This window comes from Hibiscus syriacus, unplaced genomic scaffold (assembly GCF_006381635.1).
Source record: "Hibiscus syriacus cultivar Baekdansim isolate YM2019G1 unplaced genomic scaffold, ASM638163v2 tig00110346_pilon, whole genome shotgun sequence".
Classification (NCBI taxonomy): Eukaryota; Viridiplantae; Streptophyta; class Magnoliopsida; order Malvales; family Malvaceae; genus Hibiscus; species Hibiscus syriacus.
Window position 1 is genome coordinate 978,890 of NW_024062697.1, and position 70,268 is coordinate 1,049,157.

A 70,268-nucleotide genomic window follows, 5' to 3' on the forward strand; every position below is an offset into this window, starting at 1 on the left:
ACATTTTGAAAATATATATAATATATAATTTTTGAAAACATTTTGAATATATATATAAATAATATATAGTTTTTGAAAACATTTTTAAAACTTATATAATATATAGTTTCGAAATCATTTTGAAAAACTTATATAATATATATTTTTGAAATCATTTTGATAAACTTATATAATAAATAGCTTTGAAATCATTTTGAAAACTTATATAATATATAGTTTTGAAAACATTTTTGAAAACATATATAATATATAGTTTCAAAAACATTTTTTGAAAACATATAAATGTATATTTTTAATACATTATTGAAAACTATATAATATATAGTTTTGAAAACTTTTTAAAATATATATAATATATAGTTTTAAAATGTTTTTTTTTTTGAAAATATATATTATTATTATTTATTTTATTGTATTTTATTAACTTTATTTTTTTTATTTTTTGGTCTAGGGTCCAATAAGTCCAACTCCAGGTCCAGACCGGGTGTGGGCTGCCCAACCGGGTTTAGGCTACCCAACCGGGTTTGGGCCTCACCCAGCCTAATCTCGAATTAGGGTTACATATTTTAGCAAGGATGTTGCATGGAGAAACAAACAACGCGTGTGGTGGCCACGCACCCAAACGACCAACAGTTTTCGGCCGAAATCCCTAGGACTGAACAATCCCGGGGTGTTCGGTCAAACCCATGACTGCGAAACAGTCAACCAACGTCCCGAGATAACCAAGAACGATCCCGAGATCACCGGAAATAAACCACCAGCGGTAGGATATAAATACCCCACCAAGTCTATCACAGAGCCAGGAACCAAGATCGGAGAACCGACCACAAACACATCAAAACAACATCAGAACCATCATCGAACCCATCACTGCACAAAAAATAGAGCGAAAAATACCACCAACATCGAAACAAGAACAAACATCAACGGTGATATGAAAACAACACATCGAAGAAAGCAACACAACACAATCGAACCACAAGGAAAAAAAAGAAAATATTCAACAACAACAACCAAAGCAGCCGAAACACCGTCGAAAAGGCCAATAGTCATTGGGGAAAGGTAAAGTTCTAGATCTATTTGCGTAGATCTACGATGATTGAGAGCTTTTTTGATGATCGGTGACTAGATTCGGGGTCAGGCGAAAAAGGGCTTACGAAAGGTATAGCTTATGGGTCTCCGACCACCGTGGGTGGTGGCTGGAGTGATTTTCGATCAGCGGTTGACGGTGGGGTTCCATCGGAGATGGAGGCTGGTTTTGGGAGAGTTTAGGGGAGGAGAGAAGATTTTTTTGTTGGGGTGAGAAATGATTTTTTTTTGTTTTTTTCGTATTTATAAGGGAGGGACTAGGTTGTAATTAACCAATAGTATAATCATTTTCGTTGTCCCTGTAAGTTAGAAGCGCATTGCAATTCGGACACCGTTTGTAATTTAGCTTCTGAATTTTCAATTCATTCAATTTAATCCCTATCTATACTTTTTATATTTTACGAATTAATCCTCTAATTCTTTTTTCCTTGCAGTTCATTTTTAGCATTAATTCTAGTCCATAAAGTCCAATTTAATTCAATTTGGTCCTTTTATTTATTTATATTTTATTTTTTCCTTTTGGTTTTTTTGTTAATATTTATCTTCTTAACATTTTTTATTTATTTTTTTTCATTTTTTATTATTATTATATTATTTTTTTATTTTTTTATTCTTTTTTATTTTTATTTTTGTAATATAATGTTTTTGACTTTTTAGGGGAATTTTTAAATCAATCGAATGTAAGTAATTTAAATAATTTTTTAAATTTAAATTTACATTTTTAATTTTTCACAATTAAGATAAACGACAAATTAATTGGTACCGAAAGGGCAATTCAAGGGTGCTAATCCTTCCTTGACTGTAACCGACTCTCGAATCTGACACATTTATGGTAAAACAGAGATCAGGTAAGATGGTATCTGATCCACCTAAATATTATTTTAAAATGATCGATGGCGACTCTAACCCATTTTCTTAAGTCGAAGCCCAATTTTGGGCCCACCTGAAAAATGGCCACGACACTAATATTATTTATTTTTCTTAATTCTAACATCTAAAAACCCTAAAAGATTAATCCTTACTGTCTCCCATCTCATCCCTTCAAAACCCTTCGTTTTCATCATCTTGTTTAGAGCTTTCTAGGTTTATTTCCTCGATGAGAGCAAAGTTCATTCATCCAATTCCGCTTCTCTATCATTTTTTTGGAGACAAATCCCCCTTAGTCTAGTGATTCTCTCATCCCACAATCGTCGGGATAAGGAGATTTAATTCTAATTTCCTTTTTGTCACTTGTTTTTTACTTTGCATGTTTTCATTCTGTTGATCTTTGTTGCCTTTTTGGGTTCGGTTTGATTGTTGCTTGTGTCCTTGATAATTAACCACTGATTTGGTTTGATTTGGTGTTGATTCTGATTTGTTTTGTGTTTTAGAAATGTTTTCGAAGTTTTGCTTGTCAAAATAGCTTGAAAATTGCCTGATAATGGTTTTTCGCCGGTGCGTGAGCTAATGAAATATGAATAGTTGGATCATAAGGCCAGATCCAACGACCTTAAGGCAACTGCGCACTAGTCATAATGTTAGGGTTTTCAAATTATGCTTGCAATTTGAGCCCTTGATTGCTTTTGTGATCAGACAACTCTGGGTCATGCGACGCTAGAACAAACTTTGAAATCCTTGGCATTGGGCTTTTATTGTCATGCCTAGTGGAGCTGCCCGCTAGGTCATATAGGTCTGTTATTCGGGTTATCCACTGCTAGGTCAGGCAGACGGGTTTCTTTTTTGGATTTTGGCTTTGGATTCTAACTTGGACTGGACTTAAACTACATTGGACCTTAAAACTTGGATTGGACTTAGACCAAACATGGATTGGATTTTTATTGGACCAAACTTGAAATTAAAAATAAAAAAATAATAAAAATATATATGATAATATATATTTTCAAAAACTACATATTTTATATATTATATATATATTCAAAAAATATACGTTATATATTTTATTTATTTAAAAAACTATATATTATGTATATTATAGATATATTGTCAAAAACTATATATTATATATATTTTTCGAAACTATTTATTAAATATATATATTTTCAAAAATTATATATATTATATACATTATACTATATCTAATATAAATATTTTACCATGTAATATACACATAAAAACCCTTAAGTAACTTCGGATGAAAATGGATGTCTATAATTTCTTTGATGTCTCGTTATCTTCTAACTTAATGGATATGCATTTTAAGTTGCTCATTCTTTTTTAATGTCTTTAGAGCCTGCATTTTTAATGTTTTAGTGCATATTGTTGTAGATGGGACCACTAGATGATGGGGCAATGCATGATCTCAATGATGAGTACCTCTAATCCTCTTAAATGTATGCTCAAAAGGCACATCCTGTTCATTCAAATCAACCAGTTCTGATCTCTGGTTTGCCTGTTGGTGGGAATAAAATGACTAAGGAATGGTGTTTATAAGAGCATAAAGATCGTAGTTTTCTCGAATAAACGAATTACAGTGAGTGGTCTTCTAAACGCTACATTTGGGAATGAAACCGAATTGATTATTTCAAATTTATGCACTGAAAAGTGGAATGACACGTGTCGTTCAGTTATCGTCGTTGGGCTCAATTTTGTCAATATGCTGCCTGTTATTGGATGTGCATTCTTTTGTGGAGGGCTTGAACATTATGTAAAGGATGTGGTCTTCAGCAAGGTAAAAGTATTAGTATGTTGTCTGATCTTATTTCTTCTATTTTCCATTATTCCATCACTCTGAACTCGTACATTTCTTCGATCCTTCGGCAGCTGGTCACTTCTTCCTTGTTTTGATTTGGTTTCTCCTTTGCGGTTTCCATTGTTTTAGTAATGGTTGTGGTGCATGTAATCGGTTCGATATTACAGATCAAAGGAGGCAACCCAAGACTTGACCAGTGAAACAGTTGAGTTATGGGGATTGGATTTTGGAACCTGGAAAGTTCATACAAGTTTGTCCCTCAAAGCATCGCAAGCTGGTGTAAATAGTTTGCTGACAGCAACATTTCCATTTGTTTTACCAGAGCTATGTCAAATGCAAGATTAAACTGTGTATTTTTATGATTATAATCTTGTGACAAATCAAGATTTAAGCTTTTGGGGATGAAAAATAGTCTTGCTTTTGCGTAAAAGACAGTAGTGATAGAGTAACATGATGTAATTGGATTTTTCATAGAGTAACACTAATATTGAACTACTGTAACCTAACTCACTCACACTCCCACAAACCTCATTTGAATTCGTTCGTTTCAATTTGGGATTCATTTGCATGCTAAAACGCTGAAATTAGCGTATCAAAAACTCATCACAACAAAAATTAAGGAAACAAAGATAGGGGGAAGAGTTCAGTGGGAGAAGGGTGGATGAAGAGCTAATGAAGACGATGTAAAGTTCGATTTTACCAATCGTTAGCAGTGGAGTCAATAGATTTCTTTTGATCAGCATTTTGGTGGAAAAGAAAGGAAAAGTGAAGGTGTGTGATGAGAAAGAAGAACGTTGAGATGTCACGATCATACTCTCGGTTAAAGATTTTTAGTTTAATCATAAAATTAGTCCTTTAATTTTATAATAATTAAAAAAAATTATATTTTCTCTGTTTAACATATGGACAAACTATTTTAAAAAATATCAGCCAACAAAAAGAATATCACCACGAATCATGATCTCAAAATTTATTCTAACGAATATTACCCTCAACGAACCACAAAGATAAAATTAATAAATTTCAATCTCGTATCCGTTTCACGAACCACGAATTAGGTGACGCTAACTTAAACTAAAACATAAAGAACGCATAATAAGTAATTTTTTGAAATCATAGATAATGACAAGTATATAATGTTTAATGAAAAGAATCATAATGGTTTCATAGCATACTATACTACGCTAGGCCAGTAACCCTTTGCAGAGGTTTACTATTTTGACTAAAGTAAGCTAGTAACCTTACAATTACAGAGTATATTATTTATAGCCTTCATAGTTTGTTGTTCATTTGAATAATGTGTGTGTGTGTGTATATATATAGCTGATAAATCTAATTAACTGCAATTCTTCAAACCTTACCTAACCTTCAACTTGCGCATGGATATAAATAATACGAGTATCTGCTGACATTTCTTTTCATTACTCGGTACTTGAGATTCGACTAGATAAAAAAGAAAAAGTGATCTGCAAACCTTTCGAAACATCGACCATATCTCATTTCTTTTCCTTTCATCAATATTTTTGAATAAACAGAAGAGACATCGAAGATGGTCCATGAAGTTGGAGAAGACAGCCAGTCTCCATTGCTGGGAAGTTCTTCCTCAACTGATCAAGTATCAGCACAGCATGTTAACAGGACTGGTATATATATATATATATATGCATATGAGTGTGCTTTAACTGATGACCCTTTTCTTTGTTCCTTATTTTTTCACGTTGTGCATATATAGTTGATTGCTTTCATATCATGGGTCAAATTCTGTAGGATGACCAATAGGATAAAACAATGTTCCTTACATAAAGTTACGGTGAATTATCAGTTCTTATATTATCGGAAGAAAATGAAGGGAACCTCTAAGCCAAAAATAAAATCAAATTAATGAAGAAGGAGCTTAAATATGAATGAAAGGTGGAAAGTATGATGATTTGAATCTGCAGTTGTTTGGGTTAAAAAGAGGCGTTGAGTGGTAGATGCAGTTTGAAAGACGGACATATTTCATATTTTAGTGTTACAAAACACGGAAAGTCGAAAGTTAGCTAGATATTATTAGTAATTGTTGATAGTGACACCAGGTACATGCTTCCATATTCGGTCCAAAAAGAGAAAAACTATAAGCTTCCATATAATTAATTTCAAACATTATGATGTTAAAAGATACCTGAAATGTTTGGTTCATGTTTATTTGACATCCTTGCTGTATATGCACATGCATATAAGGCATTTTTTTCATGATTTCGTCTCTTATTCTATTTATTATACTTTTAATTTTTTATTTAATCATTGAATTTTATACATTAAATTTTCTTGGTCTATCAACTATTTTTTCATTAATAGAGTAATTATGTGACTTATTTTAATAGTATAACATGGCACGTAGGATTTATAATTTAATAAAATAAAATGAAAATATTAGGATTCTCCTCTTTCTCTTCATCACTCAAGGACTCCTTAATTAGGGAAAGTCTAAGGGACGACAATTTAATTTAAGATTAAAAAACGACAATAATTATAATATTTTAGGTTTGATGTAACCTAAATGTTAATTTTTCTAACATTTTTAGTGACAACCGAAAATATTACAATTTTTTATAATATTTTAAGTTCAATCAAAAATATTATAAATATTATAATATTTTTAAGTCTCGTCCAACCTAAAATATTGTAATTTTTATCGCATTTTTTTATTTCGGTACAAAATTATCGTGTTTTAGCCAATATTGGATTGCCGCAGAGCAAAATCACCCCTTCAATTCCTTAGTTTTTCAATGTCGGTTACTCATTTCCACTTTCATCAAAAGCTTTATCTTTCTATTTTCTTAAGCCATGATGTTGAAAGCTGCTCCAACTTTTTATTTGTTGAATCCTCAGAAGGAAAATCAAGGTCTTTCGTTGTTTTCCTCTGCTCCATCGCAATCCTCTCTTTCTTCTTCCTCTTCATTTCTTTGAATTTCTTCTCCAAGAAATGGAGACGGGTCTGTTATTGTTTGTGCAACCAAAGAAGTCAAAAACAAAACGCTTACTAGTGATGTTTTTGAGCCCTTTGAACAATTTTTTGTTCTTTGTTTCTAAGGGGAAAAAACAAATTTTTTTCTTCCTCCGGGAAGCAAAAAAAAGTGTGATTTTGGAGACTTTGAGTGGTTCAAGAACAAATGGGATCATTTCTTAGTTGGATTCTGTTTTTTTCTCGGGAGAAAAACATGAGATGTTAGCATCTCTTGTGGAAAGATTTTATGATCTCTGTTTTTTATCCTTCTGGAAAGATTTTAAGCTACTGGTTTGGCGATTCGGTGGCCGTTGATGACCTAATGAAAGCGATATAAGTTGTCATATTATAACATTATTAAATAATTAATATGGAATGATAAAAAAAATTTAATGTATAACATTTAATGATATAATTAAAAAAATTAAAAAATACAACGAGTGAAATTAAAGAAAATAAAGTTTTTGTGAGAAAATTTTAATTTACCCTAAGTTTAATTTAGAATCATTCGAAGTATTAAGATTTTCGGGTTAGATATTTAATATATTTAAATCATTTTGAGTTTTGGTCATTTTAGTTAAGTCATTATTGGTTCATTTAGATTTGAGTTATTTTGAGTTATGATCATTTCAGGTTCATGTTATTTTCGTGTTCAGAATACGATCGTTCATGTTATTTCATATTAATTGTTTAGGTCATTATTTGAGTTGTTTTAAATCATAGATAATTTCAACTTTGAGTCAATTAGGGTTTATATTACTTTCGAGTTTGGATCATTTCAACTTTCAGTTGGATAGATCTGAATTATTAAATTTTTATAATCAAAACAATTTGGATTGAAATTACTTTAAATTTTGAATTGTTATCACATTTTCAAATTTGACTCAAAATTGATAAATCTAATTTCAAGATATAATTTCCAACTCGTAAAAACTCGTGAATGTATATAAAAGATTTCTTCCACATACACGTATAGTCAATATTTTAGTTATAAATTAAAATCACTCCAAATCTTCCATACAAAAAGGAAGTTAAAGATTTTGAATGCTAAATTGTCTTTCATGCAACACATTTAGCATAAACTTTTTTTTACCATATCTTTTGGGCGTAACATATTTTCAGCATATCTCCCTTGCTTTGGTAAAAGCAGTGTTTTTTTTTTTACATAATTGGTAAAATCAGTGAATGAGCGATTTTGGGGTCTAACTTTTTGATGTTGAATGTGAAGGGTCCGTATGGGCAGCGATAGCGCACATAATATCAGGAGTGATAGGAGCTGCCGTATTATCCCTGGCCTGGAGCATTGCTCAATTGGGATGGATTGCAGGTCCAGTCAGCATGCTCGCATTTGCAGCTATCACCACTCTTTCGACTTACCTTCTTTGTGACTGCTACATGTTTCATCACCCTCAACATGGCCCCATCCGAGTCCATTCTTACATGGATGCTGTTCTTTTGTATTTGGGTAAGCCTTCACAGTCTCTGTCTTGTATCCGGAATAGTAATCGATGTGGGATTAATACTAAATCAATCAAGAAATCTTTAAACACCGAGTAAGTAATATTCAACCAATACATATAACAATATAACTTGACCTAACTATTTTACTAACAAGGGATGTGATTATTGTATGAATATAGTTTGGGATGAGATTGGAATGTTCAAAAAGTTTGGGGACCAATTTAGAATGAAGGTTATAGTTTGGGGATGAAATTAAAATATTCAAAAGTATGAGGAGTCATTTAAGATTATAGTCATGGTTTGGGGATGAAAATGAAAATTTAAAAGTTTATGGACTAATTTAAAATAAAAGTTATACTTTGAGGACACATGATGTAATTAACTCTAAAAATCTTTAAACACCGAGCAAATGTTTATTATAATACAATTATTTATCGATTATAATTTGAGTTACCTTAGAATTCAATTTGAAAAGAAAAGATTTTTTGAATAATGACAACTGAATTTCATTAATAAAATTTAGAAATCAAAATTACAACGCATCTAAAAAGAAAATTGGAGATAGTAGTCACCAAAAACTCATATATAAAATTAAAATATTAAGCCCAAAGATATTAAGAGATTGAAATCTTCCAGACATCAAAACAATCTAGTAGCCTTTATAAAACTCTTTGTCTCTATTGAACGAGAAGCTTTACGATGTGATAAAGACGTGGTGAGTGAACCAAAAAGTTTGACAGACTACTTCGCTACACAATTCTAATTATACAAACAAATGACCATTTACAAAATAGGAGATCTGACAATACATGACTACCGACAAGCCAATCAGAAAACAAATGACAGGATGATCTTTGTAGAAGCACCAACACGACCGTAGAAGTATACGAAAAACTTATCGAAAACCATAAGGAACGTATCACAAGAGTAGAGAAAAAGCATGTCAAAAGGATAGTGTTAGAATATATGTTCAATATATTCTGTTTATAGTGTGTATCATTAGTTTAGAATGTATATCTTTTTTTCCTTAATTATAGCCTAATTGATCTCTTGTAATGTTAGAATACATGTTCAATATATTCTGTTTATAGTGTGTATCGTTAATTTATAATGTATATCTTTGTTTCCTTAATTGTAGCCTAATTGATCTCTTGTAATCATGTATATATTCCACGGTTTAGCAATGAGAAAGACAGGGAATCAATCTCTTACATGGTATCAGAGCAGGGTTTCCATTCTTGGTTTCTCTCCTAACATTCGACCCTCTTTTCTTCCTCTGCCTATCTTTCTTCTTTCTTCTTCCGCTGCACTACACTTTCCATGGCTGAAACACAAAAATTTCATCCGGCTTTAACCATAACCAACGTTAAGTCTCTTGTTCCCATCACGTTGGATGCCGATCATGGAATGTATCACTCTTGGGCCGCCTTTTTTAAGGTGCTTGTTAGGGTTCACGATCTCCATAATCATATTATTCCTCCTACGGAGGCGAAGGAGAAGGCTGCATATGAAGCCTCTATGGCCGCTGATCCTTCTCTTTGGAAGCGGTTGGACGCTGCAGTCCTTCAATGGATCTATGGAACCATTTCCACGGATCTTCTTCATGCTATTCTTCTCAAGGACGACACTGCTCATGGTGCTTGGGCTCGTCTCGAGTCTATGTTTCAAGATAATAAAGCCTCATGTGCCTCTCATCTCGAGCAAGAGCTTGCTGACCTCGACTTTGAGAATTTCTCGTCCATTGATGGCTATTGTAATCACATCAAATCACTTGTTGATCGTCTCGCTGATGTTAATGCTCCGATTCCCAACTGCCGGCTCGTTCTCAAGCTCACGGCTGGGCTCCCAGAGGCCTATGACGGGACGATGGATTTCATTCAAAATCAAGAACCTCTACCTTCGTTCGAAGTTGTCGATCTCGTCTAAAATTGGCTGAGCGGACCATCAAAAACTGCCTAGCTAAGGAGAGTGGTTCCACCAACTACCCACAGACGGTCCTTGTCTCAACTTCCACCACCCATCAGAACACTGACGGCTCCCGTTCGAATTCCAGAAACACTAAGAAAAAAAGGCTAAAAATTCTGGAAAAGGCCGTAATGCTAATGGGCCATCCCAACAGCAATATGGGCAGGCCTCTGGACCGACATGGTAGCAGCATGGTCAGTATTCTTTGCCGGCATCCTGGACCCCGTGGCTAGCTCAATGACCCAATCCTCCCTGCCCATATCCAGCAGCTTCGTGGGATCCTAAACCAGCTGCTCCCCCCTCCGGTGCTAGGCCTAAACGTCTACAGGCTTATAGCGCCATGGCCCCTTCGTACACACCTACGAATAATGAGGCGGCTATGCATGCTTTCTCAATTTCGCAACCGGATGGGAATTATTATATGGACACCGGAGCTACATCTCATATGACAGCGGACCAAGGTATTCTTTCATCTTATGTCAATTCGAGCATTAAAAATAATAACATTGTTTTTTGTAGTGGACATTTAATTCTAATTATCGGTCACGGTAGTACTACTTTGCCTTCCCCGTACCCTCCATTTACCTTAAACAATGTGCTGCATGCTCCAAAATTAATTAAGAATTTAATATATGTCCGTAAGTTCATAACCGATAATATGGTTTCAGTTGAATTTGATCCCTTTGGCTTTTCTGTGAATGATTTACAGACGAGAGCCAAACTAATGAGATGTGACAGTACCGGTGACCTTTATCCAATTTTTTCAAACACTCAAGCCACTTCTCCAGTCAATCATTTCACCTTTGCTGTTGTTTCTTCATATCTCTGGCATAATCGCTTAGGACATCCTGGTACTGCTGTTCTTAGGTCTATAAGTAGTAAAAAATTTATTGATTGTAATAAGGCTTGTAAAACTTATTGTTCCTCGTGTCCTCTCGGGAAACACTCAAAGTTACCTTTTTATGTTTCTTTGTCGTCTACTGCTCTTCCTTTTGATATTGTTCATAGTGATCTCTGTACTTCTCCCATTGCTAGTTCTTCTGACCACTGTTATTATGTCTTATTTCTTGATGATTACAACAAATTCTTATGGACATTTACTATTACAAAGAAATCCCAAGTTAAACACTTATTCATATCTTTTCATAGACTTGTCTGAACCCAATTTGAACGTCACATTAAGACTTTTCAATGTGACAATGGCACAGAGTATATTAATGGAACTCTTAAAGAATTCTTTGATCATCATGGCATGATTTTTCGTCTCTCATGTCCTCGCACATCTCCTCAAAATGGAAAAGCCGAACGACACATAAAATCAATCAATAACATCATTTGGACCTTACTTGCTCATGCCTCCTTGCCCCTCCCTTTTTGGCATCATGCTTTAGAAATGGCCACATACCTCCTAAACATACTTCCAACCAAAGTCTTAGGTTTAAAATCTCCCACTCAGATTTTATATCAATATGATCCTATCTACTCAGATTTACACATCTTTGGTTGTCTATGTTTTCCTTTATTTCCTTCTATTTCTATCCACAAATTGCAAGAAAGGTCCACCCCTTGTGTCTATCTTGGCCCCACGCTAAATCATCGCGGCTCAAAGTGCTATGATATGTCAAATGGAAAAATCATAATCTGCAGACAAGTTAGATTTGTTGAAAATGAATTTCCATTTTCCAAACTTCATACGCCATTTTCACATAAATATGATTTTCTGGATGCAAATCCTTTAAATCACTTCCACCATTTGTAAAGCACTCAACCCTCTTTTCCTCAACAGCTACTCATGAGCAGTCTGACCCATCTCCCTCCTACATGCCCTCTTCTTCACCTGGCCCAAGCTCTCTCTCACCTGGTACTATCACACCCCAAACCGAGGGCTCACAACAGCCCAGTCCACCTTCCTCACCCTCTATGTCATAAACCGGGCTCAATTATCAGCACACACCTTTGTTGCATACTGCCCCAAACCAGCCTGTGCCCAACAACCCTCCTCGGTAGCCTGCTACCTCATCTCACCAAATGACCACCCGAGCAAAAAATGGCATCATCAAACCTAACACAAAGTACTTTCACAATCTAAACATGATGACCACCCCTAACATCTCCCCTATTCCAAAGGACCCTGTTAGTGCTATTCGTGACCCGAATTGGAAAAGTGCAATGTTAGATGAATTTAATGCTCTTATTGCTAATCATACATGGGATTTGGTACCAAGGCCCCCAGATGTGAATGTTATTAGATCTATGTGGATTTTTCGTCATAAAAGAAAATCTGATGGTTCTTTTTAGCGGCATAAGGCCCGTCTTGTAGGTGATGGCAACACACAACAACAAGGTATTGATTGTGATGAGACTTTCAGTCCGGTTGTAAAACTGACAACTATTCATACTATTCTTAGGATTTATCTCTCTCACTCTTGGCCCATACATCAGTTGGATGTCAAGAATTCTTTCTTATAAGGTTATCTCAACGAAACAGTTTATATGCATCAACCAATGGGTTTTCGCGACAAAAGTCGCCCTGGTCATGTATGTCTATTGAGGAAATCTCTCTATGGCCTAAAACAGGCTCCTCGGGCCTGGTATCAGCGATTTGCAGACTTTGTTGCCACTATTGGGTTCATTCACAGTAAATCTGATCACTCTTTATTTGTCTACAGGCAGGGCTCTGGTATTGCTTATATTCTGTTATATGTTGATGATATAATTCTAACAGCGTCTTTGGACCGCTTGCGAAGGCATTTTATGGCTATGTTGGGTTCTGAATTTGCAATGAAGGACTTAGGTCCTTTGAGTTTCTTTTTGGGGATTGCTGTAACTCGTAATGCTAATGGTATGTTTTTGTCACAAAAAAATATGTTGCAGATATCATTGACAGGGCTGGCATGGCTAATTGTAGCTCATGTCACACACCAGTTGACATAAAATCTAAAATTAGTGCCACTCATGATGCTCCATATGAGGATCCCACTGAGTATCGGAGTCTTGCCGGTGCTCTCCAATATCTCACTTTTACGAGACCTAATATATCTTATGCAGTTCAACAAGTGTGCCTTCACATGCACGATCCGCGCAATGCGTATATGGGTGCTCTAAAGCGTATCTTACTCTATTTACAGGGTACTTTGTCCGACGGTTTGCATATGTATAAATCTTCTATTGGCAAACTTGTTTCTTACACCGATGCAAATTGGGGAGGGTGCCCAGACACAAGAAGATCAACTTCAGGTTACTGTGTCTTCCTTGGGGACAACTTGATCTCGTGGTCCTCCAAAAGGCAGTCGATATTATCACGCTCTAGTGCAGAGGCTGAGTATCGAGGAGTTGCTAATGTGGTTTCTGACTCTTGTTGGATCAGAAATTTGTTACTTGAGCTACATTATCCCATTCAGAAAGCTACCCTCGTATATTGTGACAATGTGAGTGCTATTTACTTGAAAGGTAATCCGGTGCAACATCAACGCACCAAACACATTGAGATGGACATTCATTTTGTTCGTGAAAAAGTCGCTAAGGGCGAGGTACGCGTTCTTCATGTTCCATCTCGATATCAGATTGCAGACATCTTTACGAAAGGTCTTCCGCGAGTGTTATTCGATGATTTTCGAGACAGCCTTAGCGTACGTGACCCTCCCGCTAAGACTGCGGGGGAGTGTTAGAATATATGTTCAATATATTATGTTTATAGTGTGTATCATTAGTTTAGAATGTATATCTTTGTTTCCTTAATTGTAGCCTAATTGATCTCTTGTAATCATGTATATATTCCACGGTTTAGCAATGAGAAAGACAGGGAAACAATCTCTTTCAGATAGAGATTCTTATTTAGAAGTAAAAAAACTTAAGAAAAAACAAAGATATAATATGAAAAAGAACAAGAAAAATAAAAATCACCGAAGGTTGGCAACTAATATTAAGATTGTACCGTTGCCGGCTAAAAAACAAAGAAAGAAAAGAAGATAGTATACAAATATTGAGAGAGAAAATTAGGTTAAAAAATAATATTGAATTGTTTTCAAAAGAAAAGAATTCAATTTGATTGGAATTGAATTATATAATAATGAATGATAAAGAATTTAAAAGAAGAAAAACTAGGAAAGATGATTTGAATAAGGAATCAAGTCCCCTTGATTCAAGGACTCCAAACGTCAGTAAAAGCTTATCTGCATATATATATAGTTTTAGATGGATTCATGGTTTAAGTCTTCATCGTGTTTGACTGATATTGCTACCGAAACACATACTCCTCGGTCTGAGTGCTGCTCGCAAGGTGTTTTGTCTTTTTGTTACAACGAATATTCTCTCGTTATTTGTGCAAATATGTTGAAAAATAAATGAATCCTTGTTGTCTTAGAAAAATGGTTGGTTGTTTATTTTTAATTTGTAGTTGATGAATACAATGCAGGAGAGAAGAAGCACAAAGTGTGTGGAGTAATAGCACAGGAGAGCTTGTACGGGATTACAGTTGCCCATGACATAACCTCTGCTACTAGCATCAAGTAAGCTCCATTCCTCTCTTCTTTCTCTGCTTTGCCATTTAATCCCATATGAAACAGCCTTTGCTGTCGTCTTCCTTCTTACATTTAGTTGCATTAAGTTGTATTGATGGTATGATCCAAAGTTTGATTTTATATTAAAGAATAAACTTATAAAATTTTAATGGGAGACAATATATTTTTAATAAAAAAAAATTTAAAATTCTTAGTAGATGTGAGTTATCCTTGATCTCTCTGTTACTCGACTCGATGGGTTATTCTGATCAAGTTTTTTTAGCACAATGAGATAAATAGATATAACAAAGTGTTGCTAATCATTTGATTTGAGATTTCCTCGTGTTTACTGCTCTTCTCTACTAGCTAAAACTTCCTTGGGATTTTCAGACTTTAGTATATTATATGACAAGATGTGCTTTTGGTTTCCCAAACGCATTATCCTCTTTCTTTTGTCCACACAAAATGACTACCGACTTCCGATTTATAGAAAAAGGTAGCGTCCTACACCAAAAATTAAGGACTTTGCAGTTTGATCCAAGTCGAAACATCCGATTTTGATTGACTTGAATTTGAATCGATTCAACTTGTTTTTATCATAAAAGGTCAACAATTCAGAACTATCCAATCCAAATTTAAACATAAACTTAAATATGATATATTGGTCTAATTATACATGTTGAAGGCTTCTAGTAGGGTTGTAAATGAGACGAGACAAATGACGAGCTACTCGAGATCGACTCGATCAAGGCTCAATAAATACTCGGATTGAATGGACTCGACTCGAGCTCGAGCACGACTCGAGTTCTTAACGAGCTGAAACGAGCTACTTTATATTCGATTCGAAACGCTCGTGAGTAACTCGAAAATATAATATATTAATTTTTTAAAAATAAATGATTAATAATATTAACATTTATATATTGATTTTTTTTTATAAAATACAGTAAGATTTTCATGTATTTAAGGTTGAGGTTCAAGTTTGAGTTTGAGGCTTCGATCGAGTTAAGTTTAAGATTTTTTTTCATTTCGAGCCTTTTCAAGCTGCTCACGAGCTTTAGTTTAGGATTTCGAGTTCGAGTCAAGCTTGAAAATTTTAAGATCGCGAGTTTTCAAGTCGAGTCGAGCTCCATTTCAGAGTTTTCAAATCGAGTCGAGCTCAGCAATACTCGAGCTCGACTCGGCTCGTTTACACCCCTAGTTTCTAGTGTAATTGTTGATAATATTAATATCAGTAGACGCAAAACAATCAACTTTGTCCAATGGTTCATAAATGTACTCTTAATAACTTGTGGGCTCAAATAAAGCCATCTAAGAGTTTTGGGATATTCATCATAGACAAAAACATCAGATTATATGTTCCCAAAAACATTGACCCAACCTTTTATTATTGTGTTGTAACACCCTAGATCAGTATGACACACAATCAACCAATTTAATGTGCTACACGAAACCACCGAAGTGGCTAACCAACTTTTTTCTTACTTTACTTAAATACAAAGCAATTGAAAAATAAATAAAATCTTTACACTGAGGAGCTCTAAATTTGAAATATTTACACTTTACAAAAATGATGCATATTACTCTATTGAAACTACGACTCAACTAGACAATAAAGTTTACAATTATAAATGCCCTTTCAAAACGTCTAGACATACTCTGAATCTACACTGGTATGAACTATTTTTGGTCTATCTACTGCTCCTCACCTATTGGATCTACTGACCTGCCCACGGAAACAATCCGAAAGTTGACAGTAATAATTGAAACATACTAACTGCATATCATTGAAAGGCTAGCTATCAAGTCTACTAGTCTGATATGCTTAGTGAATATCCTTGTGATACTCACTCTCTACGCTACTGTATACAACATGGTGTGGATGAGGGATTACTGAATCTCGGAGCTCACGCACCCCTATAGTCTATTGAGATATGGCCCCCAGAATTCTGTATCGGACACCATACCCCTGAGTAATTGACCCCTTACGAGTGTTAGGCCTCGCCTTTAGTTAGTTGGTTTTAAGGGCCTTGTGCCCTACCTAAGGATATATCTGGACTGCATCTATACTTTCGACTCCACTAGTTTTTCTAAAGGAACCCGGGTGTCCGAATAGTTTTCCAAGCATCAAATAAGGCTAGTCTTATTTGTCCCTGATTATTTGGTTTCTATGTTTAAATTAACATTAATATTGTTCCACTTGTAGTCTTATTTGATGATATAAAGAAGTGTTGGGGTACCTCGAGTCTAATTCCCACGAAAACTGACCTTTCAACCCAAAATAGATTGAAAGTATTGATATTATCCTGGAGTATTGATACTCATACTAAGGTTTCGATAATTTATATAAGTACTGATACTTTTTAGCCCTCTGATCAGGGAAGTTTCAATACTTGTCTGGGAGCTTCGGAACTATTCCTAGAGTATCGATACACTTGTAAGAGTAACGATACTCCTACTTAGAAAATATGCATTTTACTTGGAACGATGAAAAAGTATCGATATTATCCCTATAGTATCGATACTCCACATACAGAAAACACATTTTCACTAGAAAATCTTGTATTCATCTAACCTAAAGACCTTAGTGAGCTTCTCAAACGTTCTTAAAGTCTTATGTGGTTAAAGAGAAACATAAATAAGACTTAGAAACATGCTAAAAACATTAAACATAACATCAACCATGGAAGGTTAATAAACATGCTCATACTCAACTTTCAAGCTAAACTTATTTCTAATGATCCTACAACTGGTATGGAAAAGCTAATAGTGTGTTACCTAGATTCTTTAGATGCTAGAACACTTCTTGAATCAACTAGGGATCCACTCTTCCTTTTTCCTTGGCTTGAATTCTCTCTTCAACCTCTTTAACTAATCAAGGTATAAAAAAGAATTACTTACTTAACTAGGTGCTGCATAAAGCTTAGATACACTCCTTACAACTCAAACACTTTCCTAAAATAACTTAAAACACTTGATTTCTAAAACCCATTTCTAAAAACTTAACCAAAACTAGAAATTAATGGCTCTAATTGATGCTAAGGGAATGGAGAATAAGAAAATTACATTGGATTCTTCAATCTAGCTTGAAATCTCACCTTGGTTTGCTAATGAGAAGGAAATGAGAGAAGGAAACGAGAGAAGAAAATATAAGAGAAAATGAAGAAAAAGGAGATTTTTTACGTGGAATTTTATGGAGAATGGGAAAGTTTATAACCTTAAAATAAGCTAGGGTAAATTGTTATCTAGGTCCATCTCTTTTCTTATTTAATTTAAAACTATAACTAAACTTAGCTCTTGGGCCTTCCTTAGGCCAAATACCCATTATAATTGATCTAGAATGATTCTATTTATTCTAACGGGCTCTAATATTTGGTTTTGGGTTGACAGAAACTACTGACCCATAAATCGGGGCATTACATGTGCCGTACCAGACTCTAAAATTTGCAACTAGTTTGACAATTAGGCAAACTATGGTCCTCTTTTTCACGTCAAACCCATAGTAAACCACTTTTGTTTTACATATAAGTTCTGAACTCACCAATCAGCTTCACAAATTCGATATATCCTTATCAGGCAGTAGTAGTTAGAGGAACTAAAAAAGTTCCATACAAGCTCACTATGGGTGAGGTCACCCATGTTTCTTACAATTACATCAACCTATTGCTAAGAAAGTTGTTGCTCTTAATCATGAATCACCAACGAATTCCTCACAAAAAAAGTATGATCTCCTATAAGTCCAAAAGAATCAAGTTCATTCAAGTACTAGTTAAATAGATCTTTCAATTTCAATCAAATGGACTTTTCTAGGCGTTGTTCAGAAAGTAACGTGGCTTGCTTAATGTAGTTAGAGATGTCACTGACGATAAGTTAGCAATGTAATTGTAAGAGCAATAACTCTATGATATCTAAAACTTCTTTTTTATATATATTTCCAGAGCTTTACTCTTTAATTATGCTTCATCTTCTATACAATCTGCAAGATCCATGATTTGCATCAAGTGAATAAATAGATCTTTGTTTATATTAAAAGAAATTAGCCTATATGAATGACATTCATTCAAGTGTTTTGAGTCTGAGGGGTGATCTGGTTTTGTAATCAAATTTGGCCTTAGACCCTTTTTTGGATGTATTGCTCATAAATTTTCTTATTGATACATGTTGCCTTCTTCTAAATTGTTCCTTAAAATGGTTCAACACTCCCTCAAACTTGCTAATGGAACTTGCTATGATGATGGACATCCTGCAAGAACTGATAGGACTAAAGGGCTTATAATAGTATTATGTTCTTTTGGTTTTGGTCCAATAGAGTTTTAACCTTACAATGTGTTTTCGTGGGGACTCAATCAGGGATCTTGTGGAGTTGTATGACGCACATATTCACTACTATTATAGGCTCTAGAGTTTTGTCTTTGGCATGGAGTACACGACGTTGCTTATTTTTGCTATTATCTCTTATCTTTCATCCTTCTTTCTGATTATGTTATGATCAAACCAAAGAAAACCAGAGAATACAGAGAATGGATAGAGGAAAGTGAAAGTATATTAAAGTTGGGAAAATAAAATCCAGGGATTACAGATGCCTTCACGTTTTGCATGCTCTTTTATTTATATTTTTTAAGTCCTCAATAGCGGACAAAATCAGTTAACGTATGGGGTGCCTTTCTTTCTCTAAAACTTCTGCGAATTTCTCGGGTGTCCTTGGTTACTGCTTCTGCATTGCCAACTTCCCCTGTATATTCATTCTCATTCCTTGAAGCTGCTATCTCAACTAATTCCATGACAGTACTCCCTCCTGAAAGAAGTACCTTGTCCTCAATGTTCTCAGTTGCTGCAGGTGGAACAAAGTTCTCTGTTAGCAAATGCAAATGAGTGATTTGTTGAAGAGGCTAAGGTTTGAGTTGGGACACATGAAATATTGGATGGATATGAGAGGAATTCGGGAGTTTTAGCTTGTAAGCGATAGGTATAATGCATTTATAACTCGATAAGAGCCAAAGAATCGTGGACCAAGCTTATGATTTTTCCGTAGTAGTAACGAAAATTGTCTATAAGGTTGTAACAACAAAAAGACCAAACTACCTTATTCTAATTCCAATTCGCGTCGATGCTTATCTGCCTAAGTTTTCATACGTCGTTGTGCTTGACTTAAATTGTGCTTCAAGACCCTAAGTAACGCATCACACTCTTGCAAGTCACGATTTACCTGAGCATTAGGAAAACTTCCTTCTTGGTAGTGAACGATGGTGGGAGGTTCGCGCCCATACAAAGTTTGAAAATGAGTCATTCCAGATGAAGTCTTATAAGCCATATTGTACTAGTATTCAACCCATGCTAAGTATTTTCCCACTTACCCAGATCATCCCCTGCCATACAATGAAGATACATCTCGAGGCACTGATTCAAAGCTTCGGTTTTCCCATCAGTTTGTGGGCGATAAGCTAAGCTTAAACACAAGTCAGTCCCATGTAGTTTGGCCATTTCTATCCATATTTTGCTCACAAAAATTCGATCCCTGACACTGATTATTTTTCTTGGTATTCCATGAAGTTTTACGATCCCTTGAACCATAATATCAACCACATATTTGCTATCAAAGTTCCTAGGTAGTGTAAAAAATGTCTGTATTTAGTGATTCGATCGACCACCACTAATATATTCTCCTTCTCATTAGATTTCGGCAAGCCCACAATGAAGTCTAAAGAGATATCTTCAAATACTTGGTTGGGAATGGGAAGTGGTTGAAGAAGACCAGCTGGAGCCAAACTAGAGCTTTTCATACGTTGGCAAGCTTGACATTCAGAGACAAATTGGCGAATATCTCTCCTCATACCCTTCCAGTAGAAATTGGCAGTTAATCTTTGAAATGCACGAGTAATACTAGCATGTCCCCCCATCAATGAACTGTGAAATTCTCTTAATAATAGTGATCGCAATGTTGCCTCATGAGGGACCATAATTCTCCTTGACCCAACATCAAACATTCATGTTCTTCATAACTTGCATAGTCAGTCCCACCCTTTAGAATGTTATCCCGAATATGTTGAATATCAACATCTTGTCGACTTGCTGCTTGTATATCATCAATAATGCTAAATAGTGGTCGAGAGAAAGCCATGAGAGTAGCTTCGATTTCTCTAGACAATGCATCTACAATATTATTAAGTTTTCCCGGTCAATAGCGGATTTTAAAATCATACCCGATTAATTTTAACAACCATCTTTCTCGTTATGGATTTTGTATAGTCTGCTGGTTCAATTCTCGTAATGATTTTTTATCAGTAATGATGCTGAATTTTCGTCTGACCAGATATTGCCGCCATTTCCTTACTGCCTGGGTGATGGAAAACATTTCACGGTTATAAGTGGAAAAGCTTGCATTCTTGGACTAAGTTTTTTGGCTAAAATATGCCAAAGGTTTACATTCTAGGGTTAAAACAACTCTTATCCCTGTTCTAGCATCAATTTCGACATGAAATTCTTTTTTAAATTGTGGTAATCCCAACACTGGAGCAGAACAAAGACATAATTTCAAGTTATCCATGGATTTTTTAGCTACTTTAGTCCATTCAAATGGTTATCCTTTGCGAAGCAAATTAGAGATTGGCGTTGTTATGGCTGTAAATCCTCTAATAAATTTGTGATAATATCATGCGATGCCTAGAAAGCTCTGCACATCCTTGATCATTGTAGGTATCAGCCACAGTTTGATTGCCTCAACCTTTGAAGGATCTACTGACAAACCCTCTCGAGAAGCTATATGGCCCAGATACTCCATTGAGGTTTGTCATAATGTACACTTATTGTGTTTTGCAACAAAACCATTCTCTTGCAGCATTTGTAGCACTTGTCGTATATGGTTTAAGTGTTCCTTCCAATTTCAACTATACACAAGTGTGTCATACAAAAAAATAAAAACAAATTTAAGTAGAAATAGGTGAAAAAGATCGTTCATTGTTGCCTGGAAAGTGGATGGCATGTTTGTTAATCCAAATGGCATTACGAGAAATTCGTAATGCCCGACATGTGTTTGGAATGTCATTTTTGAAACATCTTTAGCTTTGACTTGAATTTGATGATATCGAACAAGCAAATCTAACTTAGAGAAGAAGTGAGCATTACCTAGTTCATCAAACAGTTTATTGGCACTAGGGACCGAAAATTTATCTTTAACTATAATTGCATTTAAAGCACAATAGTCTACACAAAACCGCCACATTCCATCCTTCTTCATTACGAGAGCATTGGGGAAGAAAAAGGGCTATTACTCTTGTGAATCAACTAATTTTCCAACATGACCCAAACTTGACGTTCTACTTCCTCCTGAAAATAAGGATACCTGTTTAGCTTGACATTAACCGATTTACTCATAGATTGCAGGTGAATAGCATGATCGATTTCTCTCATCAGAGGTAAACTGTATGGATCTACAAAAACCTTCTCAAATTCATACAATAGTGTTGAGTCAATCGATAGGATGAAATAGCCAAGAGGGGGTGAATTGGCAGTTAAAATTTTGTGGAAGCTTAAAAGAAAAATTGAAACAAATTTTCTCAACCAAAGTCTACGTCCACTACCTTAACTATCCACACTAAGGATTTCCACAAATTCACTAATTTGTATCTACCTTTGAGGACAAAGCGTAGCCTTACAACTTCCTCAAGAATTATACCCCAAATTCTTGAGACACTCTCTCAAAGAGAAAATTACAAATTTGCAAACTTATAAGAAAACCTCATAAGGAAAATGTTTGCACAATTCATGAACAAATAAGAACACTTGAGAAATGAATACAAATAAACACAATAAGTGTTCTTGGAAAGAAAAAATGAATATTCAATAATGTTGGCTTGATTTAGCTAAAACTTGATGTTTAAGGCTTTCTCTCTTGTATCTCTTGATCTTCTTAATCACCAATGGCTTGAAACCTTGTTTATATACTCCTTCGACCAATTCTAAGTGTTGGAATTGTTGTGGGAGTCAATAGAGTCGTTGGGGTAAAGTTTTCTACTCAAATTGCTGTTAGGAGCGTCATGGTATTCGTACCACACTCAATGGTATCGATACTACCTGTATAAAATTCAAATATTTTGACCGTTGGAAAGCAACGGAATCGATACCGTCCCAAGCAGTATTGATACTACTATATAGTAGTATCGATACCAGACAATGTTATTGGTACCATTTTGAGATTCTAGAAAATATAAGAGTCAAAACCAAAGCAGTAGTATCAGTACTACAACCATAGTATCGGTACTACTATATTACTTGGTATCGATATCATTTTGAGATTCTGTTGGCACAGTATTGATACTATTAAGGCAGTATTGATACTACCATATTAAAATTGAGTTTTTGACTCGATTAAAGTTCGAAACCTTTAGTAAAAATTCTTTCAAAAATATTACCAGTATAAATCTCAATTTTTCATTAAGTAAGGAGTAAAAATTGATGTTTTAAAACTTTAAGTAATAATTGTATATATTTGAATAATTGAATCGAATATAATCTTAAAATTTATAAAAATTAATTAACAAAATTGTTTGGTATATCCAAATATCAAAATGTTTTCAACAATCTCCACCTTTTTTATATAACAAAACATTTTTGAAATTTTAAGATTTTCTTTGAAAATTCCCTTACTTTAATATTTCTCCCCCTTTTTGTTAAATCAAAAAGACTCATATAGTATAAACAAGATATAAGTATAGATGTGAAGATCAAGATAGCCAAAAGAGGTTAGTCCACATTAACAATATTCAATATGTATTTGAGCATGGTCATAAACATATTATGATGCAAAATTATGAATAAGAAATGCAAAGTCTTATAAATAAAATAAATCATTCAAAAACATAAATATTCAACCAAATCCAAAGTATCAAAATATCAAATAACAATCAAGGTTAACAAAAAGAAACCAACCTAAGAATAACTAGCAAAGAGTAGTAGCTCAAACATCTGATGGTGGATCTGGATCGAATCGATGTGCTCTAAAGGATGCAACATCTCGAGTAAGCGTGTTGGGCCTATCATCCACTGCATTGAATCTATCATCCATTGCATTGAATCTAGCTCGAGCATCCCGTTGAGTTCCCATAGCAGTAAAATGGGACTCCATGGATGCAAACCTTAAATCCAATGTCTCCATCAGCGATTGAAAGTATGGAGGCATTGCACTACTTTTTCTAGGAGGCTCTTCGTTAGGAACACAATTTACAGGATCATCAACATCTTGTAAAAAGTCATCAAGTTGAGGAACCGAAGCCAGAGTCTGAGCTGCTCGTGAAGAACTTGCACCGGGAGTCTTCATGGCTGATCCTGTCCAACTTGTATTGTACCCAGCCCATCCAAAGTTTCGAAGAGAGGTGAAGTCAATTTGTGTACTTAGGGGGATGGAAACATCTAGGTCTACTTTAAGACCAGCTTTGATAAAAATATTACTAAGTAGACAATGTATACTAAAGATTTGACTCTTTTAGAAGGTATATTATTGACGGTTTCTACTAGCTCTCCAAAGATTCTGTTGGCACAGTATCGATACTATTAAGTCAGTATTGATACTACCATATTAAAATTGAGTTTTTGACTCGATTAAAGTTTGAAACCTTTAGTAAAAATTCTTTCAAAAATATTACCAGTATAAATCTCAATTTTTCATTAAGTAAGGAGTAAAAATTGACGTTTTAAAACTTTAAGTAATAATTGTATATATTTTGAATAATTGAATCGAATATAATCTTAAAATTTATAAAAATTAATTAACAAAATTGTTTGGTATATCCAAATATCAAAATGTTTTCAACAATCTCCACCTTTTTTATATAACAAAACATTTTTGAAATTTTAAGATTTTCTTTGAAAATTCCCTTACTTTAATATTTCTCCCCCTTTTTGTTAAATCAAAAAGACTCATATAGTATAAACAAGATATAAGTATAGATGTGAAGATCAAGATAGCCAAAAGAGGTTAGTCCACATTAACAATATTCAATATGTATTTGAGCATGGTCATAAACATATTATGATGCAAAATTATGAATAAGAAATGCAAAGTCTTATAAATAAAATAAATCATTCAAAAACATAAATATTCAACCAAATCCAAAGTATCAAAATATCAAATAACAATCAAGGTTAACAAAAAGAAACCAACCTAAGAATAACTAGCAAAGAGTAGTAGCTCAAACATCTGATGGTGGATCTGGATCGAATCGATGTGCTCTAAAGGATGCAACATCTCGAGTAAGCGTGTTGGGCCTATCATCCACTGCATTGAATCTATCATCCATTGCATTGAATCTAGCTCGAGCATCCCGTTGGGTTCCCATAGCAGTAAAATGGGACTCCATGGATGCAAACCTTAAATCCAATGTCTCCATCAGCGATTGAAAGTATGGAGGCATTGCACTACTTTTGCTAGGAGGCTCTTCGTTAGGAACACAATTTACAGGATCATCAACATCTTGTAAAAAGTCATCAAGTTGAGGAACCGAAGCCAGAGTCTGAGCTGCTCGTGAAGAACTTGCACTGGGAGTCTTCATGGCTGATCCTGTCCAACTTGTATTGTACCCAGCCCATCCAAAGTTTCGAAGAGAGGTGAAGTCAATTTGTGTACTTAGGGGGATGGAAACATCTAGGTCTACTTTAAGACCAGCTTTGATAAAAATATTACTAAGTAGACAATGTATACTAAAGATTTGACTCTTTTAGAAGGTATATTATTGACGGTTTCTACTAGCTCTCCAAATATGGTTTGAGGAAAATTTATTCGTTTATTGTTTTCAAGACAATGTATCCACCATATATATATATTACGGAAAGAGGATTATTTTCCTTCGAATGGTCGAAACTACCAAGAGATCATTAAGTGTAGAAATTGCTCTTGATAGTCTAGTACACTAGCATTCTTTCCTACTTGATATGAGGAAGACAACAAATCTCGCTCATTATCAATTCCTATATTTTCAAAATCGAAAGCACGTGCTATAGAATCTGAATCAATTGTGATGTATTCGCCCAAGAGATAGGAACAAATACTTTTGGTTTGAGTACGGGATTTATTTTGAATGCAAACCGTATTAGAAAATGCGGACAAGCTGGTGGTAGACAACGGGTTTGACTTTGAAGGTGTTGTCGAATTTCCAAGCTTAGAGAATTGGTAGATATTTAAAGTTCATTTGTTGCATCGCCTTAAGAGAGGGAAGACGCTCATACCTAATAGAATAAGACTCAAAGTGATTTATATACCTGGAATAGAGGTTTCTACGACTAGGTTCGTTAAAACACGAGTTTAAGATTGTCATATTGGTTGGATTGGAATGAGGATTTGGAGGTGGGTTTGGAGGTTGATTGGCATGATTAGAGGATGATCTATGGCATTTATGAGACATGTTACTAAAATTAGAATAGTATACATGCAAAGATAACAAATATATGTATGCAAACAATTAATCCCAAAACTCAAAATGAGTCCTCAATTCAAGGTAACCTAAAACTAAATTATAATGGGCTACAAAATTAAAAAAAAATTGTGAAAAACAATTTTATGAAAAACAATAGTATAGTTTTATGAAAAACAATAATATACACATATAATCAAACAAAATGTTTTTTATTTAAAATTTTCGAAATTATGAAGATATTTTTTTAAAAAAATTGTGGAATCTATTGTAAAACTACAAAATAAGTGAAGCACATTCACTAATTTAAACTAAAACTATCTAAAACTAGTTCTAGATTTGAAAAGAAATAAAATAGTGTTTAAAAAAATTACCTTGAAAGTTGGATTGAGATGAGATTTTGATGTTGAATGCACTAGTTTGATGATAGTAGCAGGTTTAGAAGATGAAAAGTAACGAAAAATCTGACTTGAAGTTGTTGGATTGAATCAATGGAGATCTGGGGTTTAAGAGAATTGGTTGAGTGTGTTATATTTGGGGTTCTGCCAAAACTATGAGATTTTAGGGTTTTATAGCCTAAAACCATTTAGTAGTATCAGTACTGGATGAACACTATCGATACTAACTAAAAACAATATCGATACTATACGAGTAGTATCGATACCATACAAGAGTAGTATCAATACTATGTGAGTAGTATCAATAGCAAGTGCACAAAATGGTAAAAAATTTGCAAATAAACACATAACATGCAACATTTAACAAGAATAGTGATATAGACAACTCTAATTGAGAAAATTAATTATGTTCAATCAATCAAATATACAATTAAGTATAATTTGAACTTATTTGTTTAATTTTATGAAAAATCATAAACTCCCTCTAACTATTGGCATAAAAGACATTAAATATGTCATTTTTTCATGCATTTTTCTTTATTCATAGAAGTGCAAAAATTATTTTAAACACAAAATCAAGGTAGGTTGTCAGACCTAATTATCTTCTAAGTGTCCAAAATCATTCTTTATCTAAAGGTTTTATAAAAATATCCGCTAATTGGTGCAAAGTATCTACATGTTCTAGAACTATATTTTTTTAAGACATGATCTCTAATGAAATGATGTCTAATTTCAATGTGCTTAGTTCTAGAGTGTTGGATGAGATTTTTAGTGATGTCTAATTAGTTCCAGCACTTGTATTGTCACACTTGATAGGAATGATATCCACTTTAATTCCATAGTCTAAAAATTGTTGTTTCATCTATAAAACTTGTACACAAAAACTACCAACTGAAATATATTTTGCTTCATAGTAGATAATGCAACACTATTTTGTTTCTTTGAAAACTAAGAAATTAACATGTTTCCTAAGAATTGACATGGTGTTTTTCCTATCTAATTTGCAACCTCCATAATCCGCATCCGAGAAGGCATGCAAGATAAAGCTAGAGTCTATTGAATACCAAATTCATATACTAGGAGTATCCTTAAGGTATCTAAAGATTCTCTTAATGGCTTGTAAATGATATTCTTTAAGACATGATTGAAATCTAGCACATAAGCAAACACTAAACATAATGGTAGGTCTACTTGCGGTAAGATAAAGCAATGATCCAATCATAGACCTATAAAGTTTAACATCTACACATTTACCTTCTTCATCTTTGTCAAGCTTAGTAGATGGGCTCATAAGAGTGGCTTGGGGTTTTACATTTTCCAATCTGAACTTCTTAAGCATATCTTTGACGTACTTTGCTTGATTGATGAAGATACCATCTTTTCTTTGCTTGATTTGGAGCCCCAAGAAAAATGAAAGTTCCCCCCATCATGCCCATCTCAAATTCACATTGCATTAGCTTAGCAAATTCTTGGCAAAGAACATCATTAGTATAACCAAAAATTATATCATCAATATAAATTTGAACTACTAATAAATCTTTACCTTTGCGTTTTATAAACAATGTAGTGTCAACCTTCCCTTTTGAAAAAACTTTTTCAATAAGAAAATTTACACTCTTTCATCCCAAGCTCTAGGAGCTTGTTTTAAAATATATAAAGTCTTTGTCAATTTGAAAACATGATTTGGAAATTTTGAATCCTCAAAACCTGGAGGTTGTTCCACATACATTTCTTCTTTTATAAAACTATTTAAAAATGCACTTTTAACATCCATTTGATATAATTTAAATCCATGAAAACATGCAAATGCTAATAACATTAAAATTGCTTCCATCCTAGCTACGGGAGCATATGTTTCATCAAAATATATGCCCTCTTCTTGAGTATACCCTTGAGCAACAAGTCTAGCCTTGTTTCTCACTATATTACCACTTTTATCTAGTTTATTCCTAAATACCCATTTAGTACCTATAGTAGAATTATTAGGTCGTTCAACTAATGTCCATACTTGACTTATCTCAAATTGATTTAACTCATCTTGAATAGCCATAATCCAATGTTCATCATTTAATGCTTCTTTGATATTCTTAAGCTCTATGCATGAGATAAATGCTATATAATTACAAAAGTTTTTAAGAGAAGATCTAGTGCTTACCCCTTTTGATGGATCACCTAAAATCTCACCATCCTTGACATAGTTGTACTCCCTTGGGTATGTGACTTCCCTTTCCTCTATTGCTATATTCTTGAAATCGTCTTGAGTTTCCTCATTCTTCACTTCTTCTTTAGATGATGATTCTCCCACGTCATTTGGATTTAAAATTCCTACATCATCATTAACACAAGAATCCTTCCTCGGAAGGGGATTATCATCAAAAACAACATGTATAGACTCTTATACTACTAAAGTTCTTTTATTAAACACATGATAGGCTTTAGAATTTAAAGAATAACCCAGAAAAATTCCTTTATCACTTTTAGCATCAAATTTTCCAAGATTATCTTTTCCATTATTTATAACAAAACACTTGCATCCAAAAGGATGAAAATAACTAATGTTGGGCTTATTATTCTTGAAAAGTTCATATGTAGTTTTCTTTAAAATAGGCCTAATCATTACTCAATTAATCACATAACAAGCGGTATTTGTGGCTTCCGCCCAAAAATATTTTGACAAATTATTTTCACAAAGCATGGTTCTACCCATTTGCTCTAAAGTTCTATTTTTCCTCTCAATAAATCATTTTGTTGATGGGTTCTAGGGGCTGAAAAATTATGGTTAATTCTATTTGAATTACAAAAATCACCAAATCTAAGATTTTCAAATTCAGTTCCATGATCACTCTTAACACTTGAAATATTGTAACTTTTTTCATTTTGGATTATTTTTGAGAAAATGATGAAATTTTCTAAAGCTTCATCTTTAGTATTTAAGAAAAGAACCCAAGTAAACTTAGAGTAGTCATCAACTAATACAAATGTATATTGTTTTCCACCCAAGCTAGTAGTTCTATTTGGCCCAAAAAGATCTATATGGATCAATTGTAATACTCTACTAGATGATACATCATTAATAGGTTTAAAGGAAGTTCTTTTATATTTTCCTTTTGCACATGCATCATAAATTTTATAATGATTAAATTTCAATTTTGGCAAACCTCTTACTAAATTGCCTTGAACAAGTTTTTGGAAAACACTCATACTAGCATGTCTAAGTTTCCTATGCCATAACCAACAATCATGCTCTTCTTTAGCAACTAAGCATATATTAGTCATGTTGATGTTATCTAGATGCACCATGTAAATGTTACCTATTCTATGACCAACAAACATAATCTTATTAGATGCAATGCCAACAATTTTACAACCATTTGACTCAAATAAGACATTGTATCAATTAACTAATACTCAAGAGATTATGCTTTAACCCATTAACATATAAAACATTTTCTATAAGTATGGAGGAGTTATTACCAATTGAACCTATTCCTACAATGTGACATTTTGAGTTGTCACCAAAGGTTACTACTCCTCCATTTTTAGCTTTAAGTTTCAAGAACTGGCTCTTATCACCGGTTATGTGTCTTGAGCATCCACTATCAAGGTACCATGAATTTAAGATTGTGTTTTGTTCCTTGTGGCAATGCTCCTCAATCTACAAACATAGATTAATTTTTGATTTTTGGTACCCAAATTCTTTTGGGTCCATAGGCATAGTTCTTAATAACTTAGTCCCCTTAGGTATCCATTTACTTAGTATATCATTGTCTTTAGTAGTAGCGAGTCCTTTAGGGACATATATACATCTAATGACTTTACTATTTGAGGTTTTTTGGGGACCTCTATAATTGTAAGGTCTAAAGTTCTTTCTAACATAGTTGGAATTTGAATTTTGTCCTTTTTCAAATCGTTTTGTTTCAACTTTATTGAAAGAAGCTTTAAGATCATAAAGTTTCTTTTGATGATCATCATGAACTCTTGAAAGTAAGTTGTGCAAGTTAGAAATTTTCTTTTCAAACTCTTCTAATTTGACTTGCATATTTTTTTTATCTTACTTTCAAACTCACTGTTGGTCTTGGATAAGAGATCATTTTCACTTTTCAATTTTGAAATATTTTTCTTATATTTTGAATAAGATCTCATATTCCAAAGCCAACTCATCATAAGCCTCTTGTAACTCATCAAATGAATAATCATTTAAAGTATATGAGTTAGAGGTTACCTGAGATCCCTCATCGATGGCCATTAGACACAAGTTAGATACTTCCTCTTCTTCTTCATCGGATGACTCATCATCACTCCATGTAACTATGTGTTTTGTACTTCTTCTTGGAGAGACCCTTGTTCTTTAATTGTGGGCAATCAAATTTAATATTCCTAGGCTTTTTGCATTCATAATAGATTATGAGATCCTTCTCCTTGGATTCATTTTTGAAGCCTTCATTTATTTGAAATCTTCTTCCTCTGTTTGACTTCATGAATTTCTCAATATTTTGGCAAATATTACCATTTCTTCATCCTCATCATCATCATTAGAGTCACTCTCATCTTTAGTGGATTTGAGAGCAACACCAATATTTTTTTTCTTCTCCATTTCTTTCTTTGCATCATCTTTCTTCTCTTGATCCTCCTCTTCTTTAACCATCATTTCATGAGTAAGAAGATAACCAATTAGCTCATCGAGAGTTAAAGAATTTAGGTCTTTATCTTCGATAATCGTCGTCTTCTTCGATTACCAAGATTTTGGAAGAGAGTAAATCATCTTCGTCACAAGTTTCTTATTAGAGATTATTTCTCCCAATCCCTTGAGACCGTTAAAAATCACTAAAAATCTATTCGTCATATCTTTGATATCTTCATCGGGTTTCATCTTGAAATTCTCATAACTATGGTTGAGAAGACTTATCTTGGTTTCTCTTACTTCTTTGGTTCCTTCATGTGTGATTTAGAGCTTATCCCATATCTCCTTGGAATTTGAATACGATGATACTCTCCCATATTCATCGGATCCAAGGGCACAAAATAAAATGTGCATTGCCTTTGCATTGAGCTGGAACAGCCTCTTCTCTTCTTCACTCCACATCTCCATGCCTCGGGTTGGAGTAGAGTGACCTTTCATCATTATGCTCAATGCTCCCAAATCACTTGCTTGAATGAAGAACTTCATTCTATTTTTCCAATAGGCATAGTTGGCTCCATTGAAGTATGGAGGCTTGTTGATGGGTTGAGAATAAAAAACAATCTCAAAATTCGATGTAGAGGCCATAGATGATTTTGATAACGATTGAACTCCTTTAGGATATTCTCAAGAGGTGATTAAACCTTCAAATGAGACTAGCTCTGATACCAATTGTTGAGTCAATTGATAGGATGAAATAGCCAAGAGTGGATGAATTGGCAATTAAAATTTGTGGAAGCATAAAAGAAAATTTGAAACAAATTGCACAACGATTTAGAGTGGTTTGACTTCCTCAACCAAAGTCTACGTCCACTACCTTAGCTATCCACATTAAGGATTTCCACAAATTCACTAACTTTTATCTATCTTTGAGGACAAGGCGTAACCTTACAACTTCCTCAAGAATTATACCCCAAATTCTCGAGACACTTTCTCAAATAAAAAATTACAAATTTGCAAACTTATAAGAAAACCTCACAAGGAAAATGTTTGCACAATTCAAGAACAAATAAGAACACTTGAGAAATGAATACAAATAAGAACAAGAAGTGTTATTGGAAACCAAAAATGAATATGGAATAATGTTGGCTTAATTTAGCTCAAACTTGATGTTTAAGGCTTTATCTCTTGATTTTCTTAATCATCAATGGCTTGAAACCTTGTTTATATACTGCTTTGATCAATTCTAAATGTTGGAATTGTTGTGGGAGTCAATAGAGTCGTTGGGGTAAATTTTTCCACTCAAATTACTACTAGGAGCGTCGTGGTTTCGGTACCACACTCAATGGTATCGATACTACCTGCATAAAATTCAAATATTTTGACCGTTAGAAAGCAATGGTATCGATACCGTCCCAAGGAGTATCATTACTACTATATAGTAGTATCGATACCAGACAATGGTATCGGTACCATTTTGAGATTCTAGAAAATATTAGAGTAAAAACCAAAGGAGTAGTATCGATACTACAACCATAGTATCAGTACTACTATATTACTTGGTACCGATACAGTGCATGGTATCGGTACCATTTTGAGATTCTTTTGGCATGGTATCGATGTTGTTAAGGCAGTATTGGTACTACCATATTAAAATTGATTTTTTGACTCGATTAAAGTTTGAAACCTTTAGTAAAAATTCTTTCAAAAATATTTCTAGTATAGATCTCATTTAATTTTTCATTAAGGAGTAAAAATTGACGTTTTAAAACTTTAAGTAATAATTGTATATATTCAAATAATTGAATCGAGTATAATCTTAAAATTTATAAAAATTAATTAACAAAATTATTTAGTATATCAAAATATCAAAATGTTTTCAACAAATAGTTTTTCCATATCCTCTGTGTTAAGAGTGTTATGTGTAGCCGGTTGTACATCGCTTTGCAACTAATAACACGTAGCAACAACTTAGGTGTTTGTCATACGTCGTAACGAATGCAAATGTATGGATTGAGGAGCTAACCCCGTGTCCCCTTGCCAACAATATTCCTTATCCCCTTGATGAATTTGAAAACTGAGCGTTTCAAAATCCATAGTCACCAACCCTAGAGTGGCCATCCAAGCGACGCCTAAGACCATTTTAGTACCCTCCAATGGTAGCACGTAGAAATCAGTTATCAATTCGGTACCTTTAACTCAGAATTTGAGATCGCGGACATAAACTTCATTTTGTAATCTATCTCCATTTCGCACCAAGACCCTAAAATTCAACACTGCCATCATTGGTGGGCCCAAATGTTTTGCTACTCAAGATTGGACAAAGTTATTTGTACTGCCACCGTCAATCAAAATTTTCACCTGCATCCACGAACCTCTTGCATAACGCGAAGAGTGTTAGGAGTTAAGTAGCCTATAAGAGCATTGAAGGAGACCAAAGATTGTTCGCATGTAGTATCATCAGAGCTTTCTAGTTCATTGCTCTCATTTGTCATCACCGTAGTGGCCTGAACTGGTTGCTCATCCTCCAATTCATCATCCAACAAGAATAACTGAGGGTCTTTATACTTGTGGCCTGAGATGAATTTAGCGTCACTATAATAACATAATCCTTTCTCATGTCGTGCTTGAGCTTCAGCGACAGAAATCCGACGAGGTTGCATAGGAGTAGAAGACACTATATGGTGTTCTAATGGTAGTGGCCGGCTTAGTTGTGCTTTAGACGTCGCTGGAAATGTTGTGGGCGTAAGTAAAAGAGGAGGTAGTTTCATACTTGGCATGCAACCCATTGCCTTTCGTGTCGCATTGAACTTGGCCTCAAGAAATCGGGCCAAAGCTAGCACCTCACTCATTGAATTAGAACGATGTCCCAAGACCTCATTTTTAATATCTGCAAGAAGCCCAAACACAAAACATTGTGTAAACAATTCATCAGAGAGGATGGCTATACGCAGAGCCATATCTTCAAAGTGTGTTTGATAATCTTCCACTGTCGTGATTTGAACCAGGTTGGACAACTGCCCTTCTGGCGATTCGATTTCCATTACTCTAAATCATCGTCGAATTACACCGACTAAATGGTGCCAACCCGCCAATTGTCGTTGGCGTTGCATCCAACGAAACCATTTCTTGGCAGTTCCTTCCATTCTGAAGGACACCATTGTTACCTGATGATGGTCTTCAGTGCCATAAAATCCAATGAAGTCATTGGTAGATGCCAATCACTCCTTTGGGTGTTTCCCATTGAATAGGGATAATTTTACTTGGACCGGTTTTGGAGAGAAAGGAAATATATCCTCAGATTCAGCTCGTATTTTCGCTTTGCCTCGAGTACTCCCGATATCCACAGAACTGTCGCCTTCCCAGAAGTAGTTATCATAGTGCCCAACTGTGCATAAATCATCGCCAACTCTCGTAGGACTTCCTGAAGGGTTTTTTTGAGTGAAGGTGTTCTAGTTCTTTTGATCCTCCGTATTAGTTTGAAGAGAGGTCAGTAGTTGATCGTGACGTGTACTTGTCTCCTGCAAGGATTTGATTATTTCAGTGTTACTCACCATGGTATTGAAACTCAACGAAAGCACCAAATTGCTATGATCAAACCAGAGAAAACCATAAAATATAGATAAGGAAGAGAGAAAATTGAAAGTAGATTAAAGTTGGGAAAATAAAATCCAAGGATTACAGATGCCTTCACGTTTTTTATGCTCCTTTATTTATATTTTTTAAATCCACAGTAGCGGACAAAATCAGTTAATGCCTGGGGTGCCTTTCTCTCTCTCAAACTTCTGCGAATTTCTCGGGTGTCCTTGGTTACTGCTTCTGCATTGCCAGCTCCTCCTGTATATTCATTCTCATTCCTTGATGCTGCTATCTCATCTCCTTCCATGACAGATTGTTATCGTTCCGATGACGGAACACGAATCAAGTCTTACACGGATGCTGTTTGGCATTATCTTGGTAGTTTTAAACTAAAACTTTTCACTCTTTGTCGTCTCTTTTTTCAATGACCCTTTAGTAACTTCCCTTCTATGAATCCTAATTTGGTTGAATAATTCAGTTAGAAACCGCACATGAATGTGTGCTTTTCTTCAAAACCTGAGTTTGTATGGTACTGGCATTGCTTATGTAATAACAACTTCAACCTGTATGAGGTACTTGATGAAATCCTTTAATTAATATCCCGTCACTTACTCTTCATTTTCCTTTAAATATTCGTCGTACCCAGACATGAGTATTGGGATATGATCTATTATTAAGCCGTTAAATATACGGACAAACTTCAATAAAATTCGTACCCACACTCGTTTCTCATATCGGATTCCAAGTAACATAGGTATCCAATTACCCCATACAAGATTTACTTCATCCGATTGTATTAAGTTTTAATGTTTCTCTTTTCTTTAATTAGTTGCTACTCTTTTCCTATCTATTTTTATGTTTATTTTTCTTTTTTGTCAAATGTAGAGCAATTCAGAAATCAAACTGTTACCACAGAGAAGGGCACGATGCTCCATGTTCATATGGGGATACTTACTTTATGCTGCTATTTGGAGCTGTTCAAGTTGTGATGTCACATATACCAAATTTCCATAACATGGCATGGCTTTCTGTTGTTGCTGCAATCATGTCCTTCACTTACTCCTTCATAGGGTTTGGACTTGGGTTTGCGCAAGTCATTGGTATAAATACCTGCGAAATTCAAAAACTTGCCTTTAATTTTCGTCATCGGTGTTATTGTTCAAACTTAAGAGTTTATCTGAGAACAAATATAAGTGGATTTGCACTTAAGACTCAAGTCTTTGATTGCAGAAAATGGGACGATTAAGGGGAGTATAACCGGAGTGCCTGCTGCTAGTGTGGCTGATAAATTATGGTTAGTATTTCAGTCGCTTGGAGAAATTGCATTTGCCTATCCATATACAATCATTCTTCTTGAAATACAGGTATGGTTTCATTCCTTTTTAAAACAAATTATTTTCACAGTATAAGCTGAATGCTCTTATGAATATCAAATTATGTTGTTGGTCTCCTTTACAGTGCTTAAAATTGAGATTTTGTCCTCATTTTTGACATTTTAATCTATCTATTTTTATAATCTTGTCACTTGATTAAACTACGTCGAATTAAAGTGCAGTCGAGGGACGAAAACCAGAATTCGACCCTGAAATGTGTAGGATCCTAACTGAATCATGAAATTGTTTGAATATAGGATACCCTGAAGTCACCTCCATCAGAGAACAAGACCATGAAAATGGCCTCAATGATAGCAATATTTGTAACAACCTTCTTCTACCTCTTCCGTGATTGCTTCGGATATGCTGCATTTGGCAACAACACGCCTGGGAATCTCCTCACAGGATTTGGATTCTTTGAACCCTGCTGGCTGATCGACTTTGCTAATGCATGCATTGTTCTTCATCTGGTGGGAGGATATTAGGTATGTCACTCTATATTGAATATTCATTAAGTTTCTGAGCATAGTTGCCAATGTTGATTTATGTTATTCAAACTTGAGTGTGTAATCATAACCAAAATCATGTCCCTCTCAACCCTCAACAATAAGAACTTAGGAAGCACGGGGACGCCATAGTTGTGCCGTTTCAAGTACTCGATACGGGGACGACACGGGTACATACCATGGACGTGCCACGGTGGCAGGGTACGGTTGAACGACGTCGGAGATGTTTCACCGAGACTTGGGGACGTGGGGACAGCATGTGACTTTCACATGCGTCCCCTGGATCTTAGGAGACTGTGTGCTACGCATGAACCCCCTTGAAAGTGCTGGTGAGCTATTGGTAAGTGCTGGAAATGGAGACTGTGTGCTACACATGAACCCCCTTGCATCCAAAGGGAACCCTTTCTTAAATCTTCCTTCTTATGACAAGTTGCCGACTCCAGTAAATGGAGCATACTTCTTGATTGCAACAGTTTTAGTTTTCGGAGGGTCGTGGGCTTGTTGTATGTTTAGCAAGAAGAGACGGCCTGACGGTATATCTTACCAAGATCTAGAAATGGGATTACCAGAATCCATGGCAGCTACTGAAGAAGAAACAGCTGAAGGTTGGGACCAGGGATGGGATAGTGATTGGGACGAGGACAAGGCAGTGAAATCACCAATGGGACGACGCAATGTACCGAAAATCTCAGCAAATGGCCTAACTGCATGATCATCGAACAGAGATGGCTGGAAAAATGACTGGGATGATTAGACTTTTCGACCAGGGAAAAAGAGAAGGTAAGAAAGTGCATCAGTCGAAGTCGTTGGAGAGAAGGAAAAGGAATAGATAATACATAGAATAGGCGGCTCGATATCGAAACTGTAAATTGGTCCCCACAGTTGTGGTGTTTAGGTTTTGGTTGTGGAGGAGTGAGTATTCATTTATTTGGAATTTGAAGTTGGCCTCTAAAGAGTCAGAATATTATATTGGAAGGTAACACAGTTAGCATAATTGTTGTTTCATGTATTTGCAGTAAAAGGGTTACAGGTTTTTTGGAACAAAGTGAAAAGCTTAAGAGGAATAAGTTAAATCAGAGTCGTGCCGAATATTTAATTTACATCCACTACAATCTTCGTCTTTTATGAAAGAGTTCTAGTCAATATGAGGATGAGAAAACCAAGATGTAGGATGTTGGTGGAGATGCTTTTGATTCATTGGGAGATGTTGGATGTTTAGAATTTGCCAAACTCTCGTTAGATGAGCCGGATTTAGAAAGCCAGTTAATTTTGGAAGATGTTAACAATGTATGGATTTTATTATTCAAGAGTTAATATTATGGTTTGAATCTTGAAATTTGAAATTTGTATCCTTATCCGTATCAGTGCAACATAGATAAGAACTCTTTCAACCGAAACTTGAATTGACTCAAACCGAGATCGACTTAACCAATATGTCCACAACTCAAAACCAACCTGACTTGTTTAAATGGCATGTCTGTCTATCCCATGTCTAGATACGAGTCAAAAATGGGAGCGTGACACGATATTTCAAGAAAAATGAATGAGTCAGAATGACATATATATTATTACAATCATGTTAAGACCACCTGTTGTTCATATCTTTTTGGTTGCAGATATTTAGTCGGCCAGTGTTTGCATTTGTGGAGAGATGGTTTACCAGCAAGTTCCCAAGCAGTGGATTCGTGAATAACTTGTACACAGTCAAACTCCCATTCTTGCCTTCGTTCCAAATGAATCCTCTCAAGATATGCTTTCGGACAGCCTAAATTGCGTCGACAACTGTGATTGTGATGATCTTCCCCTACTTCAACCAAGTACTAGGAGTGTTGGGGGCACTGAACTTTTGGCCTTTGGCCATATATTTCCTTGTGGAGATGTACTTCGTGCAGATGAAAATCCAGCCCTGGACCAGAAAATGGGTTGTTCTTAGGGCTTTCAGCTTTTTTTGCTTGCTTGTCACAATTGTGGGATTGATAGGATCGATTCAGGGGATTGTTAGTGCAAAACTAGGATAAAAGTTCATTTTGATCGCACTTGTAAAGTAGAAATTTTGAAACTACATATTATGTTCGCTTGTGAAAATTAGGTTCATGAGCTACAAGTTTTATATTATGACGTTATTTTTTTTATAAAATCCGAATTTGCTCTAAATTCTGAATCTGTTTATAATCTCTAAACTTAAAACTAGGGCTATAAGCTGAATCAAATTTGAGTATTATTGAGTTCGACTCGATTAAAAAAGTTTAAAGTTGAACTCAATTGTTTAAAATTGTCAACTAAACTCGAACTTGAAATAAAAAATTGAAGATTGACTCGAGTTTGAAAAAACTTGAACTTGAAATATTTTCAAACTTAGCTCGATTAAAACTCGAACTCAATCTCAATTCAAGCTCGAACGTGAACTTTAAGTACATAAAAAATCATATATTTCATTTAAAAAATAACATATAAATATTAATATTATTAATAATTTAATTTAAAAAATTAATGTATTAATTTTTCAAGATGTTCATGAGATTTTTTAGTCGGCTATCAAGTAACTCATTTCAGCTCTTTAAAAACTTGAGTTGTGTTCGAGCTTGAGTCGAAATCGTTTGATTAGAATGTTGGTCGAGCTGTGATCAAATGAAACTCAAGCAACTAACGATTTGTCTCGTATCATCTACAGTTCTACCTAAAACAAAGGGAAAACTTTAAATTCATCTAACAAAGAGTAGACATAATTCAGGTAGGATGTGGGTAGAAATCTGGCATTAAGAGAGTAATTTGTTTGAATATGTGTTATGTATAGTGAATTATGCTTTTATGGTGTTTTGGAGGACTGAAAGTAGAAATTTTTTCCTAAGTCTTGAGTTGTACTAAAAAGGGCAATAAAATGATTGTGAGAAGTAAAGCAAGAAAAGTGATGGTGCAGCACAGGCAGGACCACACGTGGGGTGGAAGCAGAAGCATGAAAATGAATGATGAAAGTCAAAGAAAGAGAGCATTGACCGGGCGTCTTGAGGGTGAGCTACCGGCCTATCCTTCACACGCTCAACAGCGTTGAATTCTTTAATAAAATCATGCACCTTTGATGCCGTCTCTCTTATTTCTCTTCCCCCTTTCTATATAAATATTATACCCTTTACAATTTAAATGTACCCCCATCCCCCAAATTATTCTCTTCTTTATTTCAATCCCATCATCAACCCAGCAAAGCAAACTAAACAAAACCCTTTCCTTGTTGCCTAGTCCCTTAAACTTATTTTTAGCATTTGTTTATGGAGTGAAGAGTAAAAAACAAAAAGAAATATAAAAAAAGATGGGTAGGATTCCATGTTGTGAGAAGGACAATGTGAAAAGAGGACAGTGGACACCTGAGGAAGACAACAAGCTCTCCTCCTACATCGCACGACATGGCACCCGCAATTGGCGCCTCATCCCCAAGAATGCTGGTCTGTTCCCCCCCCCCCCTTTCTTGCATGCCACGCAATGCAATTGTGTTTATACGTGTTCTTTCTCTGTTTTAGAACTATGAGAATTTGGGATGGCGTTGAATTTTCAGGTCTCCAAAGATGTGGGAAAAGCTGCCGCTTACGATGGACTAATTACCTTCAGCCCGACCTTAAGCACGGCCAATTCTCGGACACTGAGGAGCAAACCATTGTCAAACTTCACTCTGTTGTTGGCAACCGGTAACACACTGCGAACAATGGCTGCTTAGACCAGACCAGATAAAAGCCACCCTATTTCAACTTCTCTTTTTCTTGCTTTGCCCATTCATATTTCAGTTTGGCTACTAACTGCGTCGAAAATGGCATCCTATTGCAGCTGGTCCTTGATTGCAGCTCAGCTACCTGGCCGGACTGACAATGACGTTAAAAACCACTGGAACACCAAGCTCAAGAAGAAACTTTCAGGCATGGGTATTGATCCAGTGACCCACAAGCCTTTCTCTCACCTCATGGCTGAGATAGCCACCACACTTGCACCGCCACAGGTGGCTCATCTAGCGGAAGCAGCCCTCGGGTGTTTCAAGGACGAAATGCTCCACCTCCTAACTAAGAAACGCATTGATTTCCAGCTTCAACAATCAAATCTGGTGGCACAAGGGAATAATACTACAGTCCCTTACGTGAGCAGCAAACAAGATGAGAAGGATGATCCAGTTGAGAAGAGCAAACTGAATTTATCAAGGGCTATACAAGAACCAGACATACTACCCATGAATAATCTGTGGGAGTCTACTAGTATGAGAACAACATCAACTAATTTCGAAGGGGGTTGCAGCGTTTTCCCTGCATCCGTGAGCGGATACCATCAATACGGCACATCATCTTTTGCCAACGAAGGGGGCGGCTCCGGCTCACGGTGGAGCCAGAGTATGTGCACCGGAAGCACATCCACCGCAGGCGAACAAGTGAGGCCTCACGAGAAATTGAAGGATGAAAACGGAGAAGAATTTCAAGGTGGGAAAGAAATTAAGAATGCATCAAGCATATTCAATACAGACTGCGTCTTATGGGACATGCCATCCGATGATCTTATCAATCCTATTTATAGAGAAGCCTTTAACAACAAAGAATAAATATGTAGGCAATAATTTCTATTACATGGCCAACAATAAACTTCTAGTGGGAGTTTGGGAGGGGGGGAAAAAGGTTATATTTGGCAATGTAAATAAAACTCATTCTATATAGTTCAACTATGATGAAACAACAAAATCAAAAAACTTGTCATTACAAATTTCTAAATCATTGTATTTCTGCTAAATTCTCTCTCTCTCTCTCAAGGATCTAGATCAAGCAAAATATGACGACGAAGACGATGTATCTGCTAGGACCTGCAAACATAAAAGAGAAAATAGTAAAACAGAAGCTAAGCATCATATTTTTCAGCTTAATCGAAAATCCATTATCATTCATAGCTCTATGCATGTACCTCAAGTTGCTCTTCAGTAAAGGAATCCTTTTGAGCATTCCATGTATCTGCATGAGTACGCCGAAACTCTGCAACTGCTTTTGTCACTGTTGATTTTACAGGTGATGGCTCCCCACTGAAGCGAGCCAATAATGTGACATGATCAGGTAACCAACTGCAAAAGGAACTCGTACATCAATTACAGTGGGGGGAGGGATGTTTCACTGGCTTTTAGCTTTCCAACTAAATACTGATAATTAGATGACTAAAAGTGTTGTTTGAAATTAACAAGCATCAAACAATCTTATTTTCCTAGAGTCACCAAGTTTCCTAGGATACAAGTTTAGATCCATAATTCCATATTATCAGACTGAACAAGCCATATTAAAATTTAAAATGCATGTCAGGGTATCTACCTACTTCCGTTAATATATCAAACAAACTAGATGCCTAACAATTTAACTTCAGAAGCTTTCCGCGGTGTTGCAAGTACCAAAGAAAGTTATCAGCCATAGAAATTTTCCACACTTTTGAGATCTTCATTTCTTCTCAAGTTGGAAAAACAAAACAAATTTTCCACTTCTGTAATAATCCAAATTATTTGGCCAACTTCGTTTATGCTTTGAAGAGAAGTATTATAGGAGAGAGCTAATATATCGATGATTCTAAAATACTATTACTTCCTAGCAAAACTCATATGAAGATAAAAAAAACATGAGTGGGAAAGGTAGAGAGAGAAAGAGAGCAAGTGTGTCGGGTCGGTCATCCTCTGATGAGGAATGGACTGTTTTTGTTGATAATCTGAGCAAGAGAGTTACTAGGTTTGAGTTAAGAGAGATTTTCAACCTATATGGGCGAGTAGTTAGAGTATTTATTCCAAGTTCTTTGGCTAAGCCTAATTATAAATCGACTACGTTTGCCTTTGTGCAATATGAGAGGGAAGAAGGTTGTAGAAGAGCAGTGCTGAACGTTGATGGAACGCTGATTGATGGAATGAGAGTCTCAGTGGGGGTGGCTAAGTACAAGAAAGAGAAGAAAGGAGGATCTGAGGATAGAAGATCTCAGCTGGGTGTTATCAAGTCCGTTAGTGAAAACTTTGGTGGACAAAAGGTTCGTCTGAAGAATCTGCAGAGTATGAGGGATAGCATAACCTATAAGGAGGCCTTGAGTGTGAAGAATTCAAGGGCATCGGAGCAGGTTTTTTTGAAGAATAAGGGGGTTCAGAATTTGAGTGCAAATGGACCTAGGAAAGCATGGGATATGTACATTCCTTCAGAGGACTCATGTTGGGTGATGAATTCTTTAACAGGGGTGATTAAAGATTCATTTCAGCTTCTTATGGTGGTAAACGCTCTGGCAAAGGAGGGTTTCAAGGTTAAATTAGTAAGGTGGGGTTTCGTTAGGAATGTCACTGTTATAGTGTTTAATTCAAACGAAGAGTTTGTTAAGGCCTGGTCGAATCTTCGCTAGGAGTTTCATTTCTGGTTCGACTGGGTGGCCCCGTTGTTGAGCGAAGATGGTGTTCCTTTGTTTTTTTGCTTGGTCGAGCTGGTTGGATTACCACTCCTTACATGGAGTGAAACCTTTCTAATAAATCTAGCAGGAAAGTGGGGTACTTTTGTTAGAATCCCGGAAGAAACAAGAAATAGGGAGGACCTCTCTTCGGCGAAAATGCTGATTAGGGTAGCTAGTCCATTTGATGTTCCTGATCGTATTTTTGTTGGAGCTTATGGTAGATCATTTAAAGTTAAAATTATTGTGGGATCCAAATTTTCAGGAGTTTCTGTTGCAAACAGAGATGAGGTGCAGTTTTTTTTCAGCGGATGGACACAGTGCAGATTTTTCGAAGGAGGACGATGGAGGGATTATCAGGGTTGAAGATGACGTAAGGGGAATGGTGGTTGAGGTAGGTAGGTCAAAGGTGGGCAGGAGTGAGAATATTCAAGATAGTGGGAGGCACGATGAAGGTGGGGAACATTCTCTGAAACAGAATTCTTTCACGAAATCCAACAGTAATGGGGTGTCAGAGAATTTCGAAATGGAGCTAGATCCCACTAGGGATTTTGCGGGTCTGGGGTTGAGAGAGGTAATGGGCCAGAGTCTTTTAGCCCATTCTGTTTCTGATTGGGAGGTTCACTCCCCCGTCTCTAAGATTTCACCTATTGGGCCTGCTGTGGAATTTTTTCGGGACAGGCTTCATATTCCCAATAAGGTTCAGTCTTCTCCCGAGTGTATGGTGGACGCTGGTTGTAACATTACAGAGGATTTTATTGAAGGTCCTCAGGAAGTTGAAGTTAATGGTATGAGCGAACAAATTGAAGGACCTGCGCTTCAGGAGGATTCCAGCAAAGTGAAAGTGAAGAGCTCCAGGAGATGGAAGTTGGGTTATCAAGTTTCTAAATGCATGTCATTAAGAAGTGCTTCGGACAATAGGAGGGGTTGTAGTTGCTTTGTTAGAGTTTATAGAAGGTCAAAAGCTAGACGAGTCTGGTTATGTTCGGGTATTGAAAAGGAAAACTCGCGTCATGAGGGCATTCTGAATCATAATCAGATCAGTGTTGACTTAGTTGACAGTCTGCAGCTTTCATTGAGTAATCGGGAAAGGGGACAGGATTTCGTTAACAACAGTTCTGTCATTGTTCAGAGTACTTCGATGGTTCCTATGATTAGTAGTAAAGTTTCTCCTAGTAAGGAAGCAGCCTCCCTTACTGCTTCAAGTTCTCGAAGAAATTTCAGAAGGAAAAGAAGAGGTTTAATTACAAAAGCTTTGGGCTTGGCAGAGATTTCAACTATGTATTCTAGTACCTTTAATAAATTGTTGGAGGAAGCATTGGAAACATGGGAAGTATGTCAGATGTTAGGTATTTCGTTCAAGGAAGGGAGGGAGGCATTTATCGAAAAAAATTTGTGTCTTGAGAAAGGTTCGGAGGTGGTGTTGGAAGGTTGATATGCCGGTTTGGTTTTGTTGGTTTAAGGGTGCGGTTTTGGTTTTGGGAGTGATGCATTTTTATGTATAAATTTTGTATTCTTTCGTGGAACATTAGAGGCTTAGGGAAGAGGGAAAAATCGATTGCTGTTGCAAGGCATGTAAAGAAGGTCAATCCCGTTCTGATTTTTATTCAAGAATCTAAATTACAACATTGTCAGCTTTCGATTGTCAGGAGGATAGGAGGAAAGTTGCTTAAGGGTGTGTTAGTGTCTCCAGCACAAGAGTCTAAGGGGGGGCTGATCACTTTGTGGAATGAGAATGTGTTCAAAGTCTCCAAACAGCATGTTCACAGTAGGTTTTTGGCTCTGGTGGGGAATTTTTTGCACGATCCAAAGGAGTTCGTTTTTATTAATGTCTATGGTCCTACTATTGAAGATGAAAAGGAGGGTTTTTTTCGGGAGTTGCTGAATTTTGTTATTTCATTGAATCTTCCGGTTTGTATAGGGGGGATTCTAATGCGTATCTTGATCCGGAAGAAAAGCTAGGGAAATCCCAGAATTGGCATACGATAAATATCTTTAGATCTTTTGTGCATCAAGCTAATTTGATGGATTTACCCATGTCTGGAGGGACTTTTACTTGGTGCAGTAATAGAGAGTGTTCTACTTGGGTTAGACTAGATCGTTTCCTTATCTGTGGCAGATTCCTTAATAGTTTTCCCAAAATTTCTCAGTGTCTTTTTATCGAAATCAATTTCAGACCACAATCCAGTTTTGCTGAAGGAGGCTGATCTTAACTGGGGCCCCAAACCCTTTAGATTCTTTAATTTTCTTTTACAGGAACAAGGCTTCGATGCTTTTGTTGAAGGCGTGTTTGTAGCTGAGAAGAATAAGATGATTAATGGGGGAATTTTCAGGTTATTATAATCTGCTAAAAATCAGATCAGAAGATGGCCAGGAAGTAGTCATTTAAGGCTGCCAGATTCCATTTCTTTGCTCGAAGCGGAGATTTCCGAATTGGAAATTAAGTCACAAGGTGGAATTTTATCTAAGGGGGAGTGGGATCAGTTGGCTGTTCTAAAGGAGTTGTGGAGGCTGTTAAGGATCGAAGAGAGTATTTGGTGTCAGAAGTCCAGAAGTAGATGGATTAAAAATGGAGACAAGAATACGAGGTTCTTTCACCTCATGCTATGAAAAGGAATAAAGTGAACATAATTCATTTTTTGAAAATAGATGGAGAACTAATTTCGGACAAAGATAAAATTAGAGGCAGTGTGCTCAATTTTTTCAAGTCTGCTTATAATTCCAATTCAGCAATGGAGGCTGAAGGATTAAATTTTGACTTTGCGCACTTAACAGCATCGCAAAGAGCTTTTTTGGTGGAGGAATTCTCTGAGCAAGAAGTATGGCAGGTTATTTCATCTTTGGATAGTGCTAAAGCTCCTGGTCCAGATGGTTTCTCCATGGGTTTCTTTAAGAAATATTGGAATTTTCTAAAGGAGCAGATTATGGTGTTTTTTTTCAGATTTCTACAAAGGAAAGAAGTGGGCTCACGGTGTTAATCATGCTTTTATTACCTTAATTCCAAAGAAAGGTAATCCCGAGAGCATTGAAGACTATAAACCCATTAGTTTAGTGGGCAGCCTGTATAAAATTCATTCGAAAGTGCTTTCTAAAAGACTAATTTCCTGTATTAAGGATATTATTAGTCCTTCATAGTTTGCTTTTATTCCGGGAAAGCAACTATTGGACTGTGCTTTTTTAGCTAATGAAGGAATTGATTCTTGGAGGAAGCAAGGTCTTAAAGGGGTGGTATTTAAAGTGGATTTTAGAAGAGCATACGATACTGTAGAATGGAAGATTCTTCAAAGGCTAATGAAAGAAATGGGTTTTGGTAAGCGATGGTGTTCTTGGATCTCACAATGTATTTCCACAGCTTCAATTTCGGTTCTAGTGAATGGTTCTCCTACTGAGGAGTTTCCTATTACTAAAGGCTTGAGGTAAGGTTGTAGCCTTTCTCCTCTTTTGTTTAATGTGGTTGGGGAATTACTTCATTTGATGTTAACTAAAGCAGTGGATTCGGGTCTTTTTCAAGGGTTCTCTTTCGACAAGTATCAAGAATCATTTACTTTGTCTCATCTTTAGTTTGCAGATGATTTAATAATCTTTTGTGGAGCCTCTATCACTCAGATTATGAATGTTAAAAGAGTGTTGAGGATTTTTAGCTTACTGACGGGGCTCCAAATAAATTTAGGAAAAAGTAAGCTTTATGGAATTAATGTGGTGAGTGACACCCTTAATGATTGGGCTAGTATCATTGGTTGTTCTAGTGGTACATTTCCCACCGAATATTTAGGCCTTCCTTTAGGGGCGTTAAGGAACTCGGAGAAGCTTTGGGAACCAGTTTTTGTCAATTTTAATAAGAAATTGGCAGGATGGAAAGCCTCTTCATTGTCTATGGCTGGTTGATTGGTGCTTATTAAGTCGGTATTATCTTCTTTACCAATCTTTTTCATGTCTATCTTTAAGATGCCGTCTTCTATTTGTCAGAGATTAAACTCCTTGTTGTCGAATTTCCTATGGGGGGGAGGGGATGACAAGAAGAGAATGCATTGGGTGAGTTGGGATAATATTTGTAGGCCGTTGAGTGGTGGAGGCTTGGGAGTTACTGATTTGAGACTCACAAATTGAGCGTTGTTGGGTAAGTGGATTTGGAAATTTGCTAATGATAAAAACTCAGTGTGGAAGAAGTTCTTATGCAGCAAACACAATGTGAGTTGCAATTCCATGGATATCAATAAGGTTATCTCCCAAAAAGACTCATGGATTTGGAGGAGAATTGTGAACAATTATATGAAGAATGATGCCATTGGAGGTTGTCTTAGGTCTCATGCAAAACTTCAAATAGGTAATGGTAAATCTATTTCCTTTTGGAGTGATACTTGGCTTGGGAGTTCCCCTTGAAACTGTTGTACCCGAGAATTTTTTCCCTTTCTATTAATAAAATGGGTTACGTAGCTGATTTTGGGAGTTTTGAATCGACTGGATGGGAATGAAATGTTATGACTAGGAGGAATCTTTGTGATTGGGAAGTGGAGCAGTTGGTAGAGTTACTGGATAGACTGAAATTCATTAAGCTTCTCGAGCCATTGAATGATTGTCTGTTGTGGGATGGTTCAGAGAACGGACTGTTTTCGGTGAAAGCTTGTAGGAAAGCTCTTTCTCCTTCTCATGATGATACTTTTCAGTGGAACAAATGTGTATGGCAGGGTATTGTTCCTCCTAGAGTGGAGACTTTCCTGTGGCAATTGTCTCATCAAAAAGTTGCTGTGAGCATGGAACTGTTGAGAAGGGGGTTCATATAGGGGACAACTATCTCTGCCCTTTATGTAACATAGAGGATCAATCTGTTCAACATCTTTTTATTTCATGTCCGGTTTCTTGGGATTTATAGATTAATCTTATAGGGTTCTGGGGTGTTCGGTTAGCGCTACCATCTCACCCTCACAATCTTCTCAGTTCATGGGTGGATTTGAGGCCTAATTCTGCAATTTGGCAGTTTATTCCAGTGGTAGTCTTTAGGATTATTTGGAAAACAAGAAATGAGATTATCTTTGAACAAGGAAAGTTGGACAGAATTTCTTAGTTTTTTACTGTTCGTTTCAGATTAGCCAAATGGTTTTTAGCTAAGTATCCTCTTATGTCCATTCAGGTTGATTCGTTAATTGGAGATCCTTCTCTGGCTGACATTTTATCTACTTCTAAGAATCCGAACAGCATTATGCTAAGCTGGAATCCTCCTCCAATGGACTTTTTTAAGATGAATGTTGATGGGGCGGTTAGTAGTGTTGGGAGGTTGGCGGGTATAGGGGGTATTCTTAGGGATTGGAATCGGGTTACCCTTACTTCTTTTCCAGAGAATGTCGGTCCTGCAACTCCCATTCTAGCAGAATTGATGGCTATTAAAAAAGGCATTGATATCTTTGTTTCTTCAAAATGGGCTTCGAAGGGTAGGCTCATCATCGAAAGTGATTCGAAGACAGCTGTATTGGATCAAAGATCATATTTCAGCTCCTGGTTGTATGTACAATTTAGTTAAGGACATTGTGTCTACTGTTTCTGTAAAACAGGTTATTGTTAGGTGGATTCCTAGGTGTTGTAATAGCAAGGCTGATAAGCTAGCAAAGGAGGGAATTGGGTGATTGCTGATGTTGTTTTGGTTGGTGCGTTTGTATTAGAGGGGAGCTGGCATAGGAGCGTTTTAAGTCTTATGTTTTCTGTAGGACTGTTATGTCTTTAGTCTTTTGTATTTGTAATAGTGTTCTTATGTCTTTTGTAAACTGATTCTTCTATAATAAATTGATGCACTCTTTTCCTCCTTCCGCTAGTGGGTTCATGCCTTAGGGCAGAGAACTACTAAGAGGGAGGTTTTTAACGAGACATCCTATTCCTATCAAAAAAAAAATACCCAAAACACTATCCATTTATTTTTAGGCCAATTGAAGTGAAACCAACCTTCTTTAAATAACATAAATATTTTTCTGACAAGTACCCTAATAATACTTCCTAGACTATTAATACGTTTCTCGATAAACTAATACATTCTACAAATGGTAAGCAATTAAATGGAAATTGCTAAAACTAAAAGGTATTTGTTTCATTAACCAATTATATTTCTTAGAATGCTGAGTTTTAAAATTGCCCCTGGAGCAGTCATAATACTAACAGTTTTAAACTGAAACCCATGGATTTAGAAATAACGCTTTAATTTTTTATCCTAGTGAACCTTGGAGATCTACATAACAATTCCTGAATTATTACCAACATTTGAACTATTAATCATGTTTAAAATAGTCCAACCTGGGCATATCATATGGGGCAGATAACACAGAAGCCGCCAAAGCAAGCACTACACCATGAACAGATGCCATGGAGTGTCCAGAATTTCTATTCCTGTATTCATAAGTTTATGATTAGACTTGATTAGATATCACGTTATCAACAGAAAACTGAAACCAGGACCTCTTTCACAGGTTTATGTGAATGCAAGTCTTTTATTTTTTAAAAAGCTACTTAATTACGAGTTATGATCAAGATGCTTGTTAAGTTTTCCGGTCTCGATGTTAACACACACGTTTTATAGCAGTGGCACACGCAAATTGTAAATGGCTGGATTCCAGACATCTGTGCCACCACTCATCATGTGTACCAGAATTCAGTGAACACCCATTCGTATGCCAACACCAAGGGTATCATCCTCTTTGGGTACCCACAGGCCACAAGCCCCACAAGGCATACTTACTTAACAGTGCACGTGCACCTCCCTCAGTTCGAACCAAGGACCTCTCCTTTTTTCTGAGCCCTTTCGCCTACACAGTATCAATTGCCCCTCAAGACGCACCACTGGGTGACAGTTTTGAGGGGCACTTTTGGATGCAAAAAGACAATAACTTTAACGTAAGCATACATGGGGTGACAACCAAATATCACTATGTAAAGTGATGTCAGAGAGATGTCCGAAACCCAATCAATACTTATTTATCAATTCAGCAAGCAACTTCAATGCTCAGGATTTATGATTTGTGCATGGTTGTATTCTTATGAAGCACTGCAGGGCAAGCATCTGATCATTTATATGCTGATAGTTTTCTTTGGACAGGTAAACTGAGGTTCATTATAGAAACTAAAATTATCCTCATTGCATTAGCAAGATTAGCATTAATTACTCTCATGCATGAGGATAGAACTTAGATATAATCTCTAACACCATTAAAACAAAAAAAGTCACCTTTTGTTGGTTCTTTTCCTTCTTTTGATTTGCATTAAACAACTTAATTTTTAGCATCTAAAAGAATTAGTTTCCATTACACCAGATGACTGACATATAAATACCTTGTCTTTCTACTTCGTTGAATTGTATTTGCCTCTATGTAAGCTCTTTCACGGAAATCTCTAGCTAAATCTTCATCCCCACCCTTCATTAGGCCAGCTAGCACTGCTGCAACATGCTCTCTTACCTGAGAAAATGTAGCATTTTAGTTGAAATTAATAATATCATGTTTCCTGCCCAATGATCAAGGGCATCCCTTATAAACAATTATTGTGAAAACACAAAGACTTCGAATTCTGTTATTTTGTACTTCATTCTGAGACCATAACTCAACTGATAACTTCTGATAGTTACTTCTCTTTATCAATAAAATGTCCCACTTAGTAGAGAGAGAATGAGTGCGAGAGGTAGAGAGAGTTTTAGAGAGTTTTCGAAAAAGTCCAATGTCTCTGATGAGGAATGGACTATGTCATTGATAATCTTAGTAAGAGAGTTACGAGAGGTGGATTAAGGGATCTTTTTAGTCCTTATAGTCAGATTATGAGAATTTTTATCCCACGTTTTTTAGAGAAACCAAATTATAAGTCTTCAACCTTTGCATTTGTCCAATTTACTGATGAAGAAAGTAGAAAGAAGGCAATTCAATATACTCATGGTAAGTGGATTGATGGGAGAAGGATTTCAGTAGGGATTGCTAAATATCAAAAGACTATGAGGAAGGAAGCTGCTGAAGGGAAGAGGTTGATGGGAAACAAGTCAGGTAAACAGGAAAAAACACAAACCGAGAAGAAATTTGTATCGGTGAGAAGTTTGAGGGATGAAAGATCTTATAAGGATGTTGTGAATAATGGCCTTAATACGAGAAGAGAACAAGTTTCAGGGGAAAAACTGAAGGGTGCAAAACATAATGCAAATGGTGTTAGGAACGTATGGGAGATGCACATTCCGGGGAACCATTCAGAGTGGGTTAAGCGATCATTAACAGGGATAATGAAACATTCCTATGAACAAGATTCGATAAAGGAAGATTTGAAGATCGAGGGAGTGGGAGTTGAGATATCGAAATGGGGTTATGCATGGAATGCTTGCATCATTACATTCAATACGATAGAGGAGCTTACATACGTATGGAAGAATAAGAAAGGAGAATTATGCTTATGTTTCGATTGGTTGGCTCCAGTTCTGAATGATGATGGAGTTCCATTGGCCCTTTGCCAAGTAGAGATGTTCAGAGTGCCTCTATTGTGCTAGAATGAGGCATTCATGGAAAAACTTACCGGGAAATGGGGAAAATTCATTTGTTTTAATGAAGATTCAAAGAACAGATTGGATTTATCAGTGGTAAAAGTACTGCTAAGAGTGGAAAGTCCATTTGATGTCCCTGATATGGTCACTATTGGTTCTTATGGAAGATGGTTCAAAGTGAAGTTATCCCTGGGTTATGTTCTGAAAAAACCAGAAGAATTGGTGGGGAAGACGGAGGAGAAATTTTCAAAAATTTTGCACAGTGATTATGTCATGTCTGTGCAGGGAGATAGACAGCGTCCTACTCTGGCAGCAACTACTAATCAGGAGTTATCAGAGGAAGCCATGCATAAAGTCTTATCTTGGCTGAATAATAAACAGAATAGTGGAGGGAATGGAGTCAGTAGGGGACAAGTTCCATCGAGTAAGTCAACTGAAGAAATTGCTAATTGTGGGCTGTCAGTTTTTATGGAAAATATGAGTAACCAGAACAGGAATCACGTGGGGCTGGGATTAAGGGAAACTTTTGAATCAGAGGATAAAGCCCAATCAGATGAAATTGGGGTTGATTTTTCACCAATAAGGAAAATTATCCCTACTGGGCCTGCATTTATTCTTAAGTGAGTTGGGGAGAAGAATGGTACTGGTAGATTTATGTGCCAACCCAATACCATTTCAGTTAATCATAGAGAAGTTGCAGAGGAGGGTGCAGTTACGTTGGAGAAAGAAAAGGCAGGGGGAGAGAAAGAAATGTCAAACACTGAACAGGATGTTGATATGGATAAAGAGCAGCATGTTGGCTTGAGAAGTCGACAGGAGAATGAAGCAACTAATACACTGAATTTTAATGATTTTGAGAGAGACAAACTCTCTGTCCAACAGAGGGCTAGTTTAAAGAAGAATAAAAGGATAAAGGATGATAAATAGATTGGCCTGACTGAGGATAGCTCTTCTAGATCGTGTGTAAGGCAGAGAAATGTAGTGAATCAAGATGGAATCAGTTCAGAGTTAATTATGGAAGATCAGTTCAAAATAAATGATATTTTGTCTATTCAATGTCTTCATCGGACAAAAAGCTTAAATAATCAGATGAGACTAAAAATTGCTCCTCGACGTTCAGGTAGTGTGTGCTCGGAGAGGGAAGTGTCAATCAGTTTTTTTGATAGAGTTTATAGAAGGGAGTATAGAAGTATGGTTAGGGATTCTTTGGAAAAAGATAGATCATCTTCAAAGTCTTCACACTCTTCTGTTAGAGCTTTGAATGAAGCTATTGCTACTAGAGAAGTTTGCAACATGTTGGGGATTAATTTCAAAGGGGGGCAACATTTGCTAGAAGAGGAAATTTTGAAGATGGAAAGGAAGGGGTCTAGGAAAGAAAGGGAGTAATTTATTCTTCCTTTTCAGGGGTTTTAAGTTTTAATATTCCAATGTCAAATCTTAAAATTATTTCATGGAACATAAGGGGTTTAGGGAGAAAGGAAAAAGTTAGAGCAGTAGCCCGTCTTGTAAATAGGGATAAACCGATTGTCTTATTTCTACAGGAGACAAAATTGAATCAATGTTTTAATGGGTTAAGAAGGAGATTGGGGGTTAAGATGCTTCAAGGAAAAAGTTTTTATCCGGCTGATGGGTCAGCAGGAGGCCTGATGTGTTTATGGAATGAAACTTTTTTTCAAGTTACAAGGGAAGAAAAGAACAGTAGATTTGTGGCAATCTCATGAATGTTCAAGTTGTATAAGTTTGAGTGTGTATTAATTAATGTGTATGGCCCGTCAGTGGAGGAAGAAAAGTATGAGTTCTTTAGGGAGCTGTCGAATTTTGTTACAAATTTAAATCTACCAATATGCATAGGGGGTGATTTGAATGCCTATCTTAATCCATCTGAGAAATATGGAGTTGCACAGAATTGGCATGCTCTAGATCTGCTCAGATCCTTTGTTCAACAAACAAACCACATTGATCTCCCTTTATAAGGAGGTATGTACACTTGGCGCAACAATAGAGAGTTGCCTACGTGGGTAAGACTGGATAGGTTTCTGGTTAGTAGCAATTTTTTACAGGGGTTCCCTAAATTGGTACAACGAATTCTACCCAAATCATTCTCTGATCATAACCCTATAGTGCTGGAAGAAGATGGGTAGAACTGGGGTCCCAAACCTTTTAGATTTTTCAACTATCTATTAAAGGAAGAAGGTTTTGATGATTTGGTTGAAAACTCCTTGGCTGATTTGCAGAAGAAGTAGGGAGGTAGGGGAATTTTTAATTTATTAAAAGGTACTAAAATGAAAATAAGGAGCTGGTCCAGCAGTAAATATATGGGGATCTCAGAGACTATTTCAGAAATTGATTACAAAATAAATGAGTTGGAATTGAAGTCACAAGGTGCGGCCTTTTCTCCTCAAGATAGAGACCAGTTAGTTTTGCTCAGAAGTGAATTATGGAGACTGCACAGAATAGAGGAGAGCATTTGGTGCCAGAAATCTAGAATGAGGTGGATCAAAGAGGGAGACAAGAACACGAGGTATTTTCATTTAAGTTCCTTGAACAGAAACATATTTAATGCCATTAATGTTTTGAAGGTGGATGGTGTAGAATTGACAGACGCAGTTCAGATTAAGGCTCATGTCTTGGATTATTTCAAAAAAGCTTATAACACGATTAATACGCTGGAAGTGGGAGAATTTGAACTTATTTTTGCAAAGATATCTATTGTGCAAAGGGATCGTCTTGAGGAGTTTTTTACAGAACAGGAAGTTTGGGAAGCAATTTCTTCATCAGCTAGTGATAAAGCCCCTGGACCAGATGGTTTTACTATGGGATTTTTCAAGAAGTATTGGCCTATGTTAAAGGAGCAGATTATGAAGTTTGTCTTTGATTTCTACAGTGGAAGAAAATGGGACCATGGGGTTAATCATGCATTCATTTCCTTAATCCCTAAGAAACTGAATCCAGAAAGCTTAGAAGATTACAGGCCAATTAGCCTTGTTGGCAGTTTATACAAAATCATTTCTAAAGTTCTATCCAAAAGATTGGTTTCTTGTATAACAGATTTGGTTAGTCCTTATCAATTCGCATTTATTCCGGGTAGGCAACTCCTTGACTGTGCATTCTTAGCTAATGAAGGTATAGATTATTGGAGGAAGCAAGGTAGGAAGGGGGTAGTCTTCAAAATTGATTTTCGAAGAGCCTATGATACGGTTGAATGGCCGATTCTTCTTAAAGTAATGAAAGCTATGGGGTTTGGGGAGAAATGGGTTTCTTGGATTGAATATTGTCTATCTTCTGCCTCAATTTCGGTTCTAGTAAATGGTTCTCCTACTGAGGAGTTCCCAATGACAAAAGGGTTAAGACAAGGCTACAGTCTTTCCCCTCTGCTGTTTAATCTAATTGGTGAACTCCTACATCTAATGGTGATTAAAGCTTCTGATTTGGGACTTTTCCAGGGGTTTGATATTGGTAGATCAGCTAATCCTTTCCTTTTGACTCACCTACAGTTCGCCGATGACTTGATTCTGTTTAGTCATGACTCTCTTACTAGCATTCAGAACATCAAAAGAGTACTAAGGATTTTCAGTTTAATGACAGGGTTACATTTAAACCTATCTAAGAGTAAATTGCTTGGTATAAACGTTGAAGATGCTACCTTAAATGAATGGGCGAATGATATCGGATGCTCAGTGGACTGTTTTCCTATTGATTATCTTGGCTTACCTATAGGTGCAAAGAAAAACTCTAAGGTACTTTGGGAGCCGGTTTTATAGAATTTTAACAACAAGTTAGCTGGTTGGAAGGCTTCTTCACTGTCAATGGCGGGCAGATAAGTCCTTATAAAATCGGTATTATCATCGTTACCGATTTTTTTCTTATCCATTTTCAAAATGCCGCTCAAAGTAAGGCAGAAAGTTAATACTTTGATGTCTAACTTTCTTTGGGGGGAAAGCTCAAGTAAAAATCGAAAGCACTGGGTTAGTTGGCAGGCAGTTTGTAAACCTTTGGAAGACGGTGGCTTGGGAATTTTGAATTTGAATATCATAAATAGGGCTTTGTTGGGTAAATGGGTGTGGAAATTTGTAAATGAGAAAGATTTACTTTGGAAAAGGATGATATGCAACAAACACAATGCTAGTACTTTATCGCTGTCAATTAGCAACGTTGTTTCGACTCAAGATTCCTGGATTTGGAAAGGAATTGTGAATAATTATATGAAGGATGATGATATTGGAGGATGTTTGAGGTCGAATACTAAGACTCAATTGGGAAGTGGCAAATCGATTTCATTTTGGAATGATGTTTGGGTCAATGACCTACCCTTGAAGATTCAATTTCCCAGGATATTTGCATTATCAAACAATAAAAGGGGTAAGGTGGCTGATTTTGGTTGCTTTGATGTAAATGGATGGGTGTGGAATGTTCAAACAAGAAGAAGCTTATGTGATTGGGAAATGGATCAATGGATTGAACTAATGGCAGCATTAAATTGTTTTAATTTATCTGACACAATGGAGGATTTTCTTTCTTGGTCTGGGAAGGGGGATGGTCTGTTCTAGGTGAAATCCTGCAGGGTGGCTCTATCAAATAGTCTAGGAGGTTGTTTTTCTTGGAAAAGATGGGTTTGGTCAGGTTTCGCTCCCCCTAGAGTAGAAACATTCCTTTGGCAAATCATACACAAGAAATTGGCAGTCAGAATTGAGCTGAAGAAAAGAGGGGTTCCTATGGAAGACGCACTATGTCCACTATGTAAAAATAATGAAGAAACAGTCCAACATCTTTTTTTCTCATGCTCAGTTGCAGGGGATATTTGGAACAGAATGTTGAAGATTTGGGACATCTATACAGCTTTGCCTAATGATCCACAAGTTTTGCTAAGTTCATGGTCTGATCTAAACAGAAAATCGAACATTTGGAAATTCATTCCGGGAGTAGTTCTTTGGTCTATTTGGAAAGCAAGGAATTCAATAGTGTTTGAAAATTCTAGCCTTGATATAACCTCTCTCTTTTTCCTAATAAGATTTAGGTTGGCTAGCTGGTTTCTAGCAAAGTTTCCTAATATCCAAATTCAAGTTGATTTGTTGGTAGGGGACCCCTCTCTAGCAGACAGGTTTGGTTACCAGAATACCCATAGGAGTTCGAAACAAAGTTGGTAGCCTCCCCCTACAGATTTTTACAAATTTAATGTTGATGGGGCTGTCAAGTCTGATGGGATGAAGGGAGGAATTGGAGGTATTTTGAGAGATTGTAATAGAATTATCCTATCGACCTTCTCTGTTAGTATTGGTCCAGGCCCTCCTCCGTTGGCAGAACTAAAAGCTATTAAGAAAGGCCTAGACATTTTCCTATCATCAGATTGGGCGGCAAAGGGAAGATTGATCCTAGAAAGTGATTGTAAATCTGATGTAGACTGGATTCTGCTGCATAATTTTGTTCCTAGTTTCTTCAGTTCACTTGTTGAGGATATTGTGTCCTTAGTTCATGAGAGGGCGATTATTATTCGATGGATTCCTAAGGGATGTAATTGGGAAGCAGATAAATTAGCTAAGGATGGGATTGGTTGATTGTAAGGGTATTTTTATAGGGTGTTTTAAGATTATAGTTTTATTCTGATGCCCTAATTGTATTGGTATAATTTATTGTAATAGTTTCTCTATTCAATAAACTAAGGCACTCTTTTCCTCCTTCCGATAGTTACTCTTTCCAAAAGCTAACTAAGAGGGAGGTTTTTAATGAGGCCTATTATTCCTATCAAAAAAAAAATGTCCCACATCATAAAGTCAAATATTAACTGTCATATAAGACTTATATAGACAGGGAAAAAAAGAACCCAACCTCCACTTGACTGTCTTGAATGAGCTTCTCCACTGTTTTCCATATTTATTGTTTGTCATCTTTTGAGAGAATGAAAGTATGCCTTGTAATAAAGCACAACTGTAATTATGACACATACAGAAATTTTATCAAACTATATGCTTGAGGTGACTCCTGCCACTAGCTTTGCTAAAATAGGAAATTACCAACTCCTTAAAGAAGGAACACACCTGAACATAAAAGTTCACAGATATGTTAGAGTTGCTGATCTAGTTCGCCAGTTGGGATCATTTGCAGAAGAAAGAATAACAGAAACAACCTTCTGGAGATGAGGTTCTAAAATGATCCTCCATTTTAGCAATTCAAATGCCGCCTTTGCTAAAGTTGACAAATCTTTGTTCGATGTTTCCTTCAAAAGGACAAAATATCTTAGATATAAAGTCGGGATGGCAAAAAATCAGACACTAGCAAATCAGTTTTTTTTTTGATAAGAAAGGGAGGCCTCATTAAAATAAACCCTTCATAACCATCAAGTTACAAAAAGTAGCTCAACGGACATTGGAAGGAGGAAAAGAGTGCCTCAAATTTATTACTGAAATTAAAGTACATCAAACATACAAAACCAAACTGATACAACCAGCAACACACCCAGAACCTAACACCTCTCACCAAGACCAGAATACACTATAGAGTTAAACCAATTCCTAACTTAGCCAACCCATCTGCCTCCCAATTTGCGGATCTCAAAATGTGCCAAACAATAACATCCCGTTCTAACACAAAAGCAGTAATATCCTTCACCAAAGGCTCGAACAGCAGAGTGCAGGATCCCAAATTTTTAATCCACTTCAAAGCAGTTGAGCAATCCGATTCTAAAATGAGCCTCCCCCTTGCACCATAACCAGACTTCACAAATAATAGCAGACCTCTTTTAATAGCCAGCAATTCAGCAAGAATAGGTGGCCCAGGACCAACACTGTCTGAAAAAGAACACAACATAACACCGTCACCATCCCTATTAAACTGCCAATACCTCCTCTTAACCACCTCTTATCCACCTCTTATCCATAGCACCATCCACGTTGACTTTGAAGAAACCCAAAGGAGGAGGAATCCACCGCACCGAAGAGGAAATAACCCTCCTAGAACTCAAAGCAGAATCTGCTAAAGTCGGGTCCCCCACTAGCAAATCAGTTTATCAAAAAGCCAAATTTATAGGGAGATTAAGAGCTCCAATGAGGCAGCTCTATGTTAATTTTCTCCAAGAATTCAGAGAGAGAATGTATGCTAAAAGAAGAAAGAAAACATAGACCATGCCTAGAGATTAGAGATGCCATTTCATACTTTGATTTTGCCGTGTTCTAGTTATCACAAAAAATATGCAGAGGCAAGTAAAACAAATTTGTGCACAGAGGAGGCTCAAGAAGAAAAAAAAATCAATATATGCTAGAAGTAAACAACTCAATTGAGATGGGGGATACAAGTTAAATGACAGTTGCATATAACAACCAATTACAAAGTATAAATCACAGGCCAATCAAGAGTAAGAATGTACTTGTAGGTTATGCGATAGATAAGGATAATTAGTTAGTATTTTAATATAACACTAACTCTTAGAAAGTTAGATAGATAAGGATAACTACTAAGTAGTTTAGTTTAAATTAAATACTTGTTCTCACCTACTGTATATATTTATTAAACTTGTAGCCTGTTTTAGATGAATATACGACAGTAAAGTTTTTCACTTTTCCTTAGTTTTGTCATTTAATTTATTTTGTCACTTAATTCCTCTACATTAGCCCTATTTTCAACATGGTAGCAGTTAGGTGACCGATCCTTCACCTAAATCTAGCCGTCGATCATGAATTCTGCCACTTCTTCAACGGAGGTCACTTCGAAATTCCTTGTTAATTCACCCCATTCAAACCTTTCTGATGTTTCTTCAGCCTCTATCACCTGTCACCAATTGAATGGTGACAATTATATCGCTTGGTCCCAATTTGTCCGCCTTTATATAACCGGTCGGCGCAAACAACAATATCTTTTGGAGGCCACACTAGTTCCCGCTGTGACGGATCCTGAATATTCATCCTGGCTAAGCGAGAATACCATGATTATGTCATGGCTCATCAATTCCATGATTCCTGCTGTGGGGGAAAACTTTCTCCTGTATGAAACAGTGGCTGAAATTTGGAGTGCTACAAAGGTGATGTATTCGAATCTGGAAAATTATGCTGCTTTATTTGGAATCGAGTGTCAACTTGCCAAACTCAAACAAGACAACATGACAGTGACTCAGTATTTTACTCTAATGTCGCACCTATGGCAACAACTTGATTTGTTCGAATCCCATGAATGGAGGTGTGTAGAAGATGCCGCTCTATTCAAGAAGATTGTTGAACAGCGTCAGATATTCCAGTTTTTGTCCGGTTTGCATCGGGATCTTGATGAAGTCCGAGGACGAGTATTCGGACTCAAACCTCTTCCTTCAATCCGGGAAATATTTTATGCAGTACGACGCGAAGAAAGTCAACGTACCGTTATGCTTCCTGATTCGCAACCCGCTGAAGGGTCTGCATTGCTCACTCACTCTCAAAAATACTACTCGGGAAAAGAAAAGGAGACCTCGGTGTGACTACTGTAAGAAGGTTGGCCATCTGCAGGATTCCTGTTGGAAGTTACATGGCAAGCCTACTAATGGGAAGTCTTCAAAACAACTTTAACAACGTAATACTCAAGGAAACTATGTTGTGAATACTGATTTACAAGAAAATACGTTTACTAAAAAACAAATGGAAGAGTTGCAACAGTTTTTCAGTCAGTTAAACACTCATTCCCAATCAATACATGCAAGTAAAATTCCTTCTGCTACTTTTGCTAATACATCCACCACTCCTACTTGGATTGTGGATTCTAGTGCAAGTGATCATATGGCAGGTGATCTTCGGCTCTTTCACACTTTTCATGCCGACTCGTCTATCTCTCATATTCGAACAGCTGATGGTTCTCTATCTGGTGTTGCCGGTCATGGATCTATTCGAATAAATCAGGACATTTAGTTATCTCATGTTCTTTATGTTCCCAATCTCACTTGCAATCTTGTCTCCATTAGCTAGTTGTCTGTCGATTTATACTGTACCGCGAAATTTAACTCTAATTTTTGTGAATTTCAGGATTCTAGCTCGGGGAAAGTGATTGGCAGTGCTTGGCTTTATGGGTGTCTTTACCTACTTCCAGCCACTTTATTTTCCCACCCATCTACTTCCTTCAATGTTATACAAAAATTTCTTTAATTGAACCTTCAACCGATGTTATGTTATTGCATTTTCGTTTAGGACATCCCAGTTTCTTTTATCTTGCAAAATTGTTTCCACATTTGTTTGTGAATAAAAGTCCGAAATCTTTTTCTTGTGTTATTTGCCACTTGTTAAACAAACTAAGAGTGTTTATCTACCTTCTCCATATAAACCGTCCAAACCATTTACCATGATTCATAGTGATATTTGGGGACCATCTCGAGTCGCATCTTTACATGGGGTTCGATGGTTTATTTCATTTATTGATTATCACACTCGTACTGCCTGGACCTTTCTCATGAAAACCAAATCTGAAGCTTGTGAAATATTTAAACGGTTCCATAAGATGGTTGAAACCCAATTTCAGTCTTCAATCCAAATGTTTCATTCTGACAATGGTAGTGAGTATTTTGCCAATGTTTTGGGTTCTTTCTTTCAAGAAATTGGGATTGTTCATCTCACTTCGTGTGTCAATTCTCCTCAACAAAATGGGATTGCTGAGAGAAAAAACAGGCATCTTCTTGAGGTTACTCGGTCTCTACTTTTTTCTATAAATGTTCCTAACTATTTTTGGGGGAAAGCCCTTTTAACTGCCACTTATTTGATTAACCGTCTCCCTAGTAAACCGTTACAATTTAAGTGTCTGAGATATGTTTTTCTTCAGTTTTTCCCAATTTTAAACCGATGACTTCATTGTTACCCCTTAGAATTTTTGGTTGAACTATGTTCGTTCATAACAATGTTCTTTTCAGGTCCAAATTAGATCCTTGAGCATTTCGGTGTGTTTCTGGGTTATTCATCGACTCAAAAGGGCTTTCGATGTTATTATCCTCGTACAAAGAAATTCTTTATTACTATAGATGTTACTTTCTTTGAAAAAAAACACATTTTTTCCTTAAAATTGCTATTCAGGGGGAGTCATATAATGAATATCAGTTTGTTGACTCACAACAATTGTCACTTGATTTGCAGCCAGCTCTTTTTGATCAACCAGCACCGTCAAACCAGTTAAACCAGTCGAATAAGCCTACAAAATCGCTACAGCCAGACTAAACAACACTACCAAACCCAGAAAACGTATCCCTCTAAACCAGTCCACCGAAACTCATTTACCTCGGCATGCAGCATATGACTTCGCCTCAAATACCTCAAACCGAGTTGCAGATTTACAAGAGACGACAAAAACCAATTTCTAAATCAATCCCTGAATCTAATCTCGAGTCTCCCACACAGCATGGACACTGTCATGAACTGGAACGGAACCGAACGAGAATCCTTTAGAGAATGAAGAAGGTGCCTTGGGTTTAGGAATGTTCCTTTAAATGATAGGGAAAAAGCCCAGTTAGAGGACACGAGTGAGCCCAACTCTCACAAAGCTAGATTTTCTCCTTCTGGGCCAGGTGTTAATTTACTTAATTTGGGTTACGGTAACCATAAGGAGTCTCGGGTGGAAGTTTTAGGAGAACAGCATCAATCTGGTTCGGTTGAACAATTTATGTAGAACGTGGTTTCTGTTACGCCATAATTAAGTTCACTTCCGATTCCTGGTTGGGCTAAGGACAGTAGGGCTACAAAAAATTCAAAAGAGGAAGGGTTAGAGGAAGTAATAGCTCAGGATAAGGAAGTTAGTAGTGCAGAAGGATCAGAGGTGGCAAAGGAAGCAAGGACAATTCATATGGGTAATAACCAGGGGATTGAAATCAACAAGAAGTCTTATGCAAATGGTTTAAGCAGTTGGTGTCCTTTAGGTCATCTGTCTAATAGTCTGCATATAAGAAATGCATCGATAGGAAGGTGGAATTCTGGCTCGATTTCAAGTGTGTATCGAAGATCTAGAGATAGAAAGGTGTGGTTTAATCCGAGTAGAGAAGGAGAATTACAATCATTGAAGTTTACTGACCATAACAGGACTATTACCGATTCTATGAAGTGTAATCATTCCCTTCCTGCTATTTTGGAGGGAAGATCCATGGGGGTCGAGGAGGAAGGTGGCTCTAGTCACATTTCTGCAGGAGATCATTTACAGCTTTCTCGGAGTGTAAAAGGTGTTGCAACAGTGTGTCAATCTGGACCAAAGGCTAGGAATGAGAATAGAAGAAAGAAAAGGCTTTTGATAAGGGAAGCTCTGGATGTGGACAGTCCACTTACTGTGTCTTCTACAAATTTTTCGGTCTTTTTGGAGGAGGCTTTGGCTACATGGGAAGTCAGTAAAATTTTGGGGATTTCATTCAAAGAGGGGAAGAAGGTATTTTTGGAGAAAATTATGAATTTGGAGGAGGATTTGGATGATAGTAAGGGAGGGTTGAATCCGGGGGAGTAGATTTGGAGAAAATTATGAATTTGGCCTCTGTTCTTCAGTGCTTTTCGCTTCCCGTCTTGTTTCTCCAGGTTCTTGAACTCCTTCGCCTTCTCCTTTCATTTTACTGAGGTAAATTTTTATCTTCGCTTTCATTTTTCTTCAAAATCCACCGATCTGTCATCTGTCGCTTTTAATGCTTGAGTTTGATGTTTAAACGATTATGCAATTGAGATCTACTGCTGTAGAAGTATCGACAGTGTTAAATTTAACTTTATATGCTTTCTTTGTAGCTAGATCTTTACTTAGCTTGATCCGCTTCATTACAATTGCGATTTATTCATAGATCTTACGAGAATTCAAAAAAAAATTCCATTTATTTTGAACTTGATCTTCTACCAACCTGTCTTGATTAATGCATTCATCGCGTAAATTTTAATGCGATCCAAAGATATTTTTTCGAGCTTATAGAAAAATTCTAATATCGATTCTTATTTCAAATTGATTTACTTTGTTATCCATTAAATTATACAATATATTGATTAGATTATCTCAAATGATTGTTGCCTACTATTTTTGTAGTTAATATTAGAGTCACGAACTAGATCATAAGAAGAATTGAGTAATTTTTGTAGTTAATTTTCTTCAAAATTTCATTATTTTTATTTTTTACAATAATCATTAACGTTGTTAATTGTTTGTTCAAAATGTAAGGGAGGGCAATGTTTGGATTTATATCTTAACTTAAGGCCAACAGCTAGAAACCAATGTTTGTATTTTTTTTCATTGCCCTAGACTCCTAGTTTCTTATAACATTATTGATTTTTAAGTAAGATATAAATCCAAACATTGGTTTCTAGCTGTTGGCCTTAAGTTAAGTAAGATAGTGTTAATTTGTCTTAAAATCCTATTAAGTAATCAACTAGGCTTCTTAGTACCCCTCGATTCTCTACGTTTGTTGGTGCACCTTTTGTCTTCTTTGGATTCCTTTTCATAGTTCCACATAGCTTCGAATTTAGATGATTACTTGAGGTCATGTCCTTCTTTTAGATCCCATAGGGCGTATAGGAGGGCTCGACAGAGTGGTGTCAAGGTGACTAGACTTAGAGTTTGTTCGTTGAATGTAGGCACATTAAATGCTAGGCTGCTGGAGCTGACCGACGTACTTAATAATAGAAAAATAGATTTTGCTTGTATTCAGGAGACTAGGTGGCAAGGGGCTCGCGCCAGAGAGTGTAATGAGTACAAGTTGTGGTATTCAGGCGTAGATAACGTTAGAAATGGGGTGGGTATCTTGGTATCCTCTAGGCTCAAGGAAAATGTAGTTGAAGTTTGTAGATACCGGGATAGGATCATGATGATTAAGGTTATTACAGAAGAGGAAGTGGTGAATGTCCTTTCAGTGTACGCCCCATACGTTGGCCTAGAGGAGGGAGAGAAACATTGCTTCTGGGATCAGTTAGATGATGTACTTAGGAGCATTCCGGAGGACCAAAGAGTTTTCATAGGGGGAGACTTCAATGGCCATATAGGTAGTGCAACCGACGGGTATGACGTTGTTCATGGGGGTTTCGGTTTTGGTAGTAGGAACGAGGAGGGTCCTACGTTGCTTGAATTTGCTACTGCACACAATATGCTAGTCACTAACTCCTGCTTTAACAAGAGAGATGTGAACTTGATTACGTTCCATAGCGGGGACGTTGTGCCCAAATCGACTACGTCCTGGTTCGAAATCGGGATCGATGGGATAACATTGACTGTAAGGTGTTCCCTGAAGAGGCATGTGCATCACAACACAGATTGTTGGTTTTGGTGTTCCACGTAAGCCACAGGCGGAGCACTCATAAGAGGGCTAAAATTGGTAAACCTAGGATCCTTTGAAAGAACTTACATAGAGCGACAGCTGATGATTTTAGGAGTAAGGTTATGTCTAATACATGTTTTGGAACTACAAACTCAAATAATGCAGATATGTTATGGGAAAATATGTCACACCCTAGGACCCTTAGGTTTATTAAGGACAACAATGGTGTTCTTTTAGTGAAAGATCATGATATTAAGAGGGTTTGGGGTAGTTACTTATTTGGCTTATTTAATGACGGTGCCTCTCCCTGTAGAGATAGTACCATTGATGGGTCAGCCTACCATCTTACTACGGCCAATGAATGCCCTACAACTAGGATTGGGTTTGAGGAAGTCAAAATGGCTCTTAGAAAGATGGGGAGGGACAAAGCTGTCGGTCCAGATCAAATTTCTATCACTGTGTGGTTGGCCCTAGGAGAAGAGGGAGTTAAGTGGTTGACCAACATCTTTAATATTATTTTAGAGACTGCCAAGATACCATAGGAGTGGAGAGAGTCTACGGTGATACCAATCTATAAGAATAAAGTTGATCACCAACGTTGTGGCAACTACAGAGGCATTAAACTACTCAGCCATACCATGAAGCTATGGGAAAGGGTAATAGAGGCTAGGTTGAGACAGGTTACTAGGGTTTTGGAAAACCAATTTGGCTTTATGTCAGGCAGGTCTACTAATGAGGCGATTCATCTACTTCGACGGCTTATGGAGAAATATAGGGAAAAAATTAGAGATATTCACATGGCGTTCATTAACCTTGAGAAGGCGTATGATAGCGTTCCCCGCGATATAATCTGGAAGACCTTGGAAACGAGACGGATCCCAACTGCTTATATACGGGCGATTCGTGATATGTACTGCAGATCTACTACATACATCAAAACTACAGTTGGAGACACCAAGGCATTCCTGGTGTAAATCGGACTCCACCAGGGGTCGGCTCTTAGCCCTTACTCTTCGCCTTGATTATGGACGACATCTATTGTGCGACACCAGATGGTGTTCCATGGTGTATGCTTTTCGCTGATGACATTGTCCTAGTTGCTGAAACAATAACTGAGCTAAATAGTAGAGTGGCTACTTGAAAGACTGCTTTGGAAGAAAAAGGTCTAAGGATCAATATTGCAAAGACAGTATTTATGTTCAAACTTCAGTGGGAACCAAAATGATGAAGATGTAGAGGTATGCATAGAAGGACATGTTCTCCCTTCAAAGGATTGTTTCAAGTACCTAGGGTCTATGATACATAAAGATGGGGGTGTGGATGATGACGTTACACACCGTATAAAGGCGGGATGGCTAAAATGGAGGGCTGCTACTGGAGTTTTGTGTGACAAGAAATTACCTCTAAAACTTAAGGGAAAATTTTATAGAATGGCAATAAGACCAGAGCTGTTGTATGGATCAGAATGTTGGGCAATCAAGAAGGATCATATAAGGAAGATGGAGGCCGCAGAAATAAGAATGCTTCGATGGGCATGTGGTACCTTTAGTATATTGCCATGGCATCTGATGATGATTCTAAAAATTTTGATGTTTTGAATTACTCTGTGTGGCCTATTATAATTTTCTTCCAGATTACTGTTGGTGATCCTTTGATTACCCTATGAAAAATTCAGATGTTGATGCTATCAAGGATTATCTGTATTCGAGTATGGATTATTATTTCTTTGGTTGTGGTTGCCCACAAAATTAATGGACTCATGGTTTTCTAGACATTCACTTTCATGATGGTTGTCGTGACAGAAAATGCATGCATTACTGGTTGCTTTGACTTCTTTCACCTCATTAGGAGCTACAAATTTTTTAACTTATTAGTTATGGAAGATAGTTGAGAAGCTACTGAATCCTTAACCTCAATTTCATATGCTCCAAATACTTTTCTACAAATTCCTAGCCTTGTAGTCGAGAATTAATCATTATTTGCTATCCTGTCGAGGATATCAAAGGCTTCCTTGGGTGATTTATCAAGCAAAGTACCTTTTACTGAGGCATTTAACATCATTCGAGTAGGTGCATTAACTCCATTGTGAAACATCACTACTTGAGTCCAATCATGAAATCTATGGTTCACACACTTGCGAAGTAGACTTTTATACCTAATCCAATACTCGTACATGGATTCATCATCACCTTGGTGGAAACTTACAATTTCATTACGTAGTTGTGTGTTCTTATTGGGTGGATTATATCGAAGTAAGAAGCTTTTACATAGATCCACCCAAGATTCCATTGAGCCTGAAAGAAATCCACTGTGCCAAGCTCTCGCTCTATCACGTAGGGAATAAGGGAAAAGTTTAAGCTTTAGCACATCTTCATGCACTCCTTGTTGTCATAATGAATCACACACTTCGAGAAAGGCATGGATATGCTGTATAACATCCTCATTAGGGGAGCCACCAAATTGACCGATGAAGTTTAACATGTTAAACATCATCGGTTTAAGCTCAAAATGAGTTTCTTGTATTTCAAGTGCCACGATGCCAGGATTGATATCATCAAGAATTGGGTTCAAGTGATCTTGTATTGCTTGTGGTCTTGCAACTTCTCTATGAAAATTATTTGTTGCTATCTCATGATCTGCCTGATCTACCATATTGTTGTTGGCTTGAAATTGTAGTTGGTTCATATACTCTCTGGTTCGTTGATTGCGACGAATTTGTCTGAACGATTGTTAAATTTCAGGGTCAAATGGCTCTAATGGTTTACCAACAGATCTCAGGGTCATGCAACGAGAAACCTTCAAAATAAAATAAATGATAATTAAACGAGTTAAACTAACTAAGTAAAAGGTGACAAGAAAAATTTGTTATGGTGAAAAATAAAAATTTGTGTCAGTTGCCAATCCCCGGCAACAGCGCCAAAAACTTGAACGCTTGGAAAGGTATATGCTAAGGTAAGCTATTATGTGCAAGTATACATAATCGAATCAATTAATAAAGGGTAAGTGAGTTATCGTCTTCTAATGGATTAGTCGGCTCTTTTAAGTTTCACCATAACCATAACTAGTTGTCACGAGCTAATTCCTGAAGTATTGTCAAACTAGAAAACTATTAGTAACGAAATAAAGCAAGAAAATATTATAAATTATAGATGTAGAAGAGTTTGGTCGAGGAAAAAATGCAAAGTTATCGAATTAAAATAAATAAGACAAAGACAAGCATCGATTCAAATATATTCACAACAACCTCACATATTTAGACTTCTCACAGAGCACTCATGCTAATCTTTTGTTATGACAAGCAATTATTCTAAGTCTAGAATTATTTTTCATGATATACTTAAGCTACCCAACTTGATTACTGAGTATTCTTAGACGGTTGTTATGGAAATACTACTCAACGTTAACTACAACCCTAGGTTTGTCAGACTATTGTTGTAGTAATACATCTCAGTGTGAACTATAATCATTGTCTATCCTACTCTGGCGTCTATCCCTTTTAGTCGATTGAAACCCTCTCATTATCTTTAAGGTAGGCAGGTTAGAATATCACCATCGTGGATCCATTCCATTATTCACGTAGATCTATCTTAATTCTCTCGAATCTAAGAATTGATGTCTAAACAAACGATAATCTCTCGAACTCTTATAGTGTCAAGACATGTTTCACCTAGACCCCAAGCAATTTCTCGAAGCTCTTACAGTGTCAAGGAAAAATATTTAATCAATGAACAAAACATTCATGAGAAAAATCATAATGCATCATTCATAAAACATAAAATCATTATCTTGGCAAGATAAAGACTAACACAAAGTAAAGCAGTTCATGGTATTGTCAAAAAGTCAACCAAAGTATCATCGTTTTAATACAACCCCAATCAAATTAAAGAAATTAAGAACAAAGGAAGAATGACTCCCAAAACTGGGGGCTCTGTCATGACATCTCTGATTAACACCGCACTTGCACTGGCGGCCAGCCTCTCTCGAGGCCTGATCGCCGCTCTGCTATAGCCTGGCTATGGAGCACACCAAGGACGGTTGGGTTGGAAAATGGTGGGAAAGAACTGCAGTTGCTCACTCCATGCTTCAGTTGAAACTCTTTTTTCTTCCTTGCATGCTTTGCCTTCTTTTTTTGACGGTTGTGACTGGTATTTATAAAGTGAAATATCATAGGGTTTCGTACAAGTGAAGATTCCCTAAATACCCATTGTTCTCTTGTCTAGGCTAAAAAAGGAAAGGAGGCTGACTGTTGTCAGAATCTTGAGGGCTTGTTTACTCGTGAGGGTAGTCGTACAGTTGGCATGTGACATAGGCAATTCGTCATATCCACTTCAGACTTGTAAGATAAACCTTACCTTGGCGAGGTAAATCTGCTCCTCACTGTATTTATCTTCTATGTTCCACTGGCCCTTGTGAAATACTTTGTCGCGACTAAAATGTTCATCCTTAGTTAATTTCATACACTTACACAATCCACACAAGCCTTTTCTCCTCGGCAGCATCAATCAAACCAAATAAATTTTGCCTAAGCAAACTTATCCACCACATGTAATTATAACCTAAATGCAACTAAAAACTAGAAATAGAGTTTTTTATGGAGTTATCAGCCCGAAACCTTAATTCCAAGTAAGGAAAAGACTGTCATAAACACTCCAAAGTTCAGCATCTACAATACTTGTTTTGTATGAACTCTTTTTATAAGAAGAAAGGAAATTTCCATCTTAATCATAGAACACCCCGTCAATCGAGCCAATACTAGTGGTGGGGGGACTGCTCAATTGGAGTTAAAACATACCCAACGAGGAGAGGGAGGCTACCATTGAATCATATTTATCAAATATTGATTAGTAGAGGAATTATGAGTGATAGAAAAGCCATGGATTTTTTCTTAACAAGAATAGACATAAAACAGTGAAGCATTATCCAAAAATTCACGTCGAAAATAGCCTCATTACTTCGTTTCCAGCTTTGCCATACCAGTGAATTGAAGAGTAGGTTCAAATGTCCTCCATTCAAAAAACAAAAGTTGGCAGTAGATATTCCGCTGACCAACTAGTATCGAAAAGAAATGTTGAAAAGGTTTAGACTGATGTTGAAAGGGAAAATAGTTAGCTAAAGAGAACAAATTTCAGGGCAATCTCGTAGGATACTGATCTCTTCTAAATATATATGCAAAGGCAAGCAATTCTGTGGAAGTATACATAATCAAATCAATTAATATAGGGTAAGTGAGTTATCGTCTCCTCAGGGATTGGTCGTTTTTTTTAAATTTCACCACATCCAGAACTAGTTGTCACAAGCTAATTCTTGAAGTCTTGTCAAACTAGAAAACTATTAGCAATAAAACAAAAAAGAAAATATTATCACGTATGGTTGTAAAAAAGTTTGGTTGAAATAAAATAAATATGCAAAACTATCGAATTAAAATAAATAAGGCAAAGACAAGTGTTGATTCAAATATATTCAAAAAAACTCACATATTAAGACTTTTCACATAGCACTCTTGCTAATCTTTTGTTATGACAAGCAATTATTCTAATTCCAAAATGAATTGTTATGACATGCTTAAGCTGCTCGACAATATTACTGAGTATTCTTAGACG

The 70,268-nt window shown here is 36.4% G+C and overlaps 2 protein-coding genes, 1 long non-coding RNA gene and 1 pseudogene across 3 annotated transcripts; 2 read left to right on the forward strand and 2 right to left on the reverse strand.

The window, feature by feature from the left end:
* Window positions 1-5,327: 5,327 nt before the first annotated feature.
* On the forward strand, window positions 5,328-36,544 carry LOC120120737 (probable amino acid permease 7). Its single transcript, XM_039140283.1, has 6 exons — window positions 5,328-5,421; window positions 7,993-8,229; window positions 14,605-14,698; window positions 35,572-35,786; window positions 35,917-36,050; window positions 36,317-36,544. Exons 1-6 carry the CDS (start codon window positions 5,328-5,330, stop codon window positions 36,542-36,544), a joined length of 1,002 nt encoding a protein of 333 aa, XP_038996214.1.
* On the reverse strand, window positions 19,120-35,109 carry LOC120120712. Its single transcript, XR_005515921.1, has 3 exons — window positions 34,997-35,109; window positions 28,064-28,068; window positions 19,120-19,163 (listed from the first exon to the last, which is right to left on the reverse strand). It is a non-coding gene; the product is annotated as an uncharacterized LOC120120712 (long non-coding RNA).
* A 3,265-nt stretch (window positions 36,545-39,809) lies between the features above and the next one.
* LOC120120748 (transcription factor MYB80-like) lies at window positions 39,810-41,233 on the forward strand. Its single transcript, XM_039140289.1, has 3 exons — window positions 39,810-40,002; window positions 40,113-40,242; window positions 40,379-41,233. Exons 1-3 carry the CDS (start codon window positions 39,870-39,872, stop codon window positions 41,133-41,135), a joined length of 1,020 nt encoding a protein of 339 aa, XP_038996220.1. The 5' UTR covers window positions 39,810-39,869; the 3' UTR covers window positions 41,136-41,233.
* Window positions 41,234-41,341: 108 nt separating this feature from the next.
* On the reverse strand, window positions 41,342-58,609 carry LOC120120738 (annotated as a pseudogene).
* Between the last annotated feature and the right edge of the window lie 11,659 nt (window positions 58,610-70,268).

Excerpts from the sequence above, each read along its gene's own strand:
- LOC120120737 (XM_039140283.1), top strand. The coding sequence starts at position 5,328 with ATGGTCCATGAAGTTGGAGAAGACAGCCAGTCTCCATTGCTGGGAAGT. Across the intron at positions 5,422-7,992 it reads ACAGCATGTTAACAGGACTG|GGTCCGTATGGGCAGCGATA; the intron begins GTATATATATAT and ends TTGAATGTGAAG. Across the intron at positions 36,051-36,316 it reads TCATTCTTCTTGAAATACAG|GATACCCTGAAGTCACCTCC; the intron begins GTATGGTTTCAT and ends GTTTGAATATAG.
- LOC120120748 (XM_039140289.1), top strand. The coding sequence starts at position 39,870 with ATGGGTAGGATTCCATGTTGTGAGAAGGACAATGTGAAAAGAGGACAG. Across the intron at positions 40,003-40,112 it reads CCTCATCCCCAAGAATGCTG|GTCTCCAAAGATGTGGGAAA; the intron begins GTCTGTTCCCCC and ends TTGAATTTTCAG. Across the intron at positions 40,243-40,378 it reads CACTCTGTTGTTGGCAACCG|CTGGTCCTTGATTGCAGCTC; the intron begins GTAACACACTGC and ends ATCCTATTGCAG.